Here is a 54021-nt window from a genome sequence, read left to right on the forward strand (position 1 = left end):
ACACTCCAACAGAACCAATGTTGGTGCCATAGTACCCACAACATCGTAATGCTAGAAATCTACATTGCAATGCTTTGAACTCTATTGCTTAAGAGTTGGGGCGCTATACTACCAATGCTGCAACTCCATGGAGCACATTCAAGTGTCGCAGCACTCAACTTTGGCATTGCCTCGACGGAGTAGATGATGAAAACAAGTGTCACGATGATGTAGCCAAAGATTATGTCGGGTTAACCCAACATCGCAATAGAGCATGTTTAGCAGCTCCAAGATGCTAGTTCATTTTATACCACTGCAACGCTCACCTGTCAAGTGCCGCGATGCCATAGTCCATTTATGTACTTAGTATAAATTGTTTTTCATTCTTTGTGAGTGAGAGTTTTGTCTTTTTGTTTGTTTTGAGTTCTTAAGTGTAATGCCCCCTTAGAATCAAGGCTTAGGGAGGCTATTGGAGATAAACATGCATCAATTGGAGATTGTTAGCATATCTTATTATGAGCAAGCAACTTTTGGAGGAGAAAGGACTGTGGAGATTGAACTTGTACTATTCATGTGATATCTATTTTCACATTTACTCTTGTACTTTCTCTTATGCTATCAATGAAGTTTGCTTTGTTATATCTTAATTCCATGGCTAGTTAACTTCAAGTTTGTGCTAATTGTGTGAATCATTTGCAGGTATTAATGTTGACTTTTGTTCTTTTAATGAATCAATGAATGTTTTCAATATATGTCATTTTTAATTTAATCTATAGAATGATCATGTGCAGAATTAAAACATAGTGTGATATATTATCTATGAGTATTGGAATGAAATTCTTGCATGTTTAGACATATAATATTTAGGATTTTAGGTTCTATGGAGATATAATAAATGTAGGAATGTCATAAACCTCCCTTCACATCCTTACATGCTTGACGGAGATTTAATTATGCATATGCTATGATGCATATCAAATATAGGAAAGTCTATTTAGAAAATTCACAATCATTAGTCCAAAATGCTTTATTAACTGGTTTCTTATCTTTTCTATTTCAATTTTCAGTAGTTACAAAATCCAACCTTGATTTTCGTTGCATAGGATAAAGTCTTGTAACTTTAGTAAACAGTAATAGAACATTTGCATTGTAGCAGAACAATTTTTCAAGGGATCGACACTCCTCATATCACTTTTATTACTTAATTAACATGTGCACTTGCATTTTTAGTGGGGAGTTTTTATCAATGAAAACCTAAGTATAATTTTGATATATAGAATATTTTATTCACATATTATAACCACTATAATTAAACCATCATCATGCTGCAATGCTAATTCAAAACTTGTGATTTTTTCACCTTTTCCTGAGGCATTTCTATACATCAACTAAAAATAACTATATATTAGAATTTAACATAATAAAGCATAACATAATTTTCACATAACACCAGATTGGATTGTGACACTTCATCTTCTTGAAAACTTACTGTGGAGAAAATCTTAGATCTTTGTTTCTAGTCTCAAAAGATAAAGTTATTTTTAGATGTATCCTAGTTTTAAATATCTATATTTTTATCATATTTTATTTTATTATCCTCCCCCTTTTTCTCTTTACTGGCTTGTAAGTAAATTTGGGGATTTTATATTTCTTATACTTTTATTCTCATTTATTTGAATGCATACACTTTCTTTCATATAGAATTTGTATTTTCAGTTCTCAAGTCCTAAATATGAGTTTTTTTTGCATTTTGTTTAATAGGAATTTTTCTATGATGGTAAACATTTAGACTTTATAATATATTTCTCTCCTTTTAACTAAATGCAATAATTTATATGATAATTTTAATTTATATGATTCAGTTACCTAATTTTAATTTAATTCATAGATTATCCATTTTTTAACTTTAGAGGGCAATGACTGTTAATCACTCAAATTGAATTTTATGTTTATCAAAATATGAACAATTCGAGTTTTTCTTAATGAAAATCTTGATTTAAAATGTTGGATTTCTTAATTTATAATTTGAATCACTCCATATCAAAAGTTATTGTTCTCTAATATGTTTAGAGTGAAATTTGAATTATGGCATAATATAAAATTTAATTTTGGAGTAACCATCAACTCTCTAAATAGAATAGTTAATTATTTGAAAATTTAGCTTTATATTTCATAAAATATATTTAATTGGAAAAATATTTCTCCTATTTATTTTCTTGGAGAAATGTCTTTAAAATATCATTTCAGATAAAGTTGTCATAAAAAGGAATAACCAATTATATTCATGGAATGATCAATGGTTTGAACTAGTTTGATTTCAAATTAGGTTCAAACTAGATTTGAAAATATGAAATTGCATGGTTCAAAATAAAAATCTTGGTGAGCATCAAAGGGTCTAATGATGTGGGAAGGAGGCCTCAATAGCATCTTTGGTTAGGTGGAGGCCTCAAGATCAAATTTGAATCGAGTCAAGTTAATTTTGTATGTGATTGCCTTCAAAAATAAGTCAAAAAATTATAAAATGAACTCGATCATTTTTTTAAGAAAATAAATAAGTATATATAATTATATATATACAACTTTTTGGCAAAAGTAGTGCGAATATATTTTTAGTAGAAAGAGGATTCTCCCTAGTTACGTAGAAGACTTCGTTGTTAGATCGTCCTTCCTCGTTGGGCTAGCATTCCCTCGCTCCTCTGGCATTTCTCCTGCTTTTCAAAATACACAGAGGCCAATCCTCAAAATTACAGCTAGAAATTATTCTGTGCGGAGTCTGGATGTAGCTCTACGTCCAGACTTCAATTAAATCTTGACACGTGGAATGAACACATGGATATTCAATTGAATTTTTATTTTATTTTTCTTATCAACCCGACTGACTCGAGTCGATCCATAGATGAAAATTTTGAATCAACAGGAGTTCAAAAGCTCTGAGCTAGGTCATTATACTTTTCATCCCGACTTTTTATTGTTCACTCTCTCTCGTTCGGTATTCCAAATGCTTCTCTGCAAACATGTGCCATCCTTTGGCATTGCATACAGTGGAAAATTTCGTCTCCACGTGCAAATAGGTGAGCGTCTTTGATTCTCTTTGCTGCATATTAACAAGTATCGATACCATATTAAGTTCTTCTAATTTAAAAATTAAGTCGTTTTTATTTGCTTTAAATTTTCTAAGTTATTTTTTTTTCATTTTAGCCTCATTTTAACTGTGTTTTAAGTGTGCTATTGCTACGTATTTGCTTTCATGGTATTAGATCATATATTGTCTTCTTCATTTTTCAAAACTAGGTTGTATATCTTTAAATTATCTAGTTACATTTTTTAATGGCGTTTTTCATTGTGCATTTGCTACTACACTTTCATTGTGCTTTCATTGTATTTTTTCTATTGTGTTTCTCTGCTCTTTCACTGTTCTTTCACTGCGCTTTCCACGTAAAAATCTTGGTCTCTTATGAATACTACACCCTCTCTTTTTATTTGTATGCATGATGGATCTTCGTACAAAACTAAGACGTTAAACTATATATATTTATCTATCACCATGAATATTCTAGAACGTGACAATAATATTCTTATCTCATAAAAAATTATATCTAAATAATATTTGATCATATAACAAAATGAACTAACCATCATCGCATATATATCTAAAGAGGATACACAAAGTTAATCAACAACCCAATTGAGCTCTTATAATGACTTGAAAATATAAAAAAGTGATCCATCTCTTTTTTTTTTTTTTTTTGGCTTCTCAATCTTTGTTTTTCATGTAATTGAGAGTAGGATTGAATCAATTCTCATCAAATAAATTTGAATCTAATACATCACAAATAAAATTCATATTTAAACTAAAATCTCATTCCATTTCTTTGTCTCCATATGTAATATATAATGCTAGTTATTATAATTATTATTGGCCTGGAATAGGTTAAACAGAAATGACTTTGAAAGAAAAAAAATCACATAATTGATTAAATAGTTGAATCTATGCTTTATAACAAAATTCCAAACAAAATAACATAAGAGGGTGGTCTAAAATAAGAGGAGAGAGTTTTAAAATTAATATGAAAAAAGATCAAACCTATAAGGGGTTAACTAAACTAATTCAAATTTTGATCTAAAAGGATGACCCATCTGATTGTTTAACCATTAATAATAAAGGTTAAAAAAAGGGAGCTTTGGAAGTCCTACATTAAAAATGTAATATTGAAATAATTAAGCATGAATTAAAGTGGTCGAAAGCCTCATTCCTCATCTTCAAGACAAAAATACAGTCATATTTATATTATAATCATTTTGAATAGCATGAAGAAAATTCACTTAATTATGGCTATTAACAATCTAATCTAGAGCCCACACAAATTCAAGATAAGCTCAAAGTTATTCAATTTGATCTCAAGTTCATATTAAAAAGAAGCTTAATATTTATACTACTATATATAAATTCTCATTTTCAATCAGAAATTGGCATTTCTCAACATAAACAATTAAAAAAAAAAAATTCTTAAAAAAAAATGTTCAATTCATGTTTTAAAGTAGGTGAAATATGCCTTTACAAACCCAATAATTTTAAAACATGAATTGAACTTTTTTTTTGTTTACAATGTGCAACTGTAGAAGAGGATCAATTATTTTGTACGGACATCGAACGTCATTCGGAGACCAACCAGAATGTGTCACATCACCCCTTCGTTCGGTACTGCTAAAGTGGTTGCACCAGATTTGCCTCCGAACGTAGAGCTACGTCGAGCTTCCGCACATAATAATTTCTCGTTGAAGAGACATGCCGTCAAAAAACTTTCATTTATAGTTTAATTAGTTGATGTCACAATCCAAACAAAATAGTACATGTATTAAACCTAGAGAGAAAACAAATTCCCTTAGACAAAGCAAAAAAGACATTTCGAACTACAACAAACCACCATTACCAACAGCCTTCTCTCTTCTGAAACCCCTTCCAATCCATAAGCTCAAGCCTGCTTGTCCAAACTTCAGTCTATTTTCACAGAAGAATAGATCTTTCGCACAAACCAGAAACAAGCATAAAATCCGATCGTCCCGGTCAGCACAAAGAAAGCATATGATGCAATAAGCATATATCCAAAGTAGAGAATCCCTGAGACGAGCTTCGTTATCTCAAGCTTCGTAAAGAAGTAGAACGTAGCATACAAGAAGAGGTACAGTGCAGAAGATCCTGCAGTTAAGTAAGCCCTCCACCACCAATGATAATCCTCGCTACATAATTGGAAGTAACAGAGAACAATGGTTATCTCAGCACAAGTAATGAAGAGGATGATGAAGACCAGGAAGAGGAAACCAAATATGTAGTAGAACTGATTCAGCCAAATGGATGTCAGAATGAAGAATAGTTCAATGAAGACAGCACCAAATGGAAGAATGCCGCCGATGAGCACAGAGAATGCTGGTTGCATGTACCAGGCTTGCTCAGGAATCTGCCTGGGGATCTTGTTGGTTTTCACCGGGTCTTCAATTCCTGGCTTCTTGAAGCCAAGATAACTGCCCACAAAAACCAAAGGCACTGATATGCCAAACCAGAGGAAAACCAAGGCGAACATGGTACCAAAGGGAACTGCTCCAGAAGACTTCTCACCCCAGATCAAAGCGTTTAGAACAAAGAAGATTGCGAAGACGATGCCTGGGAACATGAAAGCAGTTTTCAAGGTGATCTTTTTCCACTCTGTACCCTTAAACATCTTATAAAGCCTAGCTGAAGCATAGCCGGCAAATAGGCCCATGAAGACCCAGAGAAGAACCATGGCAGTCATGAGACCGCCACGATTTGAAGGAGATAGGAAGCCGAGCAACGCAAACATCATAGTCACTAGAGTCATTCCTAAGAATTGAACGCCGGTTCCGACGTAAACGCAGAGCAGACCGGAGTTAACGGGAGGGCGGAAAACATCACCGTGTACTAATTTCCACCCAGTTTCTTCTTGGGCTTCATCTTGAGTCTCTAACTGATTGTAGTTAGCTATATCTCTATAAAGGGTTCTCATCATGATCATAGCAACCATTCCAGAAAGGAACAGCACAATCATTAAGGAATTTATAATGGAAAACCAATGAATTTGATCATCATTCATCAGAAGATAAGTGTCCCAACGAGATGCCCATTTGAGTTCACTAGGCTGCAATTGGTCAAACCATTGATTTAAGTTTTTTTTTTTTTTTTTTTTTTAAGGAAAGGAGATACTGTGGTTATAGGAGAAAATACCTGGAAAGTAACATCATAAGTGAAAACAATATGTGTATCAGCAGTCACTTCCTGAGGACCATGAGTGCCAGGAGCAATTTTGGTGTTCGGGTTGCATGTCAGCAATCTAGGATTCTTATCATCCCAGTCATTGTATTCATGATGCACGCTGTTAAACAGAAGATTAAGTCAAAAAAGGGTGACAGGATGATTAAGCATTTGATAGGAAATACTTGAGTTCGCAAGTAACCCTAAGGGTAATACTCGAGTTCGCAAGCAAACCTATCACCGATTGGTGAAAAGAGCGAGAATAATGTGAAATCTGGTGAAAATAGCCCAAAATGATATATTGCGGTTCAGGGTGAACCAGCCAGCCTAACAGCATTCAATTAATTAACAATGACAAAATAGCAACTGTTCCATCATTAGGTAGCTCATTTAGCAGCATAAATTAGGTAATACATTCAGCAATTGTATGAAGGTCTTTGTGCTCCCATTCAGCAATTGCGTAACTCATAATAGTAGTACAGCTGATTCACCTGCTGGGTGTAACCTCAAAACCAACTATACGAGCATCATCTGAATCGTGGTCTTTATGATACTTGACAGTGAAAGCCAAGTGGTTGTTGATATAGTATTTTTCATCTTTGCTCTAACATAGAATCAAGAGTATTATCAGCAACTATCGCAATAAATGCATCACAAAATAAAAAAAGATGCCCGTACCCCAGAAACTTGGTTGTCTTTATAACCAACACGAAAACCATGTTCATAACTTGGTATTTGACTTGCATCTCTTCTTTGTCTAGGAACTGCAGCAGGAAGATTATCCAATATCCTACATAGAGCATCATACACTTGTCAAATATCGAGCATCTGCAATATCAGTGGCATATGTAGTAGAAAAGCTAGAAGATTGATAAGGCTCCACATTATTATTAGATGAATATATCATCTACATAAAGTTTTGTGCGTTTCCTGACTACATCAACGCAAAAATAATATGAAAGATAAATGGGTTAAGATTTATCTCACATCTCAAATCAATTTAGAACATAATGGTACTATCAAGAACATTAAAAAAGGATTGTGGGAAATATTTAACGGTTTAAGTATCACCAACTATACGAGCATCATCTGAATCGTGGTCTTTATGATACTTGACAGTGAAAGCCAAGTGGTTGTTGATATAGTATTTTTCATCTTTGCTCTAACATAGAATCAAGAGTATTATCAGCAACTATCGCAATAAATGCATCACAAAATAAAAAAAGATGCCCGTACCCCAGAAACTTGGTTGTCTTTATAACCAACACGAAAACCATGTTCATAACTTGGTATTTGACTTGCATCTCTTCTTTGTCTAGGAACTGCAGCAGGAAGATTATCCAATATCCTACATAGAATCATAAACTTGTCAAATTTTGAGCATCTGAAATAGCAGTGGCATAGGTAGTAGAAATATAAGGATACTAGCTAGCAACCGTGCAGTGCAAGGCTGAGAAAAGCTAGAAGATTGTTATAAGGATACTATCAAGAACATTAAAAAAGGATTGTGGGAAATATTTAACGATTAAGTACCATTAACTCAATTATTAGAATTATAAAATTATGATAGAAGCAAATCCTGAAAGACTATTTCAACAGTAACTGAATGAAACTAGAAAGAAAAAACTTCCAGGGGAAAATGAACAAGTAAGAAATTGCAATAGAAAGAAGAACACTGTGCAAATCTTTTGTGGAGACAAATGACAGTTATGAATCAATTGTTTAAATATCTAAAGCTAGTTTAAATAAAATAAAAGGAATCATAGCCCAATTCTGAAAAGATTTTTTAAATAGGGAAGTAAATTGAAACATAACACTTGACAGCCATTTTTAAAGAAGCAACCACACAAATTAGGCAAAAAGTAAGTGGAATAGAAACAGAAACAAAAAAAAACACAACTTTTTATTTACATATTAGTTGAGATACTTACTTCCCCTAGTTAAATAAGAAACATCCAAAATACCCGTCTCAATTTAATTGTGCGTGTCAATTGTCTTTTAACAAATATCTTTTTCAAAGCTTGATAGGAACTCTATAATAAAAAGATCAAGATAAATTTCAATTATCCAACATGTCACTTAATATAGAAATAACTAAAGCTATTTAAACAAAACAAAATAAAATAAAGGAATCATAGCCCAATTCTGATAACAATTTTGAAATAGAGTAGTTAGCAGAATCTTGCCAGCCATTGTTAAAGAGATCCAACCCAAAAAATTAGGGAAAAAGTGATAGGAATAGGAAAACAAACCAACCCGCATTTTTTTATTAAGAGTACAAATTAGTTGAGATGCTTACTTCCCCTAGTTCAATAAGAAATATCAAAAAGAATGGAAATTATACAAATCTAAATTAAATATGTGCCCCGTGCCAAGTTAACTGTAGGCATGTCAATTTTTTTGGGCCTATGGCAAATATCTCTTTCCAAAACTTGCTAGTAACTCTGTAACAAAAAACTCTAAATAAATTTCACTCATGCGACATGTCAATAAAGAAATAATCTCAAAGGCCATATTAAATTTGTTCATGTAAAATAATAAAGATTTTAAAGCCTTCCTAGACTCTAAGAGATCAATTATCCCCTTTTATTCAACTGAAAGTAATCCTTACTCATATGACAGTCTCGCTTTAATGAGAATGGATTTCTCATTGATTTTTCTTCACAAGGAAGAAAAATAAAATGACCTTTATGATACCAAAAAGCATTTGGAATCTCACAACAAATTTCTTCATAAAATTAGTTAGATATATTCTCTTTTTTTAGATGTATTCCAACTGAAATTTCCAAAAATAGTTATGATTTGAACTTTTTAAGAAAATTCAGCTGAATTTAGTTTTGATTTACCTTATTAATCTCATTAAGGATGATTTCTTTTGGATATGTGATAAATTGAAAAACAAATTAGCCCGCAAACTTTACTTAAAAATACCACCATCATCAATTTTGATCATAGGCTTGATTTTATGAAGGAAAGGAGTGCCTAAAGCGGTATGGTGCATAAGATTTTGCACTAATAATGATGTATGAATACAGAAATGTTCTTTGCTTATTGATGCCTTAAGATAATTTGTATTAAATACTCATTTTATTACCACTAACTAAAATCATGCATTGAGTAATTTTCTCAAAATATTTACAAGTTATAATTTTTTTCTTGAATACAATATATAGATGCTCCACTACATAACTACATACTAGAGCAAAAAAAATTTGTTAATGATATCATTCCCCTCTCACAATAGGATAAGTGGCGGTAATAACTTACCCTTTTGCAAGCATGAGAACTCTATAAAAAAGCAAGCATATCACAGAAGGTATCGCTCACTGATTGTGTCGGGCAAGAAAGAGCATTTACCCAAAGTTTCTTTTTTTCCCCCTAAATTCAAAATGTTGAGTCGGCCTAAAAGTTTTGACATGATATTTAAGAAATTCAGCAGGTTTTTGAACTCTTGGTTAACAAAGTTCTAGCTCTACAAGGCATAATATTAATAAAATATGTTGAAATTAATGCACTATTTCATCCAATTTTTCGTATTAAAACAAATAACAGTGTCAATGCTTGTGTGGACGAGACTGCAGAAGCATGAGTTAGAAATACAACATATTTCTAGCAAAACTATAGAAGAAACTGGTACATAAATTAAAAAAATATAAATAAGCTAAATAATTTATATAAAGCTCTAGCGAGGCTGGGTAAATAAACAGTTTCACTACTTATAATTAGCAAATATAAGTTAAGTTTTTTGCACCACCAAAGGCTTCAAATACAAGGTGCACTTACATGTTAACTCGATACTCATCATCAATCTTCTCCTTGAAGTTCTTGAGACCTTCGACACTAAGCTTTTGCCGACAGGCAACTTTGCATGACTCATCAATCCTCATTTTAAACTGAGTTGAGCACGATTCATTTTTTGAGAAAAAAAAAATCAATTTTGTATTAGTAACAAAGAATCCAAGCCTAACCTTGGTTGAATTTTGTCGAAAAGCCTTCCATAATTTGGAGCTAAAAATATATTTAAATGGGATGAAGCTATTATAGATGATAATGATCTTCCAACCATAAAAATTCATTTGAATGCATGAATGAGTAGTACTAAAGTAGAAAGGAAAGATAAAGATTTACTGAATAGACAGAATTCTCAATACGATCACCACGAAGGACCTCTCCCAAATTTTCAGCACTGTTCACTATTGTTTCAGGTTTACAGTACTCCAAGTAGTAGTGATCATATGGAAGCTGCGTTTTTGTAGATGAAAGCTTATTCACTTTCACCTGCAGTTCATCCCCCTGAACAAAAAATCATATTAAAATAAAAAACATATAGCACTTACTATAAGGTAAACGAACTAAGATAAAGGATGAATTGTAAAGCACATATCCCAAAATTGGCTTCCAGTTTGCCATATATGGGCTGCCCATGCAGAGTAAGGAAGAAAACAATTTAAGGGGTTTTTGGCTACATGTAGGATTCAATTCAAGTAGGATTCACTAAATTCTATAAATCCATATTTACTAAATCCTATGTGGGTTAAATCCTATAAACTGCTTGGTATGCTAAGTGTCAAATCTAGATACACTTTTTTGGCTAGTTATTTAAGGATTTAAGGATTTATATGATTTTATTTTGCTTAAATCAACCTATTAAATAATACTTATCCGATTAAACACCTTAACTGATAATTAATTAATGATTTAGTAAGTAATTAAATAATAACTTATATTTAAACATATTAAATCAAAAATAAAATAATATCAATTAAGATAATCAACTGCTAATTAATTATTATTAATTATTAAGTTAAAATTAATTTCTTGATTAATAGTTAGGACATACACAACATAAATTAATTAACATAATGTTAATTAATAAAGCTTTTATTAATTATAATTATGTTAATTAAATTATAATTAACTAAGAATAATGTTCAAATTACTCATTAATTAATAGTTTATAAAATTCAACACTGAAGTCGTAATAGGAGCTCATTGGAGAATGCATCAATGGGACCATATATTAGTGGTGTTTCCTGTTGAGTTGCCACCCACTGAAATAAAAGACTTGCAAATTTAAGTTAAATTCGGCCGATTCCAACACTTGCTAAATCCGGGATTTAAGGTACAACAGGGTAGAAATGGGATTTAAGATTATGTAGGATTTAAAGTTGTCATATTTGTGTTTGGAATAATCTAGACTAAATCCTACTTAAATCATGCCACGAAAACCTTTGTATTTGCTAAAGAAAGGAATTGGATATTAGGGCTTTAATATACCTACACTAGCATCCATGAAAAAAAGTAATAAATTGTTTTTGTCCTAGTTAAAAATGAGCACATAGTTTTGAAGTTATTTCTCCACATCAGTAAACCATCCATTGAAATTAATAATTTTAAGCAATCCACTGAAACAAAGAAATCTAAAACATCCACAGAAAATGAGCCATTGATGACAATCAAGTGCCTCAATTGAACAGATAAATCAAATGTGAATTGCAAACTCCATGTATACATAAGAAAAAAAGTAGCTACAATTTTAAAACATATGAACTTCATGTTATAAAATATAGCCAAAAAAAAAGTGCATCAAATGAATGAAGTTCCCACCAATGACGGGTTTGAGGAGCGATTCTTAATTCTATATTTGCATAAAGGCTGTTTCCTAACACAATGGATGCAACTTAAATATTGCTCTAGAGTCATCCTCTATAGCAACACCTGTTTAATTCTCCCTAAACAAAACAGCCAGAAAAAAAAAATGAAAGAATTTTTTAGTGTGTCTGTGTGTGTCTGGTATATGTATGTAGAAAGGTTGGAACCCACACTAACAGGAAAGGATTATCAATAGAACATGTCAAACAGTTAGATCCATGTACAAGCAGCAAAGTTACATAAAACATGATAAATACAAAAAAGTATCCTAATGATTACTTTATGATTGCACGTAAGAAAACTTGACGTATCCAGATAGTGCAGATAGTAAGAACAGAGCGGATCCCTAAACTGGAATCCGCATCCTGCGCTTCACACCAAAATATGCAGTCAGAGTACAAAACAACGCAAGCTCAATTCGAAAAAAACAAGAACCAAGCCCTCCCACCACTTTGGCTAGCAGGGCAAAACGTAACAAAGGGAAACTCTTAAAAACAGAAAGCAATATTAGTTAAGTTCCAAGCAGACATTCCCTCCAGCCAAAAAAAGGTGGAAATAGAAAACGCAGCGAATTCAGAGCTGGATCCCCAAGCTCGACGAAAGGAAATGAGTAAGGATAAAAAGTGCTGGATTCAAGCAGCACGCAGCATGCCGAACCTACCATAGAAATCCACGCATCTAAAATCTGTAAACATAAAAAATAAACCGGAAGCCTAGATCTCCAAAAGAAAATCAGAAAGCAACCAAACCCCTAGCTAGATCCGGGTCAACATTAGAGTAACAGTTGAATTACCCTCTGGAAATCGCTGGGAGCAACGCCAGGGAGGTAGAAGGCCCTTGATAAAGGAAGGAGGAGAAGGAACGATAGGAACAAGAAGACGATGCCACCGGGTTTCCCCATCTCAGCAGTAAAGGAGAAGCAGCTGAATTGCCCTTTCACGGGAAGCCACATGCGAACGAAGAAGCGGAAGAACAGAGAAAGTTGAGAAAAATCCGTGTTGTTACTTATTAGTAGGACAGACAGAGAAGAGAAACCGGGTCAAGCCGGCCTGATTCCGGTCCGTTGATTAATTAGACCGAAATAACCGGGTTGGGATTCATTTCTAGTTCCTTCGCACGTACTCTTTAGTCTTAACATTCGTTTTAGCTTTTAATGGTGTTATTATTATTCTTAAGGCTACAAATTTTCTGAATAAAACCAAATTTTATTTTGTTCAAATTAGTAAAGTTATTTTTTATCCCATTTTTAAAATATAATTCGTGTTTTTAATTAAATTTAGCTGCTTAAATTAAATTAATTATATGTAGAATTTTAGTGATTTAATATCAAAAATATGGAATTCTTAATGATCTTTCTATTAATAATAAACAACTTTGAATTTCTTATTTGAGAGATAATAGAACAATGCACTGAAATGTCGCACAATAGTGGTTAAGATGCTTGTAAATATACATAATAATTTTGTAATAGTTGATGAGCTTATAAATATTAGAGGACTTATTGTAAACATCTATAGCAAACAACACGAACCTCACAATAATGTAATGTTGGAGAATTGACACTCCTAAAAGCCATAGCAATGAGAAAAGCTACTTAAAAGGAATTCGTCAAAAAAAAAAATATTAAAGTTCATCACTTATGCATCATTATGGCTTCGTTTGGGACGGCTTTTTTATTGCTTTCTAAAACGGAGTTTTAGTACAAAAATAAAAAAATTTGTACTAAAACTCTGTTTTAGAAAGCAATAAAAAAGCCGTCCCAAACGAAGTCTATGTGTGTTTAAAAGGCGAGGTTATACAGAGCCATCAAGGATGTTGGGGGATTAGAGGAAAATAATAAAAGAATGATGGATTAAGCTAGTAGTGTCATGGAGATTATGATGAGATTATGGTGAATGAGGAGCTTTAGTATAACGGCAAGGGGACGTGTACTGCATCCTTAATTTTGAGCAGCTCTAACCTATTGTTGATTTTATGATAGGCAAACTTCCCCATGTAGTGATATCACTCTCTCTTGGCTAATTTCTTATAAGTGATGAAGGATTTGAACATGATGATTTTCCGTTCTGCAAATACAATTCTTAAAAGATAAGCCTAAGAGGCCTTCACTAGCAAAATTATGACATCCTTCATTGAGGGAGTAGCTGTCATATTGAGCGTGTTAGAGAGGGAATCCATAGTGACAGTTTACTTTTTGTAAACCAATGGAGAAGATAGAATATGTTGTCTTGGATTTTACTCATTTTAACCATTGAGGGAGTGTTTATAGATTAATGGGAGTACTTCTGACAAGTAATATTAAATTATTACATATTGAAATATTCACGATAATTAAAAAGGAGTTTAGCATCTTAGCTTTATATGAAGATTGTGTGCACAAATAAAGTTAACTTAAAAGAGATTCCAAAAATTAAACGTTAAATTTTCAAAAAGAGAAAATCATAGGGGCTTAGCTCACTTGAAATAATAAACTATATAAATAAGATTAATGAAGCTCAATCTTCCCTTGAATTGGAGAAATTGAAATTACAAAATATGGACTATTAGCTTTCTCTTCAATGAATATGATGGAGAGTATTGAAGAAGTAGTGAAGGACGAAGATAAGAATCAAGAGACATGTTAATCGATAGAAGTTAGTTGCATCTATATATGATGGTAGTTCTCAGGCAATGATAGTTAGATGATAACCATTAGACAATAGGAATCATACGATAGTAGTTGAGCTATGCTAGTCGGATGATGATGCTCGAGTAATGGTGGTTTGACGACAACAGCCACGTAAGGATGCTCACATGATAACGACCGTTGGTGATGATTGTGAGTATAGCTCTTGTGTTCGTTAGATCTCAAAACACTTTCAAATTTTAAGCCTCCCATGCGAAGAAAAGCAATCAATTTGTAAAATTTTAGAGCGTGATATTTTAATAATTTTAGTAAAAATATTCAAATACTCCATTGGCTAATGTGTCTTGATTCTCCCGATTGTATATTATTTCGTATACGCTTAATTTCTTAATGATACTAGAATTGAGTAATATTATGTTTGTTGAAATTTTCTCATTGAGATGTTTGATTTGAACAACCACATAATATTTAAATATCATTTTATATCATAAATAGTGTCATGAAATTTTAAAATATGCTTCATTTGTTTGATTTGAACTCATTTTGACTCAGATCAAAATACTTTTTGTGTCATTAGACTTGTTTCATCAAAATATTTATTTTGATTATAAGTTTGTTGAATTTAAATATCATAGGATCCTTAATTTAATTTTTAAAGTTTTTAATTCAAATATTATATCAAGTTCCATATTTGATCAAATGCATTTTTCGGGGCAAAAATATTGTAACATTTTAAGCATGTAATAAAATCTTAAATATTTTTTTGTCCTTTAAAATAGAAAATATTCATTCAAAACATTTTCAATCAAATATAGGTGAAATATTTACAAAAACATAGTATGATTATATTAAATAAGGGTTTATATATATATATATATTATTGGTCTTGTTTTTACTCAAACTCTTGGCCAAGGAGTTTGACCTAGTCAAATTGACCAAGCCAGGCCCCAAGATCACCTCCCTTGTGTTCAGTGGGTCAAATCAAGTTTGTTGAGCCTAGACCTAGGCTCTGGTTCAACTTGATTGACTAGGTTAACCTGTGTTAACCCAAATTGACCCAAGCTCCTTTACTTGATTTCAAATATCTTCCAATGCTCCTTTGGCTCAATTCTAACCTCCCCTGGACTCAGTAGGTTATACCCAATCTATTGAGCCCAGACCCATGCCTTGGGTCAACCTGGTTGAATAGGTCAACCCATGTTGACCCATTTAGCATAATTAAACCCAAATCAAATCCAAATCCAATCAAACCCTATCTCTTGCTCCAACCCCCACACCTTTGGGTCTAATTGACTAGGTTGACCAGGTCAACCCTAGCTCCCCTTAGTCAAATTTGACCTATGTAGGTCAAATTAATCATATTTAGTGCATTGAAATCATTCCAAATCCTCCCTAGAGCCAAACCATGGCCAATTCACCTTGTTTTCTTACCTAATTGACCATAGATTTGATCTTGGCCATTAGTTATAACCCTAGGACTATAAATAGGGAGTTTAGGTCAACCTTGAGAACACCTTTGCATTTTCTCTCTTCCAAGAGCCCCCAAGCCTGAGCCCTTACTTGTGTGTGCTCCTTAGACTTCTCTTCTCCTTTCTCTACCTAAATCCACTGGTGAAAGCTTGTCGTCGACGAGCCTCTAGTACACCAAGGGTCAAACTCTTCATAGACGAATCCACGTCAATTCACTATATTTTGAAACGCAGTTTCTTTTACAAATAGGAGCGTGGGGCAGTCTACAAGTGCAACAAGACATTAAACGGGTTAAACCGTCCATAAACCAAGGTGAAATTGCCAACTCTTGTTCACTAAACTTAGATCTAAATAGATTTATGTGCATCACATTTTAGAACACAAAACTACTTTCTCATGAATGTTCTTCATTCATAGGACTTATGTTTAAAATTTCATTCTAAATTGTTCATCCGATTTAAAGAAAATCATTAAAAAAAAAAAAATTTAAGGCGTCAGTTTACGCCCTATTATAAGTATACGGCATCAGGATCATTCTCCAAAAGAAGTTTCAAGATATAATAAAAATTAAAACTCAACAAAAGGTAGAACTATTTTTCCTTTTTCTATCTGATAATCCAAATGCTTCAAACTCTTCCATCTCTACTCTTTAGTACAAAATAGTATGCAGCAAACCTGAAAAATAAATAAAGATAAAAAACATAAACTTGATAAGAAGTTTTCACCTGAATAATAAATGCAGCAAACCTGAAAAATAAATGCTTCAAAATCCTTAAACTCTTCCAACTCAGCACGGTTCTCTGCGATTCAGCAACACATTTAAGAGAGGAAAAGGTATGATGAAAACAGGAGACATGAAGATGCATGACCGGGTCTAACCGAAGCCGTGACTATGAAAAAAATGCTTACAGGTTAGAATTATATTCACCCACCTGAAGACCCTATGCAAACAGGAGACATGAAGATGCATGAAGAATATTGAACATTATAAAAAGAAAGACATAATATGAAGATACATCAGTAATTATGAAAAAAATGCTTACAGGTTAGAAATATGACAATCTCCATCAGTAATTATGAAGAGACATGAAGATGCATGAAGAATATTGAACATTATAAAAAGAAAGACATAATATGAAGAGACATGAAGATACATCAGTAATTATGAAAAAAATGCTTACAGGTCTTTACTTTTAAATGCAGATACATCAGTAACTATGAAAAAAATACAAACAGGTCTAATGCAGAATAAAGAGCCATGAAGAATATATTTCTAACCTCAAATTTTCTCATGTAATCGGTAGGACAATCTCCACCTCTTCATCATCTTCCTCCTCCTACAAAAGCAAAGATAATTGAATATTCATATGTAAGTATTTGGGATACGAAACATATGTGTTCTATCTTGTATATAACATCATTACCTTAACCCTTCCCTTCAAGCCATAGTGGCAGCGAACCCAGTTGGAGCCACAAAGGAGAGCTTGCATAGTGTCAACCCCTAATTTTGATCGGTATTTATCAACTACTCTTTCTCCAGCACTGAAAGTGGATTCTGAAGCAACTGTACTAACAGGGATGGATAAAATATCCACTGCCATTCTCGAAAGTATGCGGTATTTGGCTTGATTGTTTTTCCACCATGCTATCACATCAAACTTATGTCCTTCACTACAAAGTTCTAAGCCATTTTCCAAGTAGTTGTCTAAATCTGATTTTGTAGGCCTGGTGCTTGTTTTGGATGAGACAAATGAGGTGAAATCATGCCAACCACTATATTTTTTAGAATTAGATTGATGGTCTACACTTTGCAATGAATTGGTTGTGCTCCTTGAACTCCCTCCTACAATACCATCATCACCATCAAATTCGGCTTCAGAACTTCTAACTTATTCCTCATACATTTCATAGAGAAGACATCTAACATGCTGCACATTTCTCATGCCTTCATCTCCATGATATATCTTAGGGTAGGCAAACTCAATTACAACAAACTTCATTCTTGGATCCATCACTGCGCCAAAAGCCATGAGGAGATTACATTCGCCTCAATATTTATCAAATTTAGCTTTCATCTTCTTAGTCATATCCACTATAAAATTATCAGTAGAAATTGCCCCATCATCCAACACTTTCTTAATAGTACAGATTTGTGAAAGAAATAAATTTGCTGTAGGATTGCCTTTTAAATACTTTGAACTTCGATAATTCATAGTAAATTTGTTTTAAATCAGATTATTGCGTATAATACCTCATTATTTTTTAAAAATAAAGTATTTTCATATAAAATTATTTTTAGATCCTAAAAATTTATTAATTTTTATGAGCTATTTTTCTAATTGTTTAGTTATTTTTATTATTTAACTATTATTTAAATAAATAGTCTATTATTTTTGAAATTATTTTGAAAATCTCCTTGGGTGATCAATGGATCTCCCTTATATTATTTACTTTTATACATTGAATTATTTTTAATTATATTATTTTCTAAAACCTACATATTTATTATATATTTTTTAATTATTTTAAAACTACATATATGTTAAATCCCTTAAACATAGATTATTCATATAACTAATATTCATGGGGGTAGATTAGTGAATGGTCCGAATCATTCACTAATTACATCACTAAATTGGCTTAGTTCTTATTTTTGTTATATTTTTCCTGTGTAGGACACACAAGTACCTAGTTTAGGCCCTCCTCATATTTTTCTAAGGACATGGAGTGTTTATATTTTTATGCATTCTCTTTATGTTATCCTAAGGGTTAGTCTTGAACATGTGATTTAAACATATTTAACATAACGACACCCTAAGAATAATAATTAAGGATGCGTCTAGCAAATTTAAAAAAATTCTATGAACCATGGTAGACCTTCGATTGACATAAAACTTTAAACACTTAAACTTAGTGACATCTTAAACCTCACAGAATTTTCTAGAAATTTTTAAGAGCCTTTAAACCCCTTAATTAATAAACCTTGATTTAACCCATAATTAATCCCCAATAATTTCAAAAAAATCTAATAAATTTATTTTAAATAAAAAAATTACCTATAATACCTTAAACTCTTCAAAATGTAAACCTTAATTTCAAAAAATTAAAATTCCTTTAATTGGATTGTACATATTATTACCAATCAAGGTGCGTTGGCTAGAACCGCTATCCTCAATGGTTAATCATATGTGAGATCTAATCTACCTTCCATTAGCCAGCTTGCAAAGAGCGTGCAGGCCTGCGTCGTCTTGTCCTTCGAGATGATGCTGTTGTATACCCCTCTGTATTCAATTCCCCACACAGCAGTGTCCTTTCAGACACTATATATAGGTCACAATTAGGGATTCATATGAATTGATCTGAGTCAAGCAAAATATTGCTTAAACTTTAGATAGTTTGCAAAAACCCTATTCGAGTTTGATATATAGCTTGATTTTCATATGTATAATATTATTTAAACTCAATTCATTTAAAAGTATGTTAGTTGAGCTTGATTTGAGTTCGACACATTAGTTAATCAAATGAACCGTATTGAGCTAATTAATGAGCAATATAATTGAGCAACATGTTAGTTAACTAAATGAGCCTTATCAAGCATATCGATGAGGAGTCTAGTGAGCTTAACAATGAGATTTTAATTGATTGAACTACTAATAAATAAATATTTTAATGAGCATAAAACAAGTAGCTTGTATTAAATAAATACAAACAAACATAGAAAAGACAAGACTCTCACATAATCAAAGATATTAAATAAATTTATTCATGATCTGTAAATGTTATAATTCATAATTTTAAATAAATCATACATCAAGTTGTTCAAACTTGTTTATTTATCAATCAAGAATTTATAGAACTTTTCAAGCGTATTTGATTAATCAATTAAAAAAAAGATGAATGAGTTCTAACTGAGGTGAGGTAGGAGTAATTTGTCAAGCAGATTGGTTCATTTGAAGATCTAATTACAATTATGTAAGATTTATAGTGTCGATAGTATTATAATTATTGAAGGAAATTTTCTTTATCTACATATGAAAAACCATTTTGAAGTGTAACTTTATACATAGTCCCTATTAAATACCTCTCCATAATCTGGCGGCAAATATGACATCCCTATCATATTTTATCACATTTGGCACACCATGTAATCAGATAATGTCTTTGACATAGATATGTGTGAATCTGTCAACTATATAAGCTTGTCGAATTATGCATCTAACTTCTGAGCATCTTGAATATTTTCTTCTAAAGAAGACTAAATGATCATTTGAGCCACTATACTAGAATTTCAATCAGTAAAATAAATCACCTCTAACAGTAATCCCTTCATATATCGTATCAAATACTCATCAAAAGCGATCTACAAACATAATAATCCAAAAGACTTTCTACTCGGAGCATCTGTCACTGCATTAGCCTTACCAGGCTGATGCTGAATAGTCATATCATAGTCCTTGATCAACTCAAGCCACCTCCTTTGGCTCATATTCAGATCCTTCAGAGTGAAAATATTCTTTAGACTCTAATGATAACAAAAAATCTTTCACCTCACAATGTACAAATAATGACACTAAATTTTCAAAGTAAATAAAATAGAAGCAAACTCTATATCATTAGACGGGTAGTTCCTCTTACGTGGTTTTATCTTTTTAGAAGAATAAGTTATAACTTTATCATGTTCCATTAAAAAAAGCCCCTGGCCTCTTAGTAAAGCATCACTGAATAATTCAATTCCTTTTGTACCAGATGAAAGAGCAAAAACTATAGCATAAGTCAAATAATCCTTCCATCTATGAAAACTATCCTCGCACTCTAGTGTTTAGGAAAAAACTACTAACTTTTGAGTTAGTCTCGTTAGTGGTGCAAAAATCTAAGATAATATATTAAAAAACTTCTTATAATATTCAATCATACCTAAGAAGCTAAGTATCTCATGCATAATAGTAAACCTAGGCCAATTAGTGAATGCTTGAACTTTTTGGGGATCAATAGAAATACCAACACTACTCACTATGTGCCCCAAAAAAGCAATACCCGTTAACTATAACTCTTATTTAAAGATTTTTATATATAGCTAATGCTGCCTCAAAGTCTTCAAAAAAATTCTCAAATGTCTAACATAATCTTCCTGAAAAGAAGAATATATCCAAATGATATCTATGAAAATAATCACAAAATGATTTAAAAAATTTCTAAATACTCTATTTATCATATCCATAAAGACAATTGGTGCATTAGTTATCCTAAATGACATTACCAAAAATTCATAGTGTCCATATCGAGTACTAAAAGTTATCTTCATCACATCATCCTCTCTCACATTCACCTGATAATTGCAAGATTATAGATCAATCTTTTAGAATACATAAGATCTAATAAGTTGATCGAATATATAATCAATTTATTGCAATGGATACTTATTCTTGATAGTGACTTTGTTCAACTCCTTATAGTTAATACACATAATCATTGTACCATCCTTTTTCTTCATAAATAGAACATGTGCTCCATAGGGAGCACACTAGGATTAATAAATCCCCTATAAAATAACTCCTGAAGCTACACCTGGAACTCCTAAAAGCTCTTTAAGTACCATCCTATATAGAGCTTTAGATATTGGGACCATACCCAGAAATAAATCAATACAAAACTCTAAGTCTCTGTTCGGAGGAAAACTAATTAAGTCCTCAAGAAATACATCTAAAAAATCTCGTATTAATTGGATATCAGAAAGAGAACCAAAATTTATACTATACTAGACTAATGCCAGAAATATCATACAAATCTTCTTCCATAATCTATATGCTTCCACAACAAAGATCAAACAGGATACACCTCTAGCTCTCTGGAATATATAATTCTCAGTGCCTAAAAATAATGTAACTTATTTTTTCAAATAATCAATTTGAGTCATATACTGACTCAACCAATTTATATCCAAAATAATATGATCATATGAGAAAACGAGTAATAAAATAAGACTGGAATTTCATTTTTTTATTAGAAATCTTAATATCATATAAACAAAATCTACTGGTTATTATATCATCTACATTCAATAAAGTAATTGAAAGAGAAACATGTAGTAAAACTGAAGGTAAGTGCAATAAATTGAAGAAAATGCTCAAAATTAAAGGAATTACTAGCTATAGAATTGAATAAAATACAACATGGATGCTAAAAACATATAAATTATACATGTCATAACATTTGGAGCATCACGAGCCTCATACTGAGTCAAACTATATATACATGACCAAATAAGAGTTGGAGCAATAGAACTACTATGCTCTCTTTTTCCACCACTAAATGACCTCCTTGCCACAAAACTAGAATAACCGGCTATACCAGACCTTAGAAAAAGTATGGATTGGAATTACCCTCAATTTTTTTATCGATTTGACAAAACTCTCATATTTGGGCTTAAAACATCGATTAAATCTTTTTGTGGACATACTATTACGCGGTGATCTATTTGACTACATCTAAAGAACTCTCTAGTCATCCTATAACACTGACCAGAATGATATCATCCATAATTCTAACACACAGGTTGCTTACTAATAAAATCAGAACTGGCTATGCTGCCACTGTTAGAGACTGCTACAGATATTGACTATCAACATATCATGGAATTTACTTATATAAATATGCTCTTCTTACCAAAAAAGCCACTACTAGAAGTCTTATCATTAAATCTCTTCCTACTAGTAATCTATCACTATTAAGTAGCTATTAGATCATTCTCTATCAAATGAACTCTCTCCACCAGCTTAGAGAAATTAGAAATGTAAAATGGAACCATATATCACAGATTATCTTCAAGTTCTCTTATAAACTTGTAGCACTTTTTCACGTGAGTGCTAACTAGATGCAGAGCATATTTGGCAAAAAATAGTAAACTCTACCTCATACTACATAACTGTCATGCTCCTCTGAGCTAGTCTCAAAAAAATTTCATGTATTTATTGTCATGTAGAATGTGGTACAAATCACGCTCTAAACACATTAGAAAACTTCTCCTAATTAATTAGATAATTTAATATCCCTTAAAATTTTTCCTCATACTGACCCATCCACTAGCATTGTGCCTCGTCATCTAATTGAAATTCTCCTAATGGTACCTTCCTCTTAGGGGGGCACTATATACCATCAAATGTCTTTTTGAGCCTCCTCAACTAGTTCTCTACTACTATGGCCTTAGTAGTATTCTTGAATCTTGAAGACTTCAATCTAAAAAATATCTACATATGTCTATTTACCTCTTTATATCTCACAACTGGAACCCTACTCTTTGCCTCACCCATCATCTGAGTTATCAAAGTAACAAACTGCTAAATTGTATCTAATTTAAGTATCAGAGCATTAGTACATATAGGAGCTGCCTAACTAGCACTCTGTCCAACTATCATATATGGGTTTGGCGGGTCTATAATAATGCAGAATATGCAATTGAACATACTTGTACATAAAATAAACAATAATAAACACCTAGTCATACTCAAAATTACCTCACTTAACTTATATATCAATTACTATATCTCTACTTTATAATCAAATCCTAAAACTGTTAATTTGATACCATAAAAGCTTATCACAAACCAACCTAATTATGATAGGTCCTATTATGTTGTGTTGTGACAATCTAATCCCAATATTTAGTTTTGAAATATTTAGGTTTTCTTTCAAGTTCAAATAACTATAAACTACAGAGCTACTAAAACATCAATATACTAAAAATAAACTTATTCACTTGATTTTCTTTATTTCATCAAAATATATATCTACATAGTATATGGCTACATATAGAAGCAACAAAAGTAAATAATAAATTTGTCATGACTGTACAAAATAAAAAAAAATACCTATCAATTTAGATATGATCATGAACCGCTAATCCACAATCTTCTTCCCTTTTCAGATATTGAAAATCAGAAGCAAAATCACACTGAGTTACAACAGCTTAGTAGGCTACATAAACCAATCTAATTTTTTAAATATTCTTTTATCAAATATTTTACTGAATATTTAAAAGCAATTAAATACAATTTAATAATCAGCATGCTTTAAAAAAATATAATAAATGCATAACAGTTATTTTTTATATAAATAATAATACTGAACAAATAAATAAATTAAAATTCATGTCATATAACAATTCATATCATATATTATAAACCCAAACAGAATCTCAAAAGACTCTGGCCTCTTATGAATCCTTTTTGTACTTATAACACCATAACATATCATATATCTCTCTATCTCAAATAAAATCTCAAAAAATTCTCTAATTCTGGCCCCATATATCTCTCAATAATTTCTAGACACTAATAGAATCTTAGAGGATTTCAACCTCTTATAACTCTAACAGATATAATTTACAAACATATGCATATATATCATCACATTATAGCAATTAAAGAGTAATTGAGTATATTTTAAAATTGCATAGTGCTGTATAACGATAAATAATAAAAAATTCTATTAGATAAAAATACACATTTTTAAAAGATAACCATATTATTAAGAATTATAAAAAATAATATTTTAAGACTTTTATTATTCTACAACAATATTTTCAACATCCAAATCATTTTCTATTCAATAACAATCTCATAAATTTCTAAACCCCATTTTATTTTTTACATTGCATTCATTTTATTTCATTCCTTTTACACTCATCCAAACTCCAAAGTAATCCTTTTTTAGGTAACCAAACAACCTCTTAAAGTAAAATAAATGTATAACAACATTTTGACGTATTTTAAATACTTCATCCAATGCAATTATGGTGTATTTGCAAATAATTAAATTAGAGAGATTTCAAAATACATTGTTTATTCTATATCGTTGTTGGATGCCAACACTTGCTGCAATAATCTCGTTGTGGTCACTGCCCCAAATTGTCACTATCGTTGAACATTGCTACTAATCTTCGGTTGCTACCATCAACATAGCCATTGACCACACAATTTGGTTGTAATATCCCGTCATCCACCATCTGGTCACCACCTACCATCACCCACCACATGGGCCACGCCACCCGCCATCTACCATTTGGGCGCCGGTGCCTAACACTCACCAGTTGGCCACATGCATTTAGTTTATCCAAATGACAATAAATTTTTTTATCAAATTGTTAAAAAAATTAAATGATAAATATGTTTCTCCAATGAGAAATATTATTAGGCAAGTTTCATTTATTATTCCCTTATTATAAATGTATAATTATTTATATGATAATTTTTTTTTTTTATAAAACTTTAATTATGTGGAGTAGCATTCTCATCTAGACGACGCATACTAGAGCCAGGTCAGCCATACACGTGGATGCCGTGGATTGCATACCAATCAAGATCCGACGGTCGGTTGCTTTCGTCCATAAGACACTACTGTGTGAATTCTGTCGATTTTTATTTTAAAAGGTAAGATTTTTCCCCCTCTTCTTCACCTCTACACGTCGCACGTTTTCCTTCCCATCTCTGGCTACCAGACCCAAGAACCAAGGTAAGGATTCCCGATTTAATTTTCTGTTTAGTTTTCCGGATACTTTTTTATGAAGTTGGTAGATTTGCGTACCGACCTAGATGTTGATGTGTTGAGCTGCTCGGTGGATCGAATGGTTCTTCCTGATCTAACATTGAATCGATCAGTTCTTCTACTTTGAAGTACTTATGATGCCAATACGGACGTTGTTTGTGTGAATCATAAAGATCCTTATGCTACCGAAATTACTTCTTATTTGATAGGTTATCTGGATCACAATTTGGGTTTTCAGAATTTTCTGGGGAGATTAGTTAAGAAATCATATAGTTAAGAAATATATGTAAGTTAATCTTAAGAGATTAGTTCATTCCCATTGCAAGGATCTGATATTATGGTGATGTGAAAGATCTTAAGACATAGGTTTCCCACATGGAAATTATTGTCGGAAGGTTTTTTGGTCTACCGTCGTGAGCATTTTTTGAAAATGACCAAATCTAGCACACTATTTCCTGTCTAAGTGTGAATATATTAGGGTTTTATATTAATGTTCAAATGATTTCTTGACAGTACATATTCTTTGAATTTTATGTTTAAGTATAGGAGGGAAGTGCATTATTTTCGTCCCTGTTGTCATCTTCTTGTTTTAATTTAAAGCTTTTGAATTGACTTGATTTTGTATTCCAATTTTGGAAGATTTTAAACATTGAATTGTGCGAAGTATTTTCTTATTTGAAAGCTACATAAATTTTATTTGCTAGATATTTATGCTTTCAGGTCCTTTTTTATATAGATGGGTCTAGTGAAGGACGCTGCTGAAATGGAGGAAGGAACTTTATTAGTTGGCATGGGTATGGAATGACAGGAATTATTGATTATTCTACTTTTAAGAATGAACTTGTATCTCCATCTTTCTATAGTCATCTTTATGAGAAATTCAGCATATTTTGTAATTTATTCATTTGGATTTTTGTATTATTCAGTCAATTTGCTTGTGCTCAGCATGCAAAACTGTTGTTTTTTCTTTCTTTTTTTAATGGATTGGGGTTACACCCTGCTATTGCCAATGTCGTCCAATTGCAACCATATTGGACCTTTTGGGATGTGGTTAATCTTGCCATTAAGGTGAAAAGACAACAACAGATGCCCAAGAAATCCTCCAGCCGACCTTCGGTCCCTGTTTTCTATCTCTGAGCAGGATCTGCCCTCTAGCAACTCGACAACGGGTGGCGATAGTAAGCAAGAGGAGTGGAATTGGAGAAATCATGTGTGCAGGGTGCAGCTCCCGACTCCTCTACCTGCTCGCAAATGTTTCAAATGTCCAGGATTTGGAAAAATTAATTCGAGACATAAAATGTAGTCTTCTTCGATTGCAATGGATATCATACTGCTCAATCAACCTACATATACGTGAAAAGGTTGGAGTAGCTCCAGTGGAAGATAAGATTGAGAGAGTTGCCTTAGATGGTTTGGTCACATTAAACGGAGGACTTCTGAGAATTTGACTTTTAAAATAAAGGCTTGATGTTAAGAAAGGTAGAGGTAGACCTAAAAAGATTTGGTTAGAAAATATTAGAAATGATATTTCTTTATTATATTTAAATGAGAATTTGACTTTTAACAAGACTCAATGGCGAAAAAGAATTCATGTAGCCGACCCCATGTAGTGCGACAATGGCTTGATGTTGTTGTTGTTGTTATCCTCTCAAAATGTAATAGGAAATGGTAAATTGCTAATTGAGAAATGTTTAGAAACTGCAAAAAGATAGTAAAAGGACTGGACTTGTACAATTTTTATACAAAGAAAAGAAACCAGTTAAATAGTTTATTGGAATGAGAAACATGTTTTTTCTGCTTTTTTTTTAATATTGTTTTGTTTAGGAATGGGGCTGTCTAGGACCAAGCTCTAGCAAGATGATAAGTAGGCTAGCTTAGTGTAAGGCTTCATATGGCAACATTTTGGCCTAAGCAGTCAAGTGGCTCTCCAGCATCTGGGATTCTTCGTATATTAGCATTCAATGGAACTATTTTCTCAGAAGTATCCAGCTCTTCTTTCTATATTTTATTCATTACTTTCGGCGACCTTTTTTATTTCTTTTGGTAACATAGTGGTTTTAGGTTGATCCCAGCAAGAGTTGCTTGTATTACATGTTACACTAAAGTAGTATTGCATTGGGATTTGGGAGAGTTAGTGAGAGCAACATGCAAAGAATTTGAAGGAGGTCACTAGAGCTAAACTTGGTTAAGTCTTCTAATTTGGGTCTTTCAAACAAGCCAGAAACGATGCAGGTTGAAGTCCTTCTTGATGTAGAACTTGGAAAACTTTGTATTTAGTGTATAAGGTGCTATAACAATTCCAAACTTTGTATTTAGTGTATAAGGTGCTATAACAATCGATAGTGATGACGAAGACATTGAGAAATGGCTTATTAATGATCATGCTGCTTCCTTCTTTTATTAGTTGCTAGGCATGTACTTGCAGGGTTGGGGGTTCAAATAATTCTTGCGGGATATTATTCTTTCAAGTTATAAGGTTGAAGGAAGTTCAAATATATGATGCTGATGGTTTCTTTCACTTCCTGGGGTATAACTTGAGTAATGCCTGTAAATGTCCTTTTTCTTTGTTACTGCCTTGGTTCCTTGCCCATTATCTCCATGCTAGCTCAAGGCCAAGACTTACAGCCTTACAGTCTGTTTGATAATTCTTTAAGTTTCCTTTGTTATATTTCTTTATCAAACGTGAAAAGCTGTATGATTGAAGTCACTGCTCGAACTATTAAGCTGACAGAGTCAATGGCATTAACCTTGATGGTTGAAAGAAATTACAGTGCCAGTCATCGAATCTGTTGGCTAGTAGTTAGACCAGAGTAGCAACTTTCTTGTTCAGAATAATGCTAAGATTGCATTGTTATGTGCTTTACCATATGACAAGATGCCCTATCAAAGGTTGGGCAAAAAAGAGAGGGGGTTGGGGTGGTGAGCAGTGTTATGATTTTTTCCCTAAAGAAAATGATTAAAGTTCTAGTAGAGTATTTATGTGAAATATACCATGTGTATAATATATAGAGAAAAAGGACCAAAATGGTTAGCCCCTTTCATAATATTTTGGAAAAGGAAGCAATGACAATTTTTTCACTCACTCAATTATGTCATTTCTATTATATATATATATATATTAAAACCATATATTGGGAATAATATGATGCTTGGTTGGCGTGGAAGCACAAGAATGCATAGTGCTGTTAAAAAGGCCATAAACTTGCTCATAAAGTAACTTGAATTGAAATTGATTTGATTCAATTTGGAGCTCCATTGTGGACTCGAATATGTTTTTGAGTTTGTTTGGACTCGTTAGATCAAAGTTCTAGTAGCGTATCTATGTGAAATATACCATCTGTATAATATATAGAGAAAATGACCCAAATGGTTGGCACCTTTCAAAATATTTTGGAACATGTATTATGATTTGATCAGAATATTTTGGAACACTGTTACTTTTAATTTGTGTTTGTTAACACCTTTCAAAATGCGTATTAGATAATTGGTGGATAAACATTTTAAATCTTATAAAGTTGTTAGGACTCATTTGAACATTTCAGTTTGGAGCAGGCTTCCCTTAATGATAATGGGTTGCTCAGAAACTCTGCTTTGTTAAAATTTCCTCTTAAAAGTACATATATTAAAAGTCATTGTCATATATCTTGCTTGAGGTTATGCTTTTGATTAGGACTGTCTATCATGTTTCATGGCCATTCATTAAGATGATTTGTGGACCCCTTTTAGTAGGATTTCAGATCTATTACAGTACTAGGCTGAGAGTTTTCTATACCCCGTCCTTTGATGCAGAGTATAGAACCGTTTCTGGCGTTGCAGGGCCTCTGGTTATCTTGGACAAAGTTAAGGTACGAGTCATTGTTTACTAAATCAAAAAGCTCTTCGGTTTTTCTGTTGTTTCTTTTTGCTGCCATTTCATCCTGTTTTTTGTTTCTTGTTGTTATTTTCAGGGTCCCAAGTATCAAGAGATTGTTAATATTAGATTGGGTGATGGCACCATTCGGCGTGGTCAGGTTTTGGAAGTTGATGGGGAGAAAGCTGTTGTGCAGGTTGAGATTTTACTTCACATTTAGCATTGTACTAGACTAAGCTTGTTATCAGCAGATAAAACGCCTTGTGCTTATTTGCAATATGTAAACATGCATATTAGCGTAATTTGCCCCTCTTATTGAACCACTATGGAACTTCTGGGTTATCAACATTTGCTTTATTTGTTCTAGTTGTTTGATGCTTGTAATTTAGATTATCGTGCATTTAATTGAATCAGTTATTGACTTTTATTTAACGTATATTGATTGTGTTTATTCACCAGTGTATTTATTATTTATTTTTATAATTTATAGTTCTGGATTCAAATATTTTAGTTGCCCTAGTTAGTTGTTAACACTTGCTTGCACATTCTTGATTTAGATATGATTTTTGAATTCATTTGTTATTTCAGGTCTTTGAAGGAACTTCTGGCATTGACATCAAGTATACTACTGTGCAATTTACAGGGGAGGTAAGAAAACAGAACCTAGCAGAGATGCAATTTGGAAAGTGAAAACATAAAATTAAAAAAATCCACAAATTACTGAAGTTTTCCAATTTGTTTAATTTCCTTTCATCCATAATTGTCACTGCATAAATATAAAGTTGATGAAAGCTGCGGAAGAAAATTAGAAAATAAGTCATTAATTACGTGAATCAATGAAATACTGTACTACAGCACATACGTGGATATATATATCCATTTGTTGATAAATGAAAGAATAAAATGCAAAATTCAGTTAGAGATATCTAGTTGCCTTAATTGTTTAACCTTTCTCTCAGAAGGAAAAAGAAAAAAAAAAGATTTAATATACACAAAAAAAGAATCAAGAAAACAGAACCTAGTAGAGATGCATTTTGGAAAGGAAAAACATAAAATTAAATAATCCACAAATGACTGAAGTTTTCCAATTTATTTAATATCTTTTCATCCATTATTGTCGCTGCATAACTACAAAGTTGAAGAAAACTACAAAAGAAAATTAGAAAATAAGTCATTAATTACGGAAATTAATGAAAATACTATACTACATCACATAAGTGGATATATATCCATTTGTTGATAAATACAACAACAACAACATCAAGCCTTTGTCCCATTACGTGGGGTCGGCTACATGAATCCTTTTTTCCATTGTGTCCTGTTAAAAGTCAAATTTTCGTTTAAATTTAATAAAGAAAGATCATGTCTAATATTTTATAGCCAAGTCTTTTTAGGTCTACCTCTACCTTTCTTAACATAAGTCAAATCTAATACCTCCACTTTCTTAAACGAGTCATCAGAAGGCCGCCGTTTTGTATAACCAAATCATGTAAGGCGACTCTCTCTAATCTTATCTTACACTGGAGCTACTCCAACTTTTTCACGTATATGCTCATTTTGTATCCTATCTCTAAGGATAAAGCCACTCTTCTACCTGAGCATCCTCATCTCTGCAACACTTAACTTAGTAATCTGCTTCTCATTTAATTGCCAACATTTGGCACTAAAAAGCATTGTAGGTCTCACCACCATCTTATAGAGTTTTTCTTAAGTTTGAGGGGGACTTTTCTATCACATAACAAGCCCGATGCATTCCTCCACTTCAACCATCCAACTTAAATTCTGCTGATAATATCTCCATCTATTTCACCACCACTCTGAACAATAAATTCAAGATATCTAAAACGTATACTAACAATAGATCCAAAATATCTAAAACGTATACTCTTATTAATGACTTGATTGCCCAAAGTCACAATCCTCTCACTAGGTCTATTACTACTAAAATTATACTTAATATATTCAGTTTTAGATCTACTCAAGTGAAAACTTTTAGACTCTAAGGTTGACCTTCATAATTTAAATTTATATTCAACTCCCTCTCTAGTCTTATCAACAAGAAGAATATCATTAGCAAAAAGCATACACCAAGGTATATCCTCTTGCAAATGTCTAGTGAGAACATCCATGACTACAACAAAAAGATATGGGCTTAAGGCTGATCCTTGATGTAATCCAACCGAAATAGGAAAATACTTGGTCAAACCACCTTTTGTTTGAACAAAGTAATATCTCATGCATACATATCTTTAATGATTTGAATATAAACGTTATTAACTCCTTTCTTTTCAAGAACTCTTCATAGCACTTCTCTTGGAACTTTATCATATGCTTTATCTAAATTAATAAATATCATATGTAGATCCTCTTTATTCTCTCTACATTTCTACATCAAACCTCTCAATAAATGTATGACTTCCATAGTAGACCTACCCAGCATGAATCCAAATTGATTTTGATAAACATTAGTATCACGCCGTAACTTGTGCTCCATAACTCGCTCCCATAGTTTTAAAGTATGACATATTAACTTTATTCTTTTATAATTTGCACAATCTTGTGCATCACCTTTATTCTTAAAAATAAGAATTAACACACTTATTCTCCATTCACTGACATCTTTTAAGTCTTCCAAATAGTATTAAAAAGTGTAGTAAGCCAAAAAATTCTTTGATCTCCAAAGCATTTCCACACCTCTATTGGAATATCATCAGGTCCAACAGCTTTTTCACACTTCATTTTCTTTAAAGCATCTCTAACTTCAGTTTTACTAGCACGTCGATAAAAACAGAAATCTTTACTTTCATTTAGGGTGCTAAGGTCATTAAAGGCAATCATATTTTCACATTTTTCATTAAAAAATTTAGCAAAATATCTCATCTACATTTGTTGAATATCATATTCTAAGAAAAGTACTTTTTGTTCTTCATCCTTAATACACTTTACTTGAACTAAATCCTTACTACTCCTATCTCTTTGTTTGGCTAACTTATACTTATATTTTTCTCCCTCCTTAATATCTAATATATTATATAAATCATTAAAAGTTAAGATTTTTGTATCGCAAATTGTTTTCTTAGATTCTTTTCGTGTTTTTTTATATATTTTCTAATTATCAGAATTTTATTTAAACCAATTTTTATAAGAAATCTTATTATTTTTTTTCTTTTCTTGCACATTTGTATTCTATCACAAATTATTTTTTACTATTAGGAGCTTTTTTCTTTGAAACTCCAAGCACATCTTTTGCAATATTTTTGGTAAGGCAGTTCACTGCTACGATCCAAGGCATGCTTACGATGACCAAAGACTTGGTGAGCAAACAGTGGTGAAGTAGGCTACTTCCCTAAGTAGGGAGTGGATCTTGGATATTGAAGGTGATGCTACAAAGAGATTAGAAGCGTTTTATCCTATCCTGAAGGAGCTGGCGCTTGCTAGTTCTCTAGGTTCCCACTACCGGCCTTTATTGTCGGAATTCTGAGGAATACAGGTTCCCACCACCGGCCTTTATTGTCATAATTATGAGGAATACAGGTTCCCACGATTAGCCTTCATTGTTGGAATTCTGAGGAATATTGATTCTCATGACCGGCATTTGTTGCCAAAATTTTGAGGAATACATGTTCCCACTAGTCTTAATTGCTGGAATTATGAGGAATACAGGCTCCCACCATTGGCCTTTATCACTGGAATTATGAGGAATACTATTCCTTCCACCGACCTTCATTGTTAGAATTCTAAGGAATATTGGTCCTTACGTTTTTTTCATGCATTGAAGACCGAGGAGAAATCGAGCAGGCGGGCTCCTCTCGCATGCAACTTCGAGAGTTGACTAGAGTCGACCGAGTAGAAGCAAGAGAAGCCCAGCGCAAGACTTCTTCTTGCGCTTGTATGGAAAGAGCTGAGAGTTCCCTCTCGTGAGGGTACAGGGCCGGGACAAGCAAGAGTGCAAGACCTGCACTCCTAGGGATCAGACCAGAGGGATCAAATGCATTGAATTTTTTTTTCTTTTGTTAAAATCATGCCTTTGTAAATAAGATGAAGCAAGCTTAGCATCAACTTGTTCACACTAGACAAGTGGTTGCAAATAAAATGTTTTTTTGTGCTCAATCTTAAGGACATTAGTGAGAGAGCGAAGGGAAGTTCCTAAAAAACTTGACTGAGGGTTAGCTGAAACAGTGAGGGGTGGAGTGGAGGTAAAGAGCATGCTTCCAAAGCCCCTTCTTTTTTGTGCACAATAGAATAAAAGGCTATCAAGAACCAGAGTTGTAGAGACATTTCTAGTGTATCATATTCCGATATTTGATGAAAATCTTCATGTTTATTTTTGTCAGAATCATTGTATTAGCATTAGGTTAGTTAATATTGATTTGCGCAGGTTCAATTTTGGTAAAATCCTGTACGAAATTGTTATATTTGGGGAACATTTGATGATGTTCGAACTTATCACGAATTATGTTGTGAGGCAGTGTTGATTTTCTAGACCTTTGGCTATTATTTTTTTTGTTGGGCCGTGGAAATTAGAATTATCTACTTGTGGCCATTTGTTGATTTTTTGAACCCAAAATTGTTCTTTTCTTCCTTTGGTGGTGCGACTTGAAATTGGCATGAATGTTTTTGGATCTTCCATTTTCTCTTCCCTTTTTTGATAGGTGCAATCCAAATTGAAATATTCAATTTGATTATTCAATTCCTTAATGCCAAACCGTGCTTTGCACTCGCAAGGTTTTTGCGTTGGTTGGTCGAGGTGTTAAAATTTTTGGTATTGTGGGCTATCTAATAACACTATTACGCGCTTAGATTGGGTGGGGATGCCATTTGAATAATATCCTTTACTGAAATCAATGAGTTGAAATAGCTGAAATTAATATTATTTAATGGAATTTTAATTTAAATATGGATTAAGCTAATCCTATGGCAACTATATGTACTATTGAATAAATAGGATGATCTGAGACTTGTAATGGAAAAAATACGTTGGCTAAATAAACATTCTCCTTCTAATTTTTGCCTTGTGAGTGCTATTTGGATTTGTGATTCTTTTGAGTGTGGCACAAGCGAACCTACCTAGTTTAAAAAAAAATATTTCCATGTACCAACATGAGGCCTTATTTTTGTGATTTTTGTATTTCCGTATATATATATATATATATTTTTTATTTCATTTACATAATTTGGTATTGACTCATTTGTGCTTTTGATTTTGTTCAAATTTAGCATAACGAAAATTCAATATATGGAAATTAAATTTCTAATGTTTGCTTGGTTTTAAATCCTTGCTAATTTTCTCAAAATTTTTGTATTGTTTTGTTACCAATTGGATTTTAATTCTAGTATTACCTGGTTATATTTAAGGAAAAACAGGTTGTTGAATTAATTGTTTACTTAGTTTTAAATCCTTTTCAATTTTTTTGTTATTAGTTGGATTTTAATTCTTGTATTACCTATTCATATTTAAGGAGAACAAGCTGTTGAATTAATTGGTTTCTTGTGATCTTTTATTTAAGTTCCTTTGTATGAACATACCAAACATCATATTAATTGCGTCAGGAACTTGATTAGTCTTGCATATATCGGTTCCTATTTAGGGATGGCGTTCAATTTGTTATTTATCTCATTCATAAAACTCAAGTATTCACAAATTTTGTCCTTGAGATAAGAGACTATGATAAATTGTAAATAAAATACATTAAGTGATAAAGAGACTACAACAACAACATCAAGCTTGTATCCCACTACATGGGGTCGGTTATATGAATCATTTTTTTTAAATTCTCATTTAAATCTAATAAAGAAAGGTCATTTCTAATTTTTTATTTTTTATTTTTTTATTTTTTTTAAAAAGGTCATTTCTAATATTTTCTAAGAAAGTCTTTTTAGGTTTACGTCTACTTTTCTTAACATAAGCCAAATCTAATACCTCTATTTTTCTAACCGGGTCATCAAAAGCGGACTATTATTCTGCCATTTTGACATGTTTCTCCTTTGTACTAGTTTTTCCTTTGTACTAGTTTTTGGTTGTCCATAAGCTTTAAATCATTGCTTGTTATTTGAAATACCAAATTTATACTTCTGTATATTCATAAAAAAATATTGAAGTAATTGCTGAATATGTTTTCAAAATCATATTTAACATTGGATACCTCCTAACATTGAGCAATCTTTTTATGGACTAGTAAGTACCGAACTAGGTATGCAGCTGACGTGCTACTTCTGACTCAGCTTTTACGATTTAGGGCAGTAGGGGAGATAGGAATGTAAGGAATGAAATGACTTTTTTTCTTTAATCGACTGGTGGAGAGAGAGGTCATCACAGCATGGAGGCAAGGGATTCTGGCTTGTAAAGTCCAATTTTTGCTTATGCAAAATGAAAAAGCGGGCGATTAAGAAACCGAAGCTGGTCATTTTCTAGAGATTTGACTGGCATACCTCTGGCTTTGGTTGATGCCTACGTGGGAATACATTCAACTTTTGATCACTTGTTTATTAGAATTCCTTTTCGATTCCAGTTTGTTACAAATTTCATCCATGGGGTGAAGAAAGAGAGATTCTATGGGAAGAAAATTTAAATATGACTATCTTTCTGCTTTCTCTTTTCTTCGTCTATGTTGTGCTAGGATATCTATGAGATGTAAATACTACCCTAACTTTTACAAAGAATATCTTTAAAACCTACAATAACAAGATCAAGACTTTATCCCACTACATGGGATTGGCTACATGAATCCTTTTTCTCCATTGTGTCCTATTAAAAGTCAAATTCTTGTTTAAATGTAATAAAGAAAGATCATTTCTAATATTTTCTAACCAAGTCTTCTTAGTACATGTTTTCAAAAGTCTTGCTTGAAACTGGATCGAGCAAGCTGAGCCTATACATAGAGTAAACTAAATAAGTGAAATAGCTATTAACTTGTTGCTTGTGGCCCAGTCTTTAGGACAAGGATGGGAGACATGGAGAGAGCTAGGGAAGGAATGAAATGACTTTTTTAAGAGATGTGGTTGGAGGGCGGTAGTGACCAAGTGAGTTGTTTATACTCACAATAAAGGTTAGGTTTTTGAGAGCCACACAATTTCATTGTAGAGTTATATTAGGCTGGATCAATGTCTATTGGAGCTTATATTAAAGTTTTCTACTTCTTGGATACTTAGCTCTCTACTATGGGTATTTCACAAATTTCATTGCGAGGTAGAAAGAGAGACAGCCTTTGGGGATAAAACTGGTGATTATGGAGGCATCTTCATTGTTCAAACATCCGGAGAACTTGTGAAATCGCTATAGGAAATTAAGGCTGGACTACACGTTTACTTAAATATGATAAGTTTCTGTGAGGAATGTGGTTCTAGATGACTGATTAAATGCACTGGGATAATGTAATTTGTTGACTCGACTCAATTCAATTAATTTTTTACATAGTATTTTACTGCATTAATGTGTCATACTTTAAAACTATGAGAGCGAGTTATGGTGCATAGTTTGCGGCGTGATACTAATGTTTCTCAAAATCAATTTGGATTCATGCCGGATAGGTTGACTATGGAAGCCATACATTTATTAAGAGGTTTGATGAAGAAATATAGAGAAAATAAGGAGGATCTACATATGATATTTATTGATTAATAGACCTAGTGAGGGGATTGTGACTTTGAGAAATCAAATCATTAATAAGAGTACACGTTTTAGATATTTTGGATCTATTGTTCAGAGTGATGGTGAAATAGATGGGGTTATTATCAGTAGAATTCAAGTTGGATGGTTGAAGTGGAGGAATGTGTTAGACCGGTCCTCTATGGACCGGTCCAGCCGGCCCAATCCATTGAGCCGGCTCAATTCTTTTACCAGAGGAGAAAGCCGGCGGAACAACAGGGGAAGCAGGCGGAACAGCAGGAAGGAAATAGGATGGGGTCCACTTGTTTTTCAAATTGATTCTTGGAGCCAAAATGAGTGGAAGCAAGGGCAATTAGGTCCTTTTATGTTATTTTTGAATTGTATGCATTAAGTAGGGGAGAAAAGGATAGATTTGGGTTATGTGAAATTTGCTTTGGAGTTTTCTTGTTCTTCTTTGGTGGCTAGGGCTCTAGATCGAATTCTAGAGATTGGGAGAGTGCTATCCTCCTCTCGAATAGAGGATCATTGTATCTTTGCTATTTTCCTTGCATCTACTAGTAAAATACAAGTCTTTTCTCAAGTTTTCTCGCAGATTTTCCCGGATTTCCCTCTGTTTTTGTTGTGTTTCTACTGTGAACAGCAGTTTGCTTGGAAGATCTCGGCCACTTTCCCCATCAAGTATTTTCTATCAAATTGGTATCAGAGCAAGTCTTGGGACAAATCGTGGGCTGTTTTTGTCCGATTTCAGCGGCTGAAATTGCACCGGCGAAGGAGAAATTTGTTGATTTTTTTTTTCAAATCCTGAGATCTTCTCATAATTTGTAAGCCGTAGGAGATGACGGCTAAGAAGGTGGATGCTTTGGAGGAGAGAATTGAAGGAGAAATAAATCAAATCAAGTAGACTGTGGAGGAACGAATGTCTTCCATGGAGGGGCAAGTGGCTGATCTACGGGATATGATGAAGAAGATGTTGGAGTTTCAAATCCAATCGGCAGCGTCTGATGCAAAAGGGCTAGCAGCAAAGAACACCAACTCTGAAATCCATCGGGAGGAAGAGGAGGTGGAAATCGTGGGAGGGAGTAGGGGAAGGGAGTAGGGGAAGGCCTCATTTGGAGTCTTTCCAGAGGGAGGAGAGAGGATGAAGATATGGGGAAAGGCAAGGCTACAGAGGCGTGGAACCAAGAGGTGCGGGTTGGGAGCATCGGGAGGGTTATCATGGGCGTCAGGAAGCTGTTTTTGAAGATCAGAGAGGGGATTTTGAAGGGGGATTGGGACAGGGCAGAGCAAGGGAAGATCGGGAGATATGGGGGGTCCAGGCACATGGGAGAGGGGAAACTATAGAGGTTTAAGGGGGAATGGCGGGAATCAGAAGGTGAGAAAATTGAAAATGCCCATTTTTGAAGGGGAGGATGCCTATGGGTGGATCTACAAAGCGGAGAGGTACTTTGCGTTTAACGGCTTGACGGAGGAGGAGAAGTTATCGGCAGCGGGCTTGTGTTTGGAAGGGAAGGCACTCTCTTTGTACCAGTGGAGAGATCAGAGGAGACCTATCCGGAGCTGGGGAGAATTCAAGGACAGTTTATTAGAGCGTTTCCAAACCGACCGGGGAGGAGACTTCTACGAACAGTTCTTTGCCCTAGTACAGGAGGGGTTTGTGGCGGACTACCGAGAGAGGTTTGAGCATCTGGCTAGCAGGGTGGAGCGCTTGTCCGAGACGGTGCTGGAGGGGAATTTTATGAAGGGGTTAAAGGCCGAGGTGCGAGCAGCGGTGAAGGTCCTGATGCCCAGGGACCTGGGGGAGGCTATGAAGCTTGCACAGTTGGTCGAAAATCAAAAGAACCTGGAGAAGGGAGCTAGGAGTAGTAGTATCTCTGGAGGCATTTACAGGTGGACGACTACCCACCTAGTCCCCAAGGGAGCATCCCCAGGAGGGATGAAAGAAACGAAGGAAAAAGCCACAGGAGGAGGAAATGAGGGGCAGTTCAAGAGACTCACTGAAAAGGAAATGCAAGAGAAAAGAACAAAAGGGCTGTGCTTCTGATGCGATGAAAAATACATGCCAGGGCACAAGTTCAAGGATCAAACTCTTCAAGTTCTCCTCGTTTGTGAAGACGAGGAAGACGAAGAGGGAGGGGGAAGCGATTTTGAGGTGGAGGAAAAGATGCATCTGGATATGGCAGAAGTCTCACTCAACTCTGTAGTGGTATTCACTCCGAGTCACACTATGAAGGTAAAAGGAGAGATAGTTGACCGTGGAGTCGTGGTGTTGATTGATAGTGGGGTAACCCACAATTTCATTTTCACCCAGATTGTGGAGCTGCTGGGGATGAAGTTAGTGGATACTGGAGGCTATGGGGTGATGATGGGCACGGGGAAGGTAGGAATGGGAAGAGGAGTCTGTAGGGGGGTGGTGCTGAAGATCCAAGGAATACAAGTAAAGGAAGACTTCCTTCTCCTAGAATTGGGGAGTACGAATGTCATCCTAGGGATGAAGTGGTTGCAGACATTGGGAGAAACCAAAATCAATTGGGGCACTCTGCAGATGGAGTTGGTGAAGGCTGGAAGGAAGAGGGTGATTCAAGGGGATGCAGGGCTGACCAAGGCAGGGGTTTCTTTTAAATCTCTAATCAAAACAATTCAAGAGGAGGGGGAAGGCTACTTGGTGGAATTACACAGATCAGAGGGAGTCAGTGTGGAGGAAGGGGAAGAAATACCCCTCTCTGTGCAGCCCTTGATCCAGGAATTTGAGGAGGCTTTTCAACCACCCCTAGGGTTTCCACCGCCCAGGGAGCAGGAGCATGCCATCACGTTAAGAGAGGGAGTGTCACCTGTTAGTGTATGACCATACCGTTACCCTCAGTTTCAGAAGGACGAAATAGAAAAGTTGATCAGAGAAATGTTGGAAGCAGGGATTATCAGGCCCAACGCTAGCCCGTTCTCTAGTCCTGTTCTATTGGTGAAGAAAAAGGATGGCAGTTGGCATTTCTATGTAGACTACCGCGCACTCAACAAGGAAACTGTACCTGATAAGTTTCACATACCAGTGATTGATGAGCTTCTGGATGAGTTGAGTGGAACAGTGATTTTTAACAAGATCGACTTGAAATCAGGATATCACCAGATACGAATGAAGAAGGAAGATGTGCCCAAGACTGCTTGTAGAACTCATGAGGGCCACTATGAGTTCCTAGTGATGCTCTTTGGCCTCACCAATGCCCCAACTACGTTCCAGGTACTCATGAATAAGATCTTCAAACAGTATCTCAGGCGATTCGTGTTGGTATTCTTCGATGACATCTTAGTATATAGCAGAACAGAGGAGGAGCATTGGGGACACTTAAAGGTGTTAGAGGTTCTCCAGGAGCACCAGTTGAGGGATAACTTGAAGAAGTGCTGCTTCACACAAGCTAGTGTGGAATACTTGGGGCATATGGTATCCAAGGAAGGGATGGCAGCAGATCATTCCAAGATTGAGGCCATGCTTAAGTGGCCACTGCCCAAAAATCTAAAAGAGCTGAGGCAATTCCTAGGGCTTACAGGGTACTACAAAAGATTTGTGAAGGGATACATCACTATAGCTTGGCCACTCACTAAGCAGTTGAAGAAAGATGGATTCTTATGAGGGGAGGCAGCTACGACAGCATTCGAGCAATTGAAGAAAGCTATGACCACTGTTCCGGTCTTAGCTTTATCGGATTTTACTCAGGCCTTTATAGTAAAGAGATGCATCGGGATACGGGCTAGGAGCAGTGCTGATGTAGAGTCACAAGCCCATTGCATATTTCAGTCAAGTGTTGACTGCCAGAGCCCGGCTAAAATTTGTCTATGAGAGGGAGTTGATGGCAATTGTGTTGACCATTCAAAAGTGGCGTACCTACTTTCTTGGAAGACATTTCATCGTCCGGACCGACGAAAGGAGCCTGAAATATTTGCTGGAGCAGCACATGGTGATAGAGGAGCATCAGAGGTGGCTATCTAAATTGCTCGGATATGATTTTGAGATCTAGTACAGGCCAGGGGTAGAAAATAAGGCAGCAGATGCCTTGTCCAGGTGCATGGGGGAGCTGCAGACAGTGGCTGTATTGGTCCCAATGATGCTAGATTGGGAAGCCATAAAGGAGGAGAGTGCCAAGGACGAGGAACTAAGTAAGATCAGAGCTGGCTTACTGAAGGAAGAGGGCAGCCATTCAGGATACAAGTTGGAGGGGGAGAGATTGTTGTACCAGGGGAGGTTTGTGTTACCCAGAACGTCAGTACACATCCCACAATTTCTCCAGGAGTTCCATGGAACTGCAGTGGGAGGTCATTCAGGAGTGCTAAAGACCTACATGAGACTAGCGGCGGAGCTGTACTGGAAATGTATGCATAGAGATGTGGAAGAGACGATATCCAGGTGCGAGGTGTGTCAAAGAAATAAGTATCTAGCTATGTCACCAGGGGGTTACTGCAGTCATTGGAATTACCAGGACGAGTATGGGAGGAGATATCTATGGACTTCATTGATGGGCTAACCCGCTCTGAGGGATTCACTGTGATTTTGGTGGTAGTGGATAGATTGAGCAAATATGCTAACTTTATTCCTCTACGCCATCCATACACTGTGGTGACAGTAGCGTCAGTCTTCATCAGGGAGATAGTCAGACTACACGGAGTGCCAGAGGCGATAGTATTAGACAGAGATAAAGTGTTCCTCAGCCATTTCTGGAAAGAATTATTCAGACTGCAGGGGACGGTGCTAAAAAGGAGTACAGCTTACCACCCACAGACAGATGGCCAAACAGAGGTAGTCAATCGGAGCTTGGAAACTTATCTGAGATGCTTCGCATCAGAAACACCCAAGCTATGGGCTAAATGGCTATCATGGGCTGAGTACTGGTACAACACATCTTTTCATTCAGCCTCTCAGATGGCCCCATTTAAGGTGTTGTACGGAAGGGATCCGCCCCACTTGCTGCATTTTGGGTGTAGCAGCACACCCGTGTCTTCAGTAGAGGAGTATTTGGAGGAGAGGGATAAGACACTGGAAGAGTTAAAAGACATTTATTGAGGGCTCAACAGATTATGAAGAAACAAGCTGATGGGCATCAGAAGGATATTCAATTTGAGGTGGGCGAGAAGGTATTTTTGAAACTCCGCCCATATCGACAAAAAATGATCACCAACCAGAGGAATGAGAAGCTTGCTCCAAGATACTTCGGTCCTTATGAAGTACTGGAGAAAATTGGAGCCGTGACATATCGTTTGAAGCTACCACCGACAGCGACGATCCACCCGATTTTCCATGTAGCCCAGCTAAGGAGAGCCATTGGAGATTATGCTACCAGTTCTGAGTTACCAGGGACACTAACAGATGAAATGGAAATGATATTGGAACCTTTGGAGCTCATAGAGGCTCGTCAGAAAGCAGATGGAGCCACAGAAGTCCTGATCAAATGGAAGAACCTCCCTGACTATGAGGCCACGTAGGAGCCATACGAGAGGATGAAGCGACAATTTCCTGACTTCCGCCTTGAGGACAAGGTGGTTCTTTGGGAGGGCGGTAATGTTAGACCGGTCCTCTATGGATCGGTCCAGCTGGCCCAATCCATTGGGCCGGCTCAATTCTTTTACTAGAGGAGAAAGCAGGGGAAGCAGGCGGAACAGCAGGAAGGAAATAGGGTGGGGTCCACTTGTTTTTCAAATTGATTCTTGGAGCCAAAAGTAGTGGAAGCAAGGGAAATTAGGTCATTTTTGAATTGTATGCATTAAGTAGGGGAGAAAAGGATAGATTAGGGTTATATGAAATTTGCTTTGGAGTTTTCTTGTTCTTCTTTGGTGGCTAGTGCTCTAGATCGAATTGTAGTGATTGGGAGAGTGAGATCCTCCTCTCGAATAAAGGATCATTGTATTTTTGCTATTTTCCTTGCATCTTCTAGTAAAATACAAGTCTTTTCTCAAGTTTTCTCACAGATTTTCCCGGATTTCTCTGTGTTTTTGCTGTTTTTCTGCTGTGAACAGCAGTTTGCTTGGAGATTTGCTGTAAAAGTGAATAGGAAATACTTGAAATCAAGTATTTCCTATCATAATGCATTGGGCTTGTTGTGTGATTGAAAAGTATCCCTCAAACTTAAGAGAAAATTCTATAAGATGGTAGTGAGGCCTGCAATGCTTTATGGTGCTGAATGTTGGCCATTAAAAGAGAAGCATAATACTAACTTAAGGGTGGCAGAGATGAGGATGCTCAGGTGGATGAGTGGCTTTACCCTTAGAGATAGGATACGAAATGAGCATATACGTGAAAAGGTTGGAGTAGCTCCAGTAGAAGATAAGATTAGAGAGAGTCACCTTAGATGGTTTGGTCACATAAAATGGAGGCCTTCCAATGACGCGGTTAGGAGAGTAGAGGTATTAGATTTGACTTCTGTTAAGAAAGGTAGAGGCAGACCTAAAAAGACTTGGTTAGAAAATATTAGGAATGACCTTTCTTTATTAGATTTAAATGAGAATTTGACCTTTAATAGGATACAATGGAGAAAAATGATTCATGTAGCCGCCCCACATAGTGGGATAAAGGCTTGATGTTGTTGTTGATGTTGTATAGTATTTTACTACATTCCGTTAATTTATGCCTTAAAAATGATAATTTTTTAGAAGAGCCATGATTATATGATTATCTATGGAAAATGATAATTTAAATTTGTAATGTCCTTGATGACTGATTGAAGTGATGCATGCTTTTCGAAAAATGTAGTGTGGCCTGCAGAACTCTCCGATCAGTAAATTCCTTTACCTTAACATATTTTTTTTGCATTTTTGTTTCTGTATCTGCTCTAATCTAATGCTATTTTGGCAATTGTCTTTTGAAGGTATTAAAAACTCCTGTGTCATTGGACATGCTTGGACGTATTTTTAACGGTTCAGGAAAGCCTATAGATAATGGTCCTCCAATACTACCAGAGGCTTACTTGGATATTTCGGGTCAGTCCTAATCGAACTTGATGAATCATTTGTATTTTGTATTATGATCGTCTTTCAATAAAGTATGTGCTTTTTGTTTGTATATTTTAGGAAGTTCTATTAATCCCAGTGAGAGAACCTACCCTGAAGAGATGATTCAGACGGGAATATCCACCATTGATGTAATGAATTCTATTGCCCGAGGGCAGAAAATTCCTCTTTTTTCTGCTGCTGGGCTTCCCCATAATGAAATTGCAGCTCAGATTTGTCGTCAGGCTGGCCTTGTTAAGCGGCTGGAACAAACAGAAAATCTACTAGAGGTATTATAATTTTCGAGTTTGGTATATTACAAATACGATATAAGAGAACAATTGAGACTTAGATTGTTTCAAGGTTATTTTATGCTCATTTTGGGTTTTATTTATCAGTGGCCTAGATTAATGAATGGAACATAAAAGGTGAAGACTCCATGTGTGTGCGTGTTTGTAAAACTGTGTAAAGCTATTTTCGTTTTGTAATTATATTCATAAAATATTAAACTACGAATATGGAATATGCTGATGTATTGAATTGGCTGAAATTTTATGTGCGAAATACTAGTTGATATTTTTGTGTTTAGGAGTAAATTCTCAAATGTTTCATATTGCATTTGTTCTGGATTCTATCTCAAAGGAAGTATGTTTTTTTTTGTTGGTATTGGCTTGATCCCTCACTATGAACTGGCCAGGATGGAGAGGAGGACAATTTTGCAATTGTGTTTGCAGCCATGGGTGTAAACATGGAAACAGCTCAGTTTTTCAAGCGTGATTTTGAAGAAAATGGTTCAATGGAGAGGGTCACTCTTTTCCTTAATCTGGTATGTGAGTTATTTTGTATTTTAGTTCAAGTGACAAGATTTTTTTCTTCGGTGCTCTGCTAACTAATTGTTTGATTGTGTTCATAACTTTCATTAAGCTAACATTATCTTTCTAACAGGCAAATGATCCTACAATTGAACGTATTATTACTCCTCGAATTGCTCTTACCACGGCAGAATATCTGGCCTATGAATGTGGGAAGCACGTCCTTGTTATCTTGACTGACATGAGCTCGTATGCAGATGCACTTCGTGAGGTAAAATAGTTGCTATTAACCTCATGGAAGTTATTTAAATTGCAAAATCTTGTAATGATTGGAAATTGAATATTTTTTGCTTATTTTTATTTGTGTATGGACTTGAAATTTTCCTTTTACCTCCATTTTAATTGAAATATCCTGACTAGAGTCAAGGCTTGTAAATGTTGATGGCGGTTTCCTTAAGTGCTGCAGTCTGTTTTGCATTATATAATTCTTTCCCACTTTTTGCTGGTTTAATTATTCTGTCGCCTTTATCCATTGTGTTCATCTTTTACAACATAACCTGAAAAGAATACCGCTTTAAAATAGAAATGCTGGTCAAGAGCCCCCTTAAGTAGTTTGACCACTCATGATCCTTATTATTAGGGTTTATTTGAGGTTGCTACAACATCCTATAAAAAAAGTTGGAGAATTATTGGTGAAAAACAGATTTTTGAGATCTGTTGTTGGTATTAGATTTTTTTTTTCTTTTGAAAGCATTGGATAATTTTCTTACAATTACCTCACTCCTTTGGATTTAAATGTAAAAAGTTATTTCTCATCATAATTTTTTTTGAAAGAACAGCAAAAAATCTTTAGTCAAATAGAGAAGCATGCTAGTTGCGTGGAAAGCTAAATTGTGAAAAACTTGTCCCAAACAAGCTCTTAGTGAGGGTTCCTCTTTGCAGCTTATTTATTACTCTTCTTGAATTCTTGTGTTGTCGATCCTTTGCTTCTTTAGTTCAACTACGAAGGAATTTTACAGACTGCTTAACTATCTAATTAAATTGGTTTCAGGTGTCTGCAGCCCGAGAGGAGGTGCCTGGTAGGCGTGGTTATCCTGGGTATATGTATACTGATTTAGCAACAATTTATGAACGAGCTGGACGTATAGAAGGCAGAAAAGGCTCCATAACCCAGATTCCTATCCTAACAATGCCTAATGATGGTGATTAAATCTCATTCATTTTATCTTTTAAATAGTTTGAACGTCGTAATTCAATCTATACCCCATTGCTGCAATTCAGATTCATACTTTTTTCTTATTGCTCGGCACATTTTGCACCTGTTATGCAGATATCACCCATCCCACACCAGATCTTACTGGGTATATCACTGAGGGCCAGATATATATTGATAGGCAACTTCATAATCGGCAGGTTCTACTTGTACCCGTTCTTTGTCCTTAATTTTAAACAGATTTGGACATGTAGCTTCTATTTTTCATTTCTATTTTCAAACCAATTATATCGTTGACCTACCTTCTATGTGTATTTGGTAAAGGTCCTTTATATCAATTCATGTCCTATTAATCTTTTTATGATTAACTTCTAATCGCTGTTTTTTATTATTGTCAACAGATATATCCACCCATCAATGTCCTTCCATCTCTCTCACGGTTGATGAAGGTGAGCTTGTTCGCATTGAGTTTATTTGTTTGAATGCAAAGAAATATTTTACTCTCGTCTTGTAGAGTGATGGGAATATTTTAGAAACGATTAATTCTAAGAAGTTCGAAACTTTCATTTCGGATTCAGTCCAATTCTTAAAAAATCCCCCTATCATGCTTTTCTCACATTTTGACTGTGATATTTGTGTTGTATCATTATTATGTAGAAATTAAACTGTATTTTTACTAGCCAGCTGGTTTTCCTTGTAGAGTGCTATTGGAGAGGGCATGACCCGTCGTGATCATGCTGACGTGTCCAATCAGGTAGTCACTTAAAGATAGACATTTTGTTACCCCTAAATTCTTGTGCTCTTATGTTATCAATTCTCGTGTTTCAGCTTTATGCCAATTATGCTATTGGGAAGGATGTTCAAGCAATGAAAGCTGTTGTTGGAGAAGAGGCGCTCTCTTCAGAGGACTTGGTCTCTCTCTCTTTCTCTCTTTCTCTCTCTCTTATGTACCGTTTAGTTTGACTTTGCTGTTTGTAGAAAAGTTGTGGCACAGGGCTTCTTTCCTGTTGTGCTCGAGCTTGAGCCTTTCTGCCCATGGAAAAAACTAAAGAGCGATTCTGTTACAATCCAGGATACGCATTACCTTATGGCACATGCTAACAATTTCTTCACTTTCTTTTCTTTTGTTATTAATATGTTAAAGTAGTTTTTTTCCCCGCATACATAGTTGTTTCACTAATCAATCTATTATAATAACCTGGCTGCAGCTATACCTTGAGTTCCTGGACAAATTTGAGAGGAAGTTTGTTTCTCAAGGGGCTTATGATACCCGCAACATCTTCCAGTCACTTGACCTGGCCTGGACTCTTCTGCGTATCTTTCCCAGAGAACTTCTGCACCGTATTCCTTCAAAAACATTGGATCAGTATTATAGCCGAGAAACTACCCACTGAGCTGCGGAGTATTATTTCATGTTAAGAATGACATTTACGTGTCAGCTTTGAATAATCCGTGGGTGTTGTTCTTCAAGCCCTAAATCGGCCATTTTGCATAGAGTTATCAGGTCCATTCTTTTCAGTGCTCGAGTTCATGACATTCTAGAAATATCTCTTGTAATATTTGTGACCAAAAAATGATTTGTAAGGGTATTGAACTCAATCTCAATTATAGCACTTAACTTTATTTATTATTTTCTGAATTATTTCTGTAAGATATTGAACCCCTAAATTTTGTGAGTTCATAATGTGCTTGAAAACTTTAGTTTCTCTCTTTTTTAGGCCTTTGTTTCTAATTTTTATAATCATGCTAATTAGTCATTTGTTTGTTTTTTTGATGGCAGCTTCAGTACTGGTAGCACACTCTAATCAATTTTACTCTTGTATATGATAACTTTGGGTTATTTTTTTGCGAATTGTGGGGACCATTCATCAGCGTGTTCCTGAATTTTGTATAGGTTACTCGGTGAATACCAAGGCTTTTAGCCATTGGCACTTGGTACTACCAATCTTGGTGGGATGCCCAATGTCCCAATTGAGGAAAGACTCCCATATTGAGGGCTTTGTCTGGGCTTGATGTGCCATTACTCCAGGTAAGCATTTATAGTGCCACTCTCGATGCTGCTTTTTTTCATGGGTTTGGCTTCTCTGTAGTTGTCAAAATCTTAGCTTTTATCAGAGGTGGCAGTTAGATTTTTATTTGTTTTGAAGATAACTGTTGTTTTGCTCGAGTTAATCGCATTCCACCCAAACTTGAGTGACTGCAGCTGATAAATGCTAGGGGAAATTGCTCCGATATCATCCAAATCTATATATCAAAAAACCATAAAAAAATGAATTAGTAAGGTCATATATTTGTATTTGCCACAACTAAACTGGAGATAATTTCATGAAAACAAATATATATATATATATATATATATATATGTGGATGATATTATTGTTTATAGAAGTGGCTGTGTGTTAATTATGTAAAAATACAAGATTTAAATTTTACACACAAAATTATCCCTAAATGTTAACTAGGAGAATTCAGGCCCTTACGCCTTTTTCCCTACCAGCCGGAAAAAAAAAGTATTATAATGAGGTTGAGGTGAAGCATACTAGCATAGTTATTGATTAAATGCCTTTATTATAAATTTTCTTCTATATTTTTCTCTCTTCAATGAACATCAATGCGTGTGACATGTCATTGGCCTGATTATTTAATCTTATTTGAAAATTGCATCATAATTTCAATATCAAATGCAAATTTCCTTGCAACTTTTAAAATATTAAATCAAAGAAATTAGTATCACAATAGGAATGCAGATAATTTGCAACTGGTAATATGTACATTAAAGGGTACTTTGTCACTAATGCTATTTTGTAATTGAATCGCTAGTCGCAAACACTGCCATTGAGGGTTTGGTTATAAATTATTTGTGTCTACCCTATAAGTTAGTTACTAGTGTTTTTGATAGGTGAGCAGTCGGTATAAGCTCATTGCAAAGATATAAGAAACCCAAACAATGTTTATAGAGGTATTCTTATAATCGACATTGATTGCAAAATATCATTTCAGGATAATTGATTGCAAAATATCATTTCAGTTTATCCTTGGATAATGATATTAATCTTAAACTTGAAGCATGGAAACTAATAACTACTTATATCAATTGCAAGCATGAAGCATGCAAATCAATAGGATCTTGTTTCAATCACTAGAAATATTCAAGCTTTGAAAATTTGTGTTGGCCCTTCTTGAAGTGTTTGTTTTTTGATCGAAATTTCAGAAGATAGATTGTATTGTAGGTATTTCGGTCTCATTTTGTGGGGATTTATGTTTTGATTTGAAATTTCTTATAAGTGTAAACCTCTATAGTTAATTATTTATCTTGCTGATGAGAATCGATTAAGACTAGTTGCCATATTTTAAATATTTTGTTTATAGTTGCAATAATTTTGGTTTTAGATTGAAGAAATTTATCGCATTTATCTTAAAACGAATAATTATGGGAATTATGACGAACTTGGTCAAGATCTCATACTTCTGTGATTTAGGGTTGTGAGGGGCGCTAGTTGACTTAGTTAGCAAAGTTAGCTAACTTAATTTGATCAAAATATTCTTGTTAGTAGGCATGGGTTACATTGTTCAAGTGAATATTATAGGACTTAGGTGGATTTTTTGCTTAAGGGTATAATTCTAAGTTGATTTAAGCTAATAGTGGGGTTTGTGTGCTATGAAGTGTCTCACGATTTATAACTCAAAAGGTTGAGTCATTGGGGAACATCTAAGCTTTGGCCTTGATTGTAATTTAATGGTGTCATTTCACGGTGAACTTCCTGGTTAGACGACCTTGATCATAATTGTTATTTAGTGGTGCTATGTTGCAGCAAAAATCACTTGGTTAGAGGGCACATACCAAATTTTTACCAGCATGAGGTTTTTTCAGAGTGTTTATAATGATACACTATTGACTATAAAAAAAATAGAACAAAAGAATTTTCAAAGCAATTAAACTACCTCTAAGCGACCCCACTTGAAAGGTTGGTTGCCAAGAGTTACATTCCTTCGCTAGAATAACTCCCATTCGGTAGTTTTGCTCGTTAAAAGAAAAGAAAATGGACAAAGGAGGCACTTACGTTCATTCCACGACACTTGTTTTTTATTTCTTGTGTGAACTTCGCTCGACGCCCCAACCCCTTTCGACTCTGTCATCACCGTTCGGCTTCGTCACTTCACAGGAGGCGGAGAGACTGTACGAGTCACTTCTTCGACTCGTTCGTTGTTGTCCGACTTCGATCCCTTCACAGGAGGAGGAGAAACCGCACACAAGTCGCTTCTTCAGCTCCTTGTGGCTGTCAGACTTCGACTCCCTGTGGCCGTCCGACTTCGTTCCTTCGCTTAAGCCAGAGATTGCGCAAGTCGCTTCTTCGACTCCATCGGGCTGTTCGACTTCGGCTCCCTCTATGGTTGTCTGACTCTGTTTCCCGAGAGGAGTAGAGATTGCACGGGCCGCTCCTTTGCTGCAAACTTTGCTCTTTCAACTTTTGCCCCCCAATTCTTATTGTTATTTGGATTCCTTGCTTTGCGAGGGGTACAGAGATTGGACGATTCTTTTGTCACTATTCAATTAAGCTCCTTCAACGACTAACCTAGCCGAACTGGATCGTCCCCGAGCCGACTCCGTTTTTTTATGTACATTATAAGATATAATATTATATAAAATATATATATATATATATATTATAGTCGATCTTAGATCCCGGTGAGATGATTTAAAATTGAAGACCCTACGCTGTCGACCTTAGGTCCGGTTAGGAAGAAATTACGGCGGTGCCGTCCTGATTTCTCCCTCGGTGGGGAGGAGATGCCGGGAGGCTGTCGAAATTTCTTAAAAAATTATAGAACCCGTCTTTTTGAAACAATTAGAGAGTAATTTGATTTGGATCTTAATTAATCAATCAATTAATGGATTAAAATTCATTGCTTAAAAGTAAATTGAATTTGAAATTCATTGACTAAAAAAAAAACAATACTTCAAAATTGAGGCCATTTAAAATAAGTGAGTTTCAAAATACGGGAGTTTTAAAGAAAATGCTAAATACGAGAATTTCAAATTATGAGAGTTTTAAAATTCGAGATTTATTTAAAAGTTTGAGAGGAGTGAATTTAAAAATTGATTTATTGGTTAGTTATTTAATTAATCAAATAATAATAATAATTATAATAACTTTCAACTCAATACAACTCTCAAATTAATACAACTCTCAGAACCCCCTACAAGTTCTTCGAAGTCCCTCTCGTATGAGCTCATGAAACTATTTTGTGGGCTCTATCCTCTACAATTGTAAATCTCAACCATTGAAATCACTGGCTACGAACACCTACAAACAAACAAATAAAGAGTCAGTGCATCATAAATAAATTGAATAAAGCTGAGAAATATAAGCTACGACATTTAGAATGAAGTACTGGAAAACAAGAATGAAGCTAAGTACGAAAAAAGCTAGTAGCGCAAAAATGCTAGAAAACAGGTAGAGCAGTGAACTACTGTAGTAAGAAAAAGACTACAAGCACAAAACAACTAAAACACTAACACAAGTGTCAAACCTCTCAAAACACTGATATCAAGTCAACAAACACAATCAAATTAAAAAATTATAGGCAGCCTGATTTATAAGAATTAGGTTATAAGACCCACTACCTGGCAACTTTCGTAGGAAAGTCGTAAACCCGACCTTAGAGGGAAGTTTTAGGTAAAAAATGACCCAACTCCTAACCCCCAATTAAAACCTCCGGCCACTTCTATTAGAAGTCGTAAGTCCGACCTCTGAGAGAAATGTTTAGGTGATAATACAACCCTAAACCCCTCATTTAAGCAACCTAGTCTATAGGGCTTGGTTGTAAGACCCACATCTCGGGCCATTTAGTTTAAGGTTCTAAGTCGTAAGACCCATCGTTAGGTAAACTTCTAACGAAGTACTAAGACGGTAAGACCTACCTAACTAAAAATTCTTCGGGCAACTCCTAATTGGAGCCGTAAGCCCCAAACTAAATAAATAAACAGGCAACTTCTAAGGAAGTCATAAGCCCTAACCAAATTAAATCAAACTAAAATTCATACATATGAGCATCATAGTCTATAGGATTAGGTTGTAAGACTCACTAACGGGCTACTTTCTTCCAAAGCCGTAAGTCCCAATTTAAATTAAATACTTGAGTTATTTTCTACGAAAGTCATAAATCCCATTCAAAATTTAAATATCCGGGCTACTTTCTACGAAAACCGTAAGACTCACGTTTAGGAGAATTGTTAAATGAATTGCAATGACCTTAAAATCAAAATCAAATTTGAAATCTCCTGGCAGCCTTGCTATAGAGTTAGGTTGAAAGACCCATCCTTGGGCAACTCATAAATAGAGCAGTAAGTCTCATTCCAAATAAAAAAATATTGGGCTACTTTCTACGAGAGCCATAAGTCCCAAACCAAATCTAAATACTTGGGCTACTTCCTAAAGAAGCCATAAGACCCGCTTCAGATCAAATTCTTGGGTTACTTGTAAATGAAGTTATAAATCTCAAACTAAATAAATCTCTGGGTATTCTAATAGTTCGGAACCATTTCTGAAGTGATGCAGTTCCAACGGTTTCTTCCTGAGAATACTGTTAGCGTACCTATTGCTAAAGGTGTCGCTAAGAACCGTACTACTAAAGCTGTTGATGAGAAGGCTCTCAAGAGGGCCTCTATATTTTCAAGACTCTCTGTGACACCTATTGCTGCTCCAATGATTCAAAAGAAAGTTCCTGATACCAATCTTCAATCTGTTGGCATGAAAAAGCCAGTCAGAACATGATTCAGGATGAAGTGCCTAAAGAGTACAATGCTCAAGTTCCTGATGCAAGTGTTAAACTTTCCAAGAAAGCCAGAAAGAAGGCTAATGCTCTCTAGTGCCCGAGACCCTTCAAGAATCATCACCGTAGTTAGAGGCGAATGTACCAGCTAATAACGGCTTTGAACCGTTAAAATGGGTAAAAAGAAATGATGATAAGGGTCAGTTAAAGAAGTCTTTCTAGGAGACTTCACGTCAACAGCCACTACCATCAAAGAAGGAAGAATCAGCCTCTTCCAAGATATACAAAATACTGAAGACTGTCAAAGATAGAAATCTACAATGAAGACGGAGGAAATATGTGACTGAAGTTATGTCCTCAAATGTAGTTCGACCTCAGTGCAACAAATTTTCAACAAGATCTTATAGAGAGGAGTTTAGACGTCCTCCATATTGTCGAAAGCCAAGAGAATTCTATCCTAATATGGGTCGATACCCATATTACGGAAGAAAACAGTTGGGAGAGTCTTCTGATAATTTACATGCAAGAGACTATAACAGAAGATATGATAAACGAAGGCCCCAACAATGATATCATGGATCTGCCCATTCAAAGGTACATTCCGATGCTGGTGGTCATCGGTATGTGACTCCGAGAAGACAGCAAGTTTGGGTTCCCAAAAGACCTACATATTCTCGAGCTCAGAAGGATGATCGTGATAAAGAAATCTATAAAGGGCGACTTAAATCTCATGTCTAGAAGTTGTCCCCTAATAAGGAGACTTCTGTTGATGTGATTATACTAAAAGAAGAAAGCTGTCATGTTTATAAAGAATCCCCCGACTCTCCAGTCATACATAGGAAGCGGCGGTCCCAACTTGGAGAGGATCATGAGTTGGAAGAATATGATAATTACTATGATAACGATAAATAAATGGAAGATAGTATTGGTCCCATGGATGTTGAAGTTGTCCGGATGGTTGATCATGTACCTGATCGAGCTAATCAACGGCATACTCGTAGAAGTGCAGCATTGAATTTGCAAAATGAAGAACAATTACGAGATGACCAAGAATAAGTAGCATCTGTCAATAGAATTCCACAATTAGAAGAAGTTGAGGAGGTAGAAACTGAACAAGTTATAAAGATGTTATAATTAAAAATGCAATCAATTCAACGGAAGAAAGATCAAAAGTCAATTATTTGAACATTCTTCTTGATGAAATGAGCATCATAATGAAAGAAATATTTGGACAACTTGGTTTAAAAGCTGCAATTAGCCAAGTACAA

At 34.7% G+C, this 54021-nt stretch overlaps 2 protein-coding genes and 1 long non-coding RNA gene across 4 annotated transcripts; 1 reads left to right on the plus strand and 2 right to left on the minus strand.

The window, feature by feature from the left end:
• Positions 1–4767: 4767 nt before the first annotated feature.
• LOC110110268 (transmembrane 9 superfamily member 7) lies at positions 4768–12858 on the minus strand. Its single transcript, XM_020841662.2, has 7 exons — positions 12690–12858; positions 10373–10537; positions 10028–10137; positions 7481–7592; positions 6736–6848; positions 6218–6365; positions 4768–6131 (listed from the first exon to the last, which is right to left on the minus strand). Exons 1-7 carry the CDS (start codon positions 12846–12848, stop codon positions 4974–4976), a joined length of 1965 nt encoding a protein of 654 aa, XP_020697321.1. The 5' UTR covers positions 12849–12858; the 3' UTR covers positions 4768–4973.
• Positions 12859–16534: 3676 nt separating this feature from the next.
• LOC114580386 lies at positions 16535–17831 on the minus strand. The gene is made up of 3 exons (XR_003701772.1): positions 17417–17831; positions 17271–17329; positions 16535–16667 (listed from the first exon to the last, which is right to left on the minus strand). It is a non-coding gene; the product is annotated as an uncharacterized LOC114580386 (long non-coding RNA).
• A 7595-nt stretch (positions 17832–25426) lies between these two features.
• On the plus strand, positions 25427–47689 carry LOC110110267 (V-type proton ATPase subunit B 2). 2 transcript variants are annotated; one of them, XM_020841659.2, is made up of 15 exons: positions 25427–25499; positions 26253–26326; positions 29322–29377; positions 29480–29578; positions 29971–30030; positions 43834–43945; positions 44036–44244; positions 44652–44780; positions 44900–45037; positions 45818–45968; positions 46097–46179; positions 46381–46428; positions 46680–46733; positions 46808–46891; positions 47188–47689. In XM_020841659.2, exons 2-15 carry the CDS (start codon positions 26269–26271, stop codon positions 47371–47373), a joined length of 1467 nt encoding a protein of 488 aa, XP_020697318.1. In that variant the 5' UTR covers positions 25427–25499; positions 26253–26268; the 3' UTR covers positions 47374–47689. The 2 variants fall into 2 exon arrangements, with proteins under 2 accessions (XP_020697318.1, XP_020697319.1); XM_020841660.2 differs by having other exon boundaries at positions 25436–25499; positions 26269–26326.
• Positions 47690–54021: the final 6332 nt, after the last annotated feature.

Source organism: Dendrobium catenatum, unplaced genomic scaffold (assembly GCF_001605985.2).
Source record: "Dendrobium catenatum unplaced genomic scaffold, ASM160598v2 fragScaff_scaffold_9, whole genome shotgun sequence".
Lineage (NCBI taxonomy): Eukaryota > Viridiplantae > Streptophyta > Magnoliopsida > Asparagales > Orchidaceae > Dendrobium > Dendrobium catenatum.

Coding starts and splice junctions, on each gene's coding strand:
- LOC110110267 (XM_020841659.2), top strand. CDS start 26,269: ATGGGTCTAGTGAAGGACGCTGCTGAAATGGAGGAAGGAACTTTATTA. Junction 45,038..45,817: donor ATGCAGATGCACTTCGTGAG/GTAAAATAGTTG, acceptor AATTGGTTTCAG/GTGTCTGCAGCCCGAGAGGA. Junction 46,180..46,380: donor GGCAACTTCATAATCGGCAG/GTTCTACTTGTA, acceptor TATTGTCAACAG/ATATATCCACCCATCAATGT.
- LOC110110268 (XM_020841662.2), bottom strand. CDS start 12,848: ATGTGGCTTCCCGTGAAAGGGCAATTCAGCTGCTTCTCCTTTACTGCT. Junction 10,138..10,372: donor TTGAGAATTCTGTCTATTCA/GTAAATCTTTAT, acceptor TGCTCAACTCAG/TTTAAAATGAGGATTGATGA. Junction 6,849..7,480: donor AAGACAACCAAGTTTCTGGG/GTACGGGCATCT, acceptor ATTCTATGTTAG/AGCAAAGATGAAAAATACTA.